This window comes from Nuphar pumila, chromosome 3, assembly GCF_984573655.1.
Source record: "Nuphar pumila chromosome 3, dmNupPumi1.hap1.1, whole genome shotgun sequence".
NCBI lineage: Eukaryota > Viridiplantae > Streptophyta > Magnoliopsida > Nymphaeales > Nymphaeaceae > Nuphar > Nuphar pumila.
The window spans coordinates 5,705,128-5,777,216 of record NC_143251.1 but is presented as its reverse complement, the minus strand read 5'-3'; the positions used below and the strand labels follow the sequence as shown (position 1 = coordinate 5,777,216).

At 37.4% G+C, this 72,089-nt stretch overlaps 3 protein-coding genes across 8 annotated transcripts; 1 reads left to right on the top strand and 2 right to left on the bottom strand.

Moving 5' to 3' along the window:
• Window positions 1-16,075: 16,075 nt before the first annotated feature.
• On the bottom strand, window positions 16,076-17,280 carry LOC149841747 (uncharacterized). Its single transcript, XM_089998516.1, has one exon. The coding sequence runs from the start codon at window positions 16,937-16,939 to the stop codon at window positions 16,076-16,078; it is 864 nt and encodes a 287-aa protein (XP_089854642.1). The 5' UTR covers window positions 16,940-17,280.
• A 24,459-nt stretch (window positions 17,281-41,739) lies between these two features.
• KAI2 (alpha/beta-Hydrolases superfamily protein) lies at window positions 41,740-49,891 on the top strand. Its single transcript, XM_089998677.1, has 2 exons — window positions 41,740-42,581; window positions 49,184-49,891. The coding sequence occupies exons 1-2, from the start codon at window positions 42,214-42,216 to the stop codon at window positions 49,626-49,628; spliced, it is 813 nt and encodes a 270-aa protein (XP_089854803.1). The 5' UTR covers window positions 41,740-42,213; the 3' UTR covers window positions 49,629-49,891.
• A 14,540-nt stretch (window positions 49,892-64,431) lies between these two features.
• On the bottom strand, window positions 64,432-68,935 carry LOC149841745 (uncharacterized). 6 transcript variants are annotated; one of them, XM_090001146.1, is made up of 6 exons: window positions 68,805-68,935; window positions 65,808-65,900; window positions 65,669-65,713; window positions 65,225-65,257; window positions 64,934-65,142; window positions 64,432-64,632 (listed from the first exon to the last, which is right to left on the bottom strand). In XM_090001146.1, exons 2-5 carry the CDS (start codon window positions 65,845-65,847, stop codon window positions 64,970-64,972), a joined length of 291 nt encoding a protein of 96 aa, XP_089857272.1. In that variant the 5' UTR covers window positions 65,848-65,900; window positions 68,805-68,935; the 3' UTR covers window positions 64,432-64,632; window positions 64,934-64,969. The 6 variants fall into 6 exon arrangements, with proteins under 6 accessions (XP_089857272.1, XP_089857268.1, XP_089857269.1 ...); XM_090001142.1 differs by lacking the exon at window positions 64,432-64,632 and adding an exon at window positions 66,758-66,855 and having other exon boundaries at window positions 64,724-65,142; window positions 68,805-68,907; XM_090001143.1 differs by lacking the exon at window positions 64,432-64,632 and adding an exon at window positions 66,758-66,855 and having other exon boundaries at window positions 64,724-65,142; window positions 65,808-65,897; window positions 68,805-68,907.
• Window positions 68,936-72,089: the final 3,154 nt, after the last annotated feature.

The following is a 72,089-nucleotide window of genomic DNA, read 5'->3' as shown; positions in this document are numbered from 1 at the left end:
AGGTCTGCAATATGGTCCATGTACTATTTAAACCTTTAAAGGACTGAACCGATTTTGTGACTGATACAGGGCATTCTGAGATCGGTTTGAAGCCATTTTGACCAGTTCTTATCAGTTTTTACCGGTTCATGAATGTAGAGACCTTGTTTTCATGAATCAGTGAAAGAATAAGGTTTTTTTTTACTCGAGTTTAAGGGTTTATGGGTTTTTATGCATATTTTGGATCGACTTGACTGTTTTGAGGACCAATTTAGGCCCTTAGTTGACTAGTTCAGGGTCGTTTCAGATTGGTTCAGAGCATTTTTAAACTGGTTCCAATATGAGAACCCCAAATTTTACCCATAAGAGCATGCTTTTGTTATTTTTTTATGCTTTATAGGTCTTTATTTTCATGAAAGCATGACTTTTTACATGCATTTGCTTATGTAATCTTGAGTGACTAAAAACATTCGAGCTTCCATTCCTCACTGCAGAACAGTGAAAGAATTTCTAGGAGCCTTTGAGGTGCATTTCGTCAGTTCTAATGAAGCTAGTGATAGTGTACAGTTCGGCAGTACACTGATGTCCAATTTGATGCCTATGAATTATTTTAGTGATAGTCATATCTGACAACACAACTTGGAGATGTTAAACAATACATCTCAGCTGAATGACATGAAGTTCACCATTTCAGACTTATTTCTGGTCCATCTGATTTTAACCTCGTTGCATATTAATATGGACCCTTCAAGATCTCCTACAACACACATAACGATCAATGGTCTTTTAATAACCTCTTGACAAAGTGTGTTGAAGATGATGAAAGACTCAAAAGGTGAGAAGGTGCCAAGTACATATATGGCCTCTCATCAGGAAAAACATAGGTTGGGGCAAAGAAAAGTTTTTTTGAAGAAGAAAAATAAGAAGAAAACCTCTCGAGAGAGTTCAAACTCTCAGGTGAAAGCCAAATCTCAAGCAGGAGGTTCTTCTATAAAGTGTTTATTTTGCAAGAAGAAGAAACATAAGAAGGTGGACTGCTTGAAGTATAAGAAATGACTCAAGAATAAAGGTAATAAGTCATTCATTTCTCATGAGTGCATTTTAATCCATGTTCTATTGCATATTTGGTGGATTGATTCTGGTGTCACGGTGCACATTGTCAATTCTTTGCAGATATTTCTGAATAAAAGAAAACCAATAGAGCATGAAAGAAGCATCTTCTCAGGAAATAAGATGCGTTTGCATGTCAAGAACATTGAGACCTGTAGAGTTGTATTGGAGTCAGGATTCATTTTGGATTTGGTTGATACATTTAATGTTTCATCCTATAGTCGAAACTTTATTTCGATTTTAAAACTTGACAAGTTTAGTTTTGTTTTTAAATTTGAAAACTCCAAGCTTATTATTGTTAAAATTTATTTTCTTATTAGTTCTGCATATATGTGTAATGATTTGTATCATTTGAAAACCAATTTCAAATTTTAGATTCTCACTCTATTGAGAACACAGTGATTGGCAATAAGCGTGGCCTAAAGGAGGATAAATCTTATTTGCTTTGGCATCAAAGGTTAGAACACATCTCGAATGAGAGAGTCCAAAGACTTATGAAAGATGAAATTCTTGGATCCCTTGATTTTACAAATACAGAACCATATGGCGTTTAACACATATAAGAAAGATACCAAACACAACAATGAAAAATTAGAGATCATGCATACGGATGTTTGTGGGCATTTTTCTCCATTCTACATGGGTGAAAAATATTTTGTCACCATTATAGATGATTACTCATGCTATATGTATCTCTACTTATTATTTGAAAAATCTAAAGTTTTTTGGGTTTTAAAGAACCTCAAAATAAAAGTAGAGAAACATATATGTGAAGTTATTAAAGTGGTTAGGTTTGATAGATATGGCAAATATTATGGTCATTCCACTGAGATGAGATAAAAGTATGAGCCATTAGTGTGGTTTCTAAAAGAGAAAGATATTGTACCTCAATATACCATGTCTGATAGTGCTTACCAGAATGATGTAGCTGAAAGAAAAAACTTTACGCTTAAAAAAATGGTTTGAGCGAAGTTGAATCACTCAGATATTTTCTTGCCCTTGTGGGGTGAAGCTCGTAGGACAACAATGCATATTTTGAATAAGGTTCCTACAAAAGTTGTTTAAAAAACTCCTTATGAGCTATGGACCGGTAGAAAATCTTCTTTATCATATATGCTTATATGAGGATGTCCAATTAAAACTAAATTATATAACCCACATATAAAAGTTTTTTATCCGATGACGACTAATAGATTTTTCATAGGTTATCTAGAAAGATCAAAGGGTTTTAAGTTTTATTGTTCATCTCATACACCACAAATAGTGAAAACATAAAAAACAAGATTTCTTAAAAATACTTCTAGTGTGATAGATGCATCTCAAAGTTTTAAATTTAAGAAAATGCATGATTCAGGTTTTATACTTGCGAAGGATAATGACTCAGTTTTTTCTATCATTGTTCATTTGGATAATGTTAGAAAAAATCTGGTCAATAAGCATTAATTTCAAATAGAACAAGTTGTTGATGAGGATATACAACAACAACAGGATGTAGGTGGTTCATTTTGAACTACCTGTAGCACTTGTATGGAGGTCTATGAGGACTAAAAAATCTGCTATTCATTCTGGCTATGTGGTGTATTTGCAAGAGCTCAATAATTTCATAGACATTGATGATAATCCCTTCACCTTTGCAGAAGCCATTGAAACTAAAATATCAATACATTGGATCAATGGTATGAAAGAATAGCCTGACTCTATGGCAAAGAACCAAGTATGAAATCTTGTACCTTGACTTGATGGAGTAAGACCTATTGGTTATAAGTGGCTCTTTAAAACTAAAAAAACTCCTAAGGGCAAGTAGAAAAGTACAAGGCTATGCTCATTGCAAAGGGTTTCACATAGATGAAGGGCATTAATTATAATGAGACTTTTTCTCCTATCTCAATTAAGGAATTATTGGGGATATTCATGACCTTCGTAGTTCATTTTGATTTAGATTTATATCAAATGGATGCAAAAACTGTTTTCCTAAATGAGGATTTGGAAGATGAGATATATATGCAACAACCTTCTGGTTTCGGGGTAGATGACTTGAATAATTTAGTTTAGAAATTAAAGAGGTCAATTTATGGACTTAAACAAGTCTCCCTTCAGTGGTATAAAAAGTTCAATCAGGTAATTTTGTACTTTCTATTTACTGAAAATATTGTTGATCAGTGCATATATGTTAAGGCTACTGTGAGTAAGATTATAATTACAGTTTTATATGTTGATGACATTCTTCTTGCAACTAATGATTTGAGCATATTACATAAAATATAAGATTTTCTTTTCTCTCATTTTGACATGAAGGATATGGGTGAGGCCGCATATATCCTTGGAATGGAGATCCATCATGATAAAACTAAGGGTGTCTTTAGCCTCTCTCAAGAATCCTATATTTTTAAGGTTCTTAAAAGATATGTGATGAATAATTGTTATCTTAGTTGGACACCCATAGTGAAAGAGGGTAAATTAAGTCTAAAGGATTATCCTCAGACTGATAATAAAAAGACTCAAATGACAATTGTCTCATATGCTTTACTAGTTGGGAGTTTGCAGTATGCGCAGACCTACACACGACCAAATATCACATTTGCTATGGTAATGCTTGGTAGATATCAGTCTAATCCAATCATTACACACTGAAAGGCAGCAAAGAAAATCATGAGCTATTTGTAAGGAATGAATGACTATATATTTGCCTATAGAAAGGTTGACCACCTAGAGGTCTTTGAATACTCTGATGCAGACTTGAGAGGATGTCTCGAGAGTAGAAAGTTCACTACTGGATACATCTTCTTACTGGCAGGTGGTGCCGTCTCATGAAGAAGCAAAAAATAGTCTATAACTGTTGCTCATGCCATGGAGGCAAAATTCATTGCTTTATACGAGACTTCATCTCAGACCATTTGGATAAGAAACTTTATTATGAGTGTTAAGATTGTAAAATCTATTGAGAGACCACTAAAGATCTTTTGTGATAATGAAGCTAATGTGTCCTTCTCGAATAACAACAAGAGCTCAACCTCATATCGACACATATAGTTAAAGTACTTTGTTGTTAAAGAAAGGACTCAGAATCATCTAGTGTATTGATACAATTAGTATAAAGAAAATGACTGCATATCTCCTTACTAAAGGGCTAGCACCGGGATTATATTCTCAACATGTAAAGGGGATGAGTCTGTTTGATTTCTTCTGATGTATGACAATACATTATTATTATTATATGTGATCATATTTGTGAAGCTAAATTGATTCTTTATGACTTTGTGTATTGTTGATTTTGCATAAAGGATATCTCATTTGGGTAGAGAGAATAACATAATAACAATGTTAAAGGACTAATAGAATGTGTTAGAAACCCACCTATTCATAAATGTAATCTTAACATGCTAAAGCACTAACAATGAATTATATTGTAGTGCATAAAAATATGACATTTCATAAAGAGATGTTCATCTTCATGACTCGTATGATTCACTTTTGTGATATAAGATAGCATGTGATCCCACATGAAAATTTGGATCGAAATAACAGTAAAACCTTGATGAAGTGTTTTTCCATGTCAATGGGTCAAGTAGGAGAATGTTGGAATATGGATCGTATCCAACCTGATGTGACCCGGTTTGACATTGGTATATCATGAGAGTTACATGACAGTTATTGCAACTACCTATGCAGGGTAACCACTGATTGTGGTAACCTCTCACTATAGCGTCTCACTACATGCTTCTCTGAGAAGTCTATAAAGAGGCATGGTTGCTTGATGAGTGCAACCAAGGGTATCCTCTTTCTCTCATTTGGGTTCAGGGTCCTGCTCACCATCGACTTAACGGTCTGAGTTATCGTGGGCGTCGATAGGCTGAGGAGAACGTCGTGCACCTATGCCAACACTCCTTTCATCAACAATGTCTACCAGTATGTGTTCTTGCTTTTAACATCCCGATTTCGGTTTTTTAAATGCCAACACGAAATTCAAAAAAATAAAACAAATCTGACCCTAACGCTAAGATTTCACCTGAGGGCCTTGAAGAGGGAGCTGCCGAAGAGGACCAGAGAGAACACCCCTCTCTCCATCACTAACCTCTTCGATATTCATGATGTGTACTCTGCCAAATACCAGTAGCTTCGCTTCCTCCACTTTTGTCATCACCACTCCTGCCATCGGAGGATGTGATCACCAAACGAGCTTCTTCAGTGTTCTAGGAGATGCGTAGATGTAGGGTTTGGAAAGAGAAAGTACGTTTATGGTAGGAACCGATCATCAAAAAATCAGAGCACGGGGAACCAACCGGAATGTCGATAAGAGGGGACCAAAAATAGTTGGCTTAGTGGAAAGGGTGAACGCGAGGTTCATAGCTCTCCATTAAGGCATTAGGGTTAGGGTTTCATTTTGGAGGGGGAGCAAAGAAAGAGAAATGAGAGCATGGCCTTTAACGAGGTGAGAGGCGAGTTGAGGTTTGTATTTTTTTTGGGGGACCACATGTACCTTGCGTAGTAAGGATCAGGTTGGACTGAACGAGAGGTGAGAAGGGGTTCAATGATGGATCTTTAGTGACGGTCTTCACTATCATTATAGCTATGAGCTCAATAGTGGCAGACTATAATCCGTCATTGTTTCCTAGTTTTCTTGTAGTGTATAATATTCACATTTTTGTTTTTTTTAATATTTACACAAAGAAACCACCCCCAAGATCAGAAACCAAGCTGTGCTAGACTTGCCTATTGTACTTACGATCATTGTCTTGACAACGTAAAACTCCATGAGCTTACCCCTTAACTTTTGTTTATTTATATCTTTCTTATTCTTATATATGCTGACAATCTTTGGTTTTTTTTGAAAAAAAAAACAGAATTTAAAGATATCCAGAGATTCTAGTGGCATTCTTAGAGACATAAGTTGAGAAACTCTTACTCGAGTCACTAAGATTAAGGTTGTCTATGGGTCGGGTTTGGTTGGAACCGTGGTGGAACCAGACTTGTACCCAATTTTTGAGTATGGTATCGGGTCCAGACCTAGGTTTAATTGGGTCCACTATAAGAAAAAACATACCCGGACCCTATAAGAACTACATGAACCAAATCCAGACCATTCTCGGTAAAATCATATTTTTATCATTTTTTACATTGAAATTGCGGGTCTTAATCGCAACTCAGGTTGGGTCCAGGTCCGATATAAAATTTCACAAATTATACCTGGTTCATGTATTAATCAGACCTTGGATTCTGGACCCGAGTCTTAATCGGGTCTTTTTATTAATTATCACCATACCTAGACCTTATAAGGTTTGGTTCGGGTTGGGTCCTGGTAAACCAGGCCGGTTGACACCCCTAACTTAAGTGATACCCCAAATGACCATACACACCCCAATGATATTAACATCACAAAAGTGTAACAAAATATAACAATTGATTTGATGCTAGTGGATTAAAATTTGTGTGCAGAACCACAATCACATTTGTTACGAGCTCCAATCAATCATTCTAAGAATCAGCAGTTTTGAAGCTTAAAATGGTGCCATCATATAGCCCTAGGCATATACCAAGGCTGGTAAGCCATCAGCAAAAACGAGACATAAATATATCACGCGTATCAAAAGAAGTGCAACACATCACGTCATTATTAAGTCATGCGAATTTTTATAGAACGGCACACAGTGTAACCATAAAATAAAAAAAACCTGACTTTTCTTAAATAAAAAATAGAACCTCAAAAAACGTCTAACCTTTATCGTCACAACAAGAGTATTATTGGGTTTTGGCAATTTGGCATGTTTTACCACCGAGGTGGTATCCCATGTGGTCAGCCGGGTCCTCTGTCAAGCTGAAGGCCAATGATCGAATCCCTCTGGAAGCGGCTGTTGTTCTGGTAGGGATCCGCCTAACCCCAGCTTGCCTTTAAAAAAAGAAATTGGCATATTTTAAATTGATTATCACGGGATTATATATGTAGGTAAAACTGGGGTCTTGTATGTGGCCACAATATAACAAAACCCAAATAGATGCATATCTGCATGCATTAAATGAGTACATTTTCAGATTCTCACTAAATTATTTATTTTTTATTTTTGATTTATAACTCGAAGAAACCACACCTAACACCAAGACTTCATCGCTCTGGCTCAGCCTGGACCTACAGTCATCATACCGGCCGGCGTAAAACTTTGATGCTAAGATCGCCACCTCCGGCCGGGGCCTATGTTGGGTGTCAATGGGACAAATTTTTTAATTAATATACTGACCATATATAGTTTTTGAATTTTTTAATTGACTCCTAAACTATAAACTATTTGCAAATACCCCCTTTTCTCTACCACCTTGGTTTAATATTAGGCTAATATTGAAAATAAAGTTGAAATTAATTTCTCCCTTAATACTATTTAATTCTCTACCTTTAAAAACACACCAATTAATGTTACATTGTTGATGCTGAAGATGCAAGATGAAGTTTTCATTTGGGGAATGATTTTGTTATTTGAGGCAAAGAAGCCAGGAGAAGGTTGAAACTAAAACGGTTAAGTTCTTTGTAAGGGTGAAATGTTTTTTTCAACCCATAAATTTTGATAAAAGTTAAAACTCTTGAGACCATTTTGTTTAACCTAAAGTAAAAGTTTGGTGTATTTGAAAAACAAGGAAACTTGGTTAAATGTATTACAAAGTAAAAGTTTGCTGGTCACTTTAAATTACCCTTAAATGAAAATTAGAAATTTAAAGGTTTATATGATGCTTTGTGACCCGAGTTCGTGTCTCCATGTGAGCACCCTCTTTGGCAAGGCAAAGCTGGAGGCTTCCGAGTCCGGATTGGGTGCAATATGATTGCACAAAAATTTGTGCATTAGGCACCCGATCACCCTCCATCAGGTGTTTGGTTCCACACCTAACAGGCCCTGTCCTCAAGATGGAGGGTGATCAGGTGCTTAATGCACAATTTTTTGTGCAATCATATTGCACCTGATCTTATTCATGAGGCTTCATGGGGTAAAAGCAGGCACCCAGAGAGTTTTCCATCCCCAGGACAACGACCGTAGGCAAGGGCAGTCTAAAAAAACAGATCTGATTAAGTCTTTGATTTTGAGTGCATTTTCTAGCCTACCGAGCTTTTGAAGAGTTTTTTTTTTTATGTTTTTGTTAAATCTAATCATAGAGATGTGTTCTACATGCTTAATTTTATAAGAATTAACTCTTGATCATCTGATTCCGATATACAGATATAAATTTATAAGATTTAAAAATCAATGGTTTAAGATTTCACAAATATTCAAGACTTAAAGAATCATGTTTTCTTATCCAAAAAACATGATCCAAGTGTTGTTACCTAGCAAATCCACCGTTCCTATCACATCTGCAGGATCAGATTTGCAAAAAAAAAAGCCTGAAAACACCTAGTTCTCTTGCAGTAGGCCAGAAAAGTGGTAGGCAGCTACCACTTTTCCATATAAATGCATCGATATGTGGTAGTTAATAGGCATGTCCTTGCACAGGTGTGCATTGGATTTGGATTTCAATAACATGGTAGATCCCAATTTGGTACAAGCCCTCTATCCATTCCACTTGGAATTCAGCCGTGAAAACGGATCGGATATATATCTGATCCAAATCTGATATTATTTTCAGATACAGATCCTTAATGTAAGATTGGAATCTGCATTGTGACCAGATTGGATTTGCTTATTTAGATTGCTTCTGGATTTTGATCAGTATCTTAAATAAGCTCCAATTCAAATTTGGAGCAAAATCAGGGTTTATTGCATTTTTTCATATAAAAGGCTACTACTTAATTCTTTATTTTTACCAGATCCAATATCAACACAATATTTCGAGTCCCGATCCAATCCTACCTCCTCGAATACAATTTGGATCCAGACTTGCATACAGATCTGTTGTTTGATTTAAGATTTGGTTTTGGATCTGGCATGATCTGACCCATATCTGATCCAATTGCATCCCTAACTTGGATGGTTGGGGCAAGCCTCCACCGTCCTATTTTGGCCCTAAGCCTTGATCGCATCAATCCAGCCTAATACTAAAAGGGTTGTTTATGCTCATAAGAAGAAAATTTTAAGAAGGCAAAATGGTTACACTACATAAAAAAATTAAGACATACTGTTTTCCTCAAGATTTTGCAGACATAAACATAAATGCATGCCAAGATAAAATATTGATATTTTGGTCTTAAACAATGCTGTTGAGATATTTTGAAATGCCACATATGGCCATTTAAAACTGAACTACAATAACATGTAGTCCTTTTTTGGCAATAATTTCCATATGTCACTGGTATTTTGTCACTGTCGTTATGCCTCTTTTGAGTTTACTTTTTTTTTTTTGATAGGCAAGCTGGGGTTAGGCAGATCCCTACCAGATATCTCAAAAGCCCCATGTCGCAGAGGGATTCGAACCTGGGCCTTCAGCTTGGCAGAGGACCCTTCTTACGGCATGGGATACGACCTCTGTGGTGTTTTTTTTAATTTACTTTAACCAAAGTAAAAGTCTATTTCCTTAATTTTATGCACGAACAATGTTATCGAAATCGATACTTACAAAGAAGCCAGGATCAGGTGCCATCACATGGCATACTTTTGAAGTGTGCCGCTGCACCTGATGCCCTCCATCTTTGGTTGACAGTCTGTCAGTTGTGGGGCCCAAAAGCAGATGGAGGGCAGTCAGGTGCATAGTTACACTCAAAGTGTGCCATGTGATGACACCTGAACCTGGCTCCTTACAAAGAATGTATCGATTGAAATGGTGTTTTTTTTTTTTTTGATAATTCAAGGGAAAAAGCCCCATCACCGACTGTACAATAGCTTGCCTTGGCTGGTTGGTAAAACCCTTGAGGTACATCCTGCTTTGACCTTACAGCAATGGATGCCACTCATGGGGTTTCGAACTTGTGACGTTCTGTCAACTTAGTGGCATTTACAAGTCGCCTTTATCAGATGAGAGGAGCCCTTGTGGGCTTGAAATAATGTTTTAATCAGTTAGTTATAATTATCATCAAAACATAAAGCAATGATTACAAGTAAGAGATGAAGCATAGAACCACATAAAAAATTGTATACAGCTCTGAGAAAATAAAGAAAAAGAAGCTGTTATGGTCACCGTGTTAAACAGCTTATTATGAAAAGATTATAAAATGATGATGACTATTGGAGCCTGTTAGCAGTGGACATCGGGCCGGCTGGAGCTGGTTAAGGCTCAACAAGGTTGAGCCTGACCCTGACCACTGAAAGCTCGACTAACCCTTGTTAGGTTTGGGCTTGGCTCGGGTCTGACTGGGTCTTGGTCACGGCGGAATGAGCTCTTTAAGCTCGATTAGTAAACAGGCTGAGTTGGGTCCGACTCTATTGGAATGATGTTTCAGTCCTCTTCAGAAGCCGACTCATTTGGTAATTGGATCACGTTAAGTCTGAAACATGAGTTTTCAGTTGCACAGGCAAGTGGGCAACAAAAACCCAACCCATCTGGGGTGGGTACAGGACCAGATGTTCACCCCTAGGCCAGTCCTACATTATTACTGCATATGTACAGTTCATCCAAACATTTTTTCTGAAAAAGCTATTGCAAATAATGAAGAAAATGGCTCATGAGGAGTCTGCTCATCTGGTAGGGTCGACTCATGAATATCACCAAGCTGAACAACATCATGAATGTTAAATGTATGCTTTCATTGCACTGGCTTCAAAATTAGGTGTATTCTTTGATAAGCAGATACGTCAGGGATTTTACCATAGTCACAGGAAGCGCTTCTCTAAGGAGGGAAGCGCATTTCTGAAGCAAGAAGCACCAAGCTTCCCCAAAAACGGAGAAGCATGAGAAAAACTCGCTTCTCATTTGTAGAAAGCATGTTTTTTACTTGTTTCCTTTTTGTTTCCCTCACTTCCCATTAGGGGTGTCCATAGATAGGTCCTCGCTAAAATGAGTGAGTTCAAGACCCGGATCCGACTAAGTGGTGCAGGTTTTGGATTTGAGTCTCATTAGATTTTTCATAAGAAAAACTATACCCAGATTCAATAAGAATTACATAAACCAGACCTGGTCCATACCCGGTAAAATCATATTTTTGAGTTTCTTTTTACATTAAAAAATTGTGAATATACTCGTGTTAGATTCAGGTTTGGTATAAAATTTCATAAACCATACTCAACCCATTTAATAATCAGACCTCATGGTTCCAACCCGGATAGTTAATCAGATCCCCTTCTTTGTAACTAAACCCTGATCACAATGGATCAGGTACTGGTTGGGATTGGGTCATACCCGATTCGTTGACCCGATTAGAAGGAGGAAGGGAGCCAAAGGCAAAACCCACTTTCACAAAATGGTATGTTCTTCCGGAAATCAAGAACTTCACCCTAAAAAAATGGCACTAGTCCATAGGTGAGGTCGTGCCAACTGCTGTATTGTAGTAGAGCATCATGCTGTCTAGAATTTCGAATTTCTCGTGATTCTCCCTTTTGTTTTTCTTTTATATTATAATGAGCTGCTGAGATGATCGCCAACATTATAAAATCACAAGAACGAAGTACAAGAATCCCTCAAAATTTGACCAACATGCTACGCTAAAAACAAGACATCCTTTTTTTGCGTTTTATTTTTTAACTAAAAGGCAACCTAGAGGTAAGGAAGAAACTGAGCCGGTGGGTCAGCCTGAATAATGTTAGTCATTATCGGTGAGTATCGGCCGACAGGTATACAACAACTACACCTATTCTGGGTCTTTAACATGAATCCTTCTCATTCAATCATTTCTATCCAATGTTATGTCCTCGGTGAGGTTCAAAGCATTCATATCCTTTCCTATCGTCTCCATCCATGTCTTTTTAGGCCTACCCTGACTTCTTTTAACTAATATATTTTTTCATTTCTCTATCCTTCTAACTGGAGCATCATTAGGCCTTCGCCGAATATGTCCAAACCACTGTAAACGATTCTCTCTCATCTTATTTTCAATGGATGCAACACCTACCTTCTTACGTATCTCCTCGTTCCAAATCTTATATTTTATTGTATTTTCACACATCCATCTAAGCATACGCATCTGAGCTACACTCATTTTTTGAATATGATGTCTCTTGGCAACCCAACATTCTGTACCATATAGTAAAGCAGGCCTAATAGTCGTCTTATAAAACTTTCCTTTCAACCGCAATGGCATTCTACGATCGCACAACACTCCAGTTGCACTTTTCCATTTCATCCACCCAACCTTTATTCTATGATTTACATCTCCATCAATTTCTTCATACTTTTGAATGATAGATCCCAAATATTTGAAACAATCATCCACCGGTATTTCTTACTCACCAAGCTTCACTACACTCCCATCACTACTTCGTTGCTTACTAAACCGACATTCTATATATTTTGTCTTACTCTTACTCAACTTAAAACCTCTTGCTTCTAATGTCTGTCTCCATAATTCTAACTTAGCATTAACCTCAGCTCTAGACTCATCAATCAAAACAATATCATCAGCAAACAACATACACCACGACACATTTTCTTGGATTGATCTCGTAAGCTCATCCATCACTATAGCAAATAGGAAAGGGCTTAAAGCAGATCCTTGATGTAACCCAACCGTTATAGAAAAATTGGTTGTCACCCCTCCACAAGTGTGGACATTGGTTACTACTCCTTCGTATATATCTTTAATTATACTAATGTACTTGAGAGAAACACCTTTCTTCATCATTGTCCACCAGAGAACATCCCTAGGTACTCTATTGTATGCCTTCTCCAAATCAATAAAAACCATATGCAAATCTTTGTTCCTCTTTCTATATCTCTCAATAAGTTGTCTAAGAAGATGTATAGCTTCTATAGTTGATCTTTTAGGCATAAAACCAAATTGATTCTCCGATATCATGACAACTTTCCTCAACCTATACTCAATCACCCTCTCCCAAAGTTTCATAGTATGACTCATGAGTTTTATACCACGATAGTTTGTGCAATCTTGTATATCGCCCTTATTCTTATATAGATGCACCAAAGTACTCTTCTTCCACTCATTAGGCATCTTATTTGTCCGTCAAATCTTGTTAAAAAGATTTGTCAACCATTCTAAACCTTTCTCATCCAAGCATTTTCAAGCTTCGATAGTTATACCATCTGGGCCAACTGCCCTTCTTGATTTCATTTTCTTTAAAGCCTCTGCAATTTCTTTATTTTGAATCTTGGGCATAAAGTCACGATTCATCTCATGAAAAGGAATGGAGAAGTCTCCAAGATCCTAAGCATGACTTTCATTAAATAGCATATCAAAATAATCTTTTCATCTCTCCTTAATCTCCTCATCTTTGACTAAAACCCTTTGCGTTTCATTTTTGATACATCTAACCATACCCAGATCCCTCGATTTCCTATCTCTCATCTTTGCAAGCCTATAAATATCCTTCTCGTCCTCTTTGGTATCCAACTTATCATAAACCTCCTTATATACCTTATCCCTCGCGTTTCGAACTACTTTTTTAACTTCCTTCTTTGCTATCATATACTTCTCCAAATTCTCATTATCACGACTCTTACTTAGATTTTTATAATACTCTCTTTTAACCTTAATGACTAATTTGACATCCTCGTTCCACCATGATGTATCATTACCTAGCGGCGCACCGTCTTTAGACTCACCCAATACCTTCTTAGCCACTTTTCTCATGCCACCCTTGAATTGGTTATTTTTAATAAATATAAAAAATACTTAAAATTGTTTTTAATATTATTTTAATGGGTTTAATACATGTTACATTCTTATTGACGTGTAATATTTTTTTAATTATTTTTACCGATTCAAAACAATTCACTGGAGTATCGATATCGACAGATTCACCTGAATTGTTGGCCAAACGATACATGGCTGATACCGATAGTGACAACATTGCCTGAATTAAGACATTCCAAATTCATACAGTAAGTGGGTCCATACACTAGGGTAGGAATTGGGATAAAGTGCAATCACGTTGCACAAATGCAATGTGCGGCTGCACCTGGTCACCCTTCATCTGCCGTTGGGCACCACTCTGACAGGAGCAGATGGAGGGTGATCAGGTGCAGCTGCACATCACATTTATGCAATGTGATTGCACCCGATCCAACCTCTTTGCATGCCCTGGATGGCATTCATCTTGAACATCAATGACCCTAAAAAAAAAAAAACTATGGGACGCACCTAAGAGTTAAAGCAATCCATTGAAGGTGTTTGGGGATGCCACAGATCACATGGATGAATGGCACCAGAGACCCCTAATGGATAACTGTTTGGGGGTACCCCTGACCTGATGTGCTCTCAATCTGAATTAGGGCATGCGTCATCTAGGCTACTTCTGAGACTCAGACTTCATAAACAAGGAGTAAGTGGGATCACAAGGGTCTACAGTACAAATGATTATGCCATGAAAGTCGACCATTAATATCATACTGATTGATACTAATTCTATTTATGTAATGGCAGTTGTTTCACATGGAGGTCACTGTATTCCCCTCTAGAATTATTGATCATACCTAATTACAAAGGTTGAGGTTCCCTGTTGATGATAGATATAATATGGTTGACATCAGCTTTGAGCGTATTCAATGTGAGCGGGTCGCTAAGGAAAAGAATTATGTCCCTAGATGCATAGCTAAGCTGAAACTGTATTGTTTGACTAAGATTTAGAAAGATAAACCTCCTGATTGGTTTCCAACTCAAGTTGATGTATAAGTTGTTTTTCACTAGCTGTAACTGGTAGGGGTCTACCTAACACGAGATTGCCAATAAAAACAACCATTTCTTTCACCATTATTAATCTCTCTCTCTCTCTCTCTATATATATATATATATATATAATGGTGGTCACAGTGCCTAGTCATTCTTCAACAGCACTGCCATGATGACCACCCATCTCGACTAAGCTAGAAAGGACGGTTGGCTTTGGGTGCCTGAAATTTCACTGTTATAGAGAAGGTTCACACCTCTACATACCCTCAATGATTTAGAAAGAAAGAGGACCACATCCGTCCCTTGGTCCCTGCTCCCTACAAGCCTCACGCAATAGCAAACCTGTTCTCTAAAGTGAAAACTATCCAGTTCAGTGTTGCCTAAAGCTGCCTACTGGTTAGCCTACCAAGAAAAATGAAATGAGTGAGGCATTCCGTAGACGTAGACCTAGAAGCACGCGGGACCTCTATCACCGGCCATGCTACTCTTTACATCTGCCAAAAAGAATTTTTTTTTGCATGGTACCAACAAAAAAGCATATGTGCACGATGCCAAATATAAAGAAGAGTCGCGCTTTAATCATGAACTCCATCACCCCCCAAGTTTCCCAATTCTCCATTGAAACCATCTCCCTCCAACCAAACTTTTTTTTTAGATATTTAAACAAATAATTACAATTACTGTTCAATAGATGACACCCATGAGATTTGAACCTAAACCGCCTGCCTAGCAGCCTAGGCCCCTTACCACTATACCAAACCTGTTTGGGGCTCCTCCAACCAAACTTATTATTACAATTCTTGTTAGTCCTTTGCTTTCAAGACCCTCTCAAGCACCTCAAACGTCAAAATATCACAAAAAAACTTGAAATGTTAACAAAATTTTTGAAGTTGAACATCAAAGTACAGTTTGGTGACATGTGAAATGCGACTAAGTTTGTCAACTTCGACATTGTTTGGAGGGTACTTTCAGGAACAGATCCAGTGGAGACGGGATAAGGCTTGTAGCTAGCTCAAAATAGATTAATTTCTTCGCAGCCAAACAATCCTCTGATATCTTAACACCAAGTTCTACTAAAATTTTTATATGGGTACATTCATGTCAGCAGCTAGAATTCAAGCCGGATCAGCGATTTTGGAGCGGTGAAATGAGTTGAGATCAGAAGGAACACAAATGGCGAAAGCACTTTGTGCTGGGCTTACACTGACACTGGCCAAAGCTTGGGACCATGCTTTAAGATTAAGTAAGCATTCAAATTCAAATAAATACGAAACTGAGTCACAAACCAACTCGGACAAGTCATAACGCCTTTCCCGCGAACGGGAGCTCGTTGAGCCACTGGAACGTTCGGAGCCGAGACGTCTCGTTCTTCTCCCTCACCAACCGAATCTTCGTCTCCTCCTCAGTCTCGTTTCCTCCTTCCCCGATTCGTCTTGCCTCTCCCTTACGTCTTGTAAGGGCGGACGATACGGTGTCGACGGCGGAGCACCGGCAATCGAGGCCCCGGAAAACCTTCCACGAGGAGGAAGACGACGACGTCGTCGACACTCTCCGGCTCTGCCCCATCTCCTCCCTTCTCCTCAGCCGCTGCTTGAGATCCCCCAACTGTATCTCCGGCGTCCTCATCAACCCCAGCCGGAAAAAACCCATCTTCGCCGCCCTCTCTTTCCTTTTCCCGACCACCACCAGCGGTAAACTCACCCTCCTCTCCGGTTTCGGGCTTGCCGTCAGAAGAAACACGCCAGAATCCGTCGACATCCGCCTCCTTTCCGGCGGCGGATCGAAGACGCCGCTGCTCCGGCTGCTGGAGGAGCCCCGGCTGCTGCTGGTGAAGTACCACGAGTGCTCCAACGAGGCGGAGCGGCTCAGGGGAGCCGGCCGGTCGGCTGAGTCGGGGAGGCCCTTCTCGGAGCTCACCGACGGCCGGAAGGGGAGGAGCTGCCCGCCGGAGATGATATCGTCGGCGACGCACATCTCGCCGAAGTCCGGGAGGAGGAGAGACGCCCACGACGCGAACTCGAAGTCGTCGTCGGAGGGGAGCTTCGGCTCCTTGCTTGTCGCCTTCGATCCATCCAAGGGGAGGTCACTAAACGACAAGGCCTCCTCGTCCCCGGAATCCCATTCCGGCGTCGTCTTCGATTCTCTACCCGCGGATTCCGTCATGTTGCCTTCAGACAGAGAGAGAGAGAGAGAAAACTAAGATTCAAAGTGGGAGAAGACAAGGTAATAGAGAAAGGGTGGGGGCTGAGGGCGGAGGAGGGGTGACAGAAAGACGAAGAGATTGATAAAAAGGAGCAAAAAGCGGAACAAAAAAGGCGGAAGGCGTCCCATTTCATCTCCTTCCCTTCTTTAAATAAATAAATTATATATATATATATCTATATCTATATATATATATAAAAGTCTGTCGAACTTAAAAAAAAAAGTCCAAATCTATTGAGGTATCCCATGTGGTAAGCGCTTTCCTATGTCAAGCTGAAGCCCAGGTTAGAAAAAAAGGAAAAAAAAAAGGTTCAAATCTACAACCAACTATGATTAGACAGCGCTCCTTCTCCAATGTTTAAGCCGCGCAACTGCATCAGAGTAACAGTGAACCAATTATACTCATCCACTTTTGTTGTACATATGACAACTGAAATATGAGAACTCAAAATATAGGCATTATCAACACTTTTTTTTTTTTACAAAACCAAGTGAATTTGCTAAGAACCAATCATTGGATCATGTATTTTTGATGAAAAAATGTGATTTTTGAATGCTTGAATATTTATAAAGACTATGGGCCATTGATTTTAAAGCATTAAAAATATTGTTTATAAATAAAAAATCGGACAATTCAAGAGCGAGCTTTTATAAAACCAAGCATCCAGACCACATATGTAAGGTTAGATTCAAGAGAAAACAAAAAAATTCATAAAAATGGCGGTTCACACACTAGTTCTCATATTTCAGTTCTCATATTCTAGTGATTATATATATATAATAAATAAATTATATATATATATATATGCAACCTCTATTCATTTAAAAAAGAACGGCAGAAGAAATTAGTAAAGGTTTGAATTTTAGACCCTTATGCTCTCTCTTGTATTAGAGTCTTATAAGATTTAAGGATGTCAATGAATCAGATTTTGATCTTATATACAACTGAACTGACTCTGACTCGGTTTAGTTGAACTTGGTAAGACAAAATCATTTCCGATTGTGATAGGATGTAGATATGGTTTTGAATTTTTGCTACAAAATTTAATAATGAATGTCTGAATTTGACAGAAATTCCAATCCACATGTGTAAAAAAAAAAAAAAAGATTTGGTACAAGCTTTTCACCATCCAAATTTAAATCTGAATTCAAATTCATTTAGCCAACACCCGATTAATCAAATATCATATCGGCCACATCTGACCCGAACCCGAACCATTTACATTCCTAATGAGATATCTCCACGATTTTGATTTAAACTGATGAAATTCGTTGAGATTGACTTGATGAAGATCTCTTTTGTTTTGAAAGGGAGTTTCCTTGACTAGAATCAGGTGACGAGCTTCTTTTCTCTTTTCCCAATTTGGCTCTCTAGTCTCCAGTGATATTTTGTTAACACTAAAACCCATGAGAGAGAGAGAGAGAGTGAGTGAGTTTTTTCTTTTTTTTTTTCTATTTTTTCCTTATTTGTCTCTCTAAAAGGCATAAAAAAAGTTGGCCACATAACGAAGGACTTGTGATCATCTGCCACCAAAGTGGTATTACCCAAATCGATCTTTTAGACAAGTGGATCCGCATCACGAGCATATTATAGAGAGAGATTAGTGGGACCTACCACCATTGGATTGTGCTTAGATTTGGATACTTAATCTATCAGACGTACCGCGAGGGATGATGCAAAGTGACAGGTTGTCAGCAACGTTAGATGACCAAAGCCAATGTTGTCAGTATCGGTATCGGCCTACCGATACTCAAGTGAATCGTTCTGTACCGATCAAAAAAAAAAAACATTACCTGCCAATCAGAACGTAACAGGTGTTAAAACTATTAAAATAATATTTTTAAAATATTAAAAATTAATTTTTAGTATTTTTATATTTATTAAAAAAAACCAATTCAAGGGTGATGCGTATCGTCTGCCAATACGATACGCACCAGCCGATACAGGCCAATAAGCAATGATACAGACAACATTGACCAGAGCAGCACGCCCAACTTGATGAGGTCATGAATTAGGCTTAATAATCATAATGAAGGCTTGATGGTGACTCTTTAACCCATGGACTAAATCCGTTTTATTCATCCCCTATGTCATCCCTAGCTTCATCTTCCCTTGTTCGAATTTCATTGATGCAAGTTGTTTGTTCTACTCGACAGATGTGATAAAAATCAACAGTTGATAAAATATAAAACTTGTAATTTAAAAAAAAATATACAATTTTATTATTATTATTATTTTTTTTAAATTTAGAAGACTATTCTTATTAAATTGACCCCCGCAGAATCCATCTATAGGATTATACTTGATCAAAACAACTTGCATCATAAGTATACTTAAGAGGGGCATATATGAAGAAGAAGGATGACATAGGGGATGAGTGGTAGTCTTTTGCCAAAGCAGGAAATCATGCTAATATTAGTCAAGTGTTTCACAATTTTATGGAAAGTAAGATAGCTGCTGCCCTAACCATTCATGAGGTTGGAGAGATTTACCAGTTGCCCAAGTTGGTGCAAGCTTTGAAGCTTAGGTTAGTAACTCAGAAAATGACTGATAACAATGCACAACCAAACTCTTGTGACCTTTCTTTTGAATAAGGATACCAATGGTGTTATAAAATGGACGGCTCAAGTTTTTTGTTATTTTTGGGTTAAGTTCTGACCTTCCTACACAACAGCACATGTTTTTGTCTAATTCTCACAAAAAGAAAAAAACACAAAAAAGTGAAAGCTGGAAAAGAAAAAAAAAAAAACTGTTGTTTTGGGAGAATGCTATTCTGGATAATAACTATTATTCATATCCATGCCAGACTTTATTGCCTTTTCTATCTCTGGTCCTCTTTCCTCAAAGAAATTAGGGAATTCCCAATATCTTAAACACAAGGTAACCAGAGATAGGGATGGCAGTGGACCGGGGCAGGGGCACAAGGTCTCCACCTTCATCCCGTCACAAAATCCTGCCCTCCATCCCTGTTTCATGTCCTCTATTCCCGGTCCAAACGGGGCGAAGCGGGGTGGGGCCCCGTTTTTCATCGATCCACTGCCATTCCTAAAGAAGGATTGGGGACGGGATAGGGCAAGACAGGGATCGGGATGAGGATGGGGACAGGGACGGGGCTGAGTGGAGGAAAGAGTAAGTCCATCCCCATTTCATGTCCTCCATCCCCGATCCAAACGGGCCGAAGCGGGGCAGGGGCCCCTTCCCCTCGGTCCACTGTCATCCCTGAGAGAGAGAGAGAGAGGTAATGGTGTCAAGGTTGGGAAATGGGAACTGAGCAATATTGTTAAAATCGGTTTATGAGATGAATTGGTTTCTTAAAAAAAAAAAAAATCAAATCGAATCTAAAGTTTTTTTTTTTTTCAAAACATCAGAACAAACAAGAACAAAAACAGAGTTGGGCCCATTCTTAACTGGTTTTACTTCAGATCGGGTGATTTTGGCCCAAGTTGGTGCTAGCCAAAATTGGTCTTTTTTTTTTTTTGGTGCGTGTGGGGGGTGTAGATTGGGAATCAACCTCTGTTTCCAATCGGTTAAGGGCCGATTTGATCTGAATCGGCCAATTTAGAATGATTTTGACATCATTGGAACTGACACCTGACTACAATCTGGACTTGATTAAAATATTTAGCTAATGTAAATATTTTTGTTTTTGGATAATCCAAGAGATTCCCAGTGACTGACCCCACATAAGCTGGCTTTCAGTTGGTAAAACCCTTGAGGTCCCACCTGTGCACCAAGTAGTACATCCAGCTTTGACCCTGCAGCAAGGGATGCCACCAATAGGTTTCGAACTTGTGACATCTCGTCAACTTGGTGACATTCACAAGTCGTTCCTTTCAGATGAGCACAGCTCTTGTGAGCAGCTAATGTAAATAGTTTGTAACCACCATTTGCCTAGAATCCACACAAATTCAGATCTTGACTAATAAAGAGATCCAATAACAGTCCCTGTTGGACTAAAACCCAACTTGGAAGTTACCAAAACGGATCCACTCATCTGGTAGGGGTGACTTGTGCTAAAAAATTGTAAGGTCCGATGTCCGTGGTTCGGGTTCGGTTCAGATATATATCCTACTGACTCTTCAATTTGTTTAAGGACTTTTTTTTTAGTAGCCTCTGAGTTCTGATTAATTGAACAAGTCAGATTTGGTTTTAGCTTTTTTGAATGTAAAGCACAAATCTGACTCCTAAATCCAATTAACATCTAGCAAATGTTCACTTACTCTAACAAACAAGTGAGAGGACCCCATGCAGGACAAGACAAGGACTAATGATGATTATTATCATGATTGCTGTGGTGATTATGATGATCCAGCTGTTATATGTTTGACAAACATTGGGTTGGACCACAATAACCCAGGAGTCCGGATCTGGTGCAATCACATGGCACAAAATATGTTCATTAAGCACCTGATTGCCCTCCATCAGGCCTTGGGCCCCACAACCGACAGGCCTGTCCCCAAGATGGAGGGTGATCAGGTGCTTAATGCATAAATATTTGTGCAATCATATTGCACCTGATCTTTGCACCTCTAACGGTAACACTGTAAGTGACACTTTGAATGCTGTTCACCTTAAAAATGAACGACACCCATTAAATAGGGAATAAGGTTCATTGTGAGTCGTTCATTTTAAACCATTCAGATGCCGTTCATTTTAAAAAATGTGGAGCTCATATGATTGATGGGCATCTCATCTGTACAGTACAGGTTTGGATGCCGTTCAGCTTGAGCTCAATGGCATCCAAAGGTGCTATGATGGTATTACCGTTAGAGCCTACTCTGATCTGATCCCATCTCCACTTGACAAACTATTTTCTTATTGGTCCCCATAATATGGCCGACAGTTCAAGTCCCTAAGACATGGGTCCTGGTCTGGATTTAGGGATGCACACGAGTTGAGTTCGAGCCGAGCTTGGGCTGTTTGAACTTGGTTCGCTTAAAAATGTATATGTTCAAGCTGGGCTCGAGTTTGGAATAGAGCTTGAACAACATTGTTCAGGCTTGGGCTCGGTTCCGAACTCGAGACGAGCAGAGCTTGACCATTATTCAAAAAGTATTTGCCATAATATAAAATGAACTTGATCCCTCAATCTCTACTGATGAAATACAACCAACCTACCAATAAACCAGCCTTGATTTTGAGAATAATATGGCCTAGAAAATATACATATAGTAAAAACATGCTAGATTGTTGAAGAGAAAAAAAATTCCAAATGAAGTTGAAAACCTCCTAGAAAACAGACCAACACCCTAACAACTACGGAGACAACGACTTTCGTGAATTAATTTGCAAATATATTAGATATATAATCTAATGCGAGCCTTATCTAGCTTTCTAAGCTTAATAGAGCTCAACAACTTGATCAAGCTCGGTTCATTTATCCACACCAACCCTAGATTTTCTTTTCAAGCTTGGCTCGTTCATTTCTCGAACAAGCTCGAACCAAGCTTAAAAGGGTCGAGCCCGAGCTTGAGCTAGCTCGGCTGGTTGTGCATCCCTATCTGTATCTATTCATTGCCTGCCTTCTATATGCTATGCCAACGCAATACATATAAACACGGGGACAGGAAGAAAATAGAAACCAAATCATGAGAGAGAGAGAGAGTTGTCCAAGACACGTAGATGATTAAAACTTTGGAGTTGTCGACAACGAGTTTATTGAAGCATGAAGCTGCTGCCCATAAGGGCTCCACAGACCAGGCTAGGTGGGTCAGCTTAAGGCCTTCAAGATGAAAGACATTGCCAGCTCGATACCCATGGTGTGCATCCCCTACCACAAGTAGGGGTGTCAACGGGTCGGGTTTACCCAGACCCGACACAAACCAAACCCTATTTGGTCCAGGTACAGTGATAAATAAGAAGACCCAATTAAGACTTGGGTGCGGACCCAAAGATTTGAATAATACATGAACCCGGGTATAGTTTGTGAAAATTCATACCAAACCCGGACCCAACCCGAGTTTCGATTAAGACCCATAAATTTTCAAGGTAAAATGATAAAAAATATGGTTTTACCAGGTATGGTCCGGTTCTAGTTCATGTACTTCTTATCGGGTATGGTTTTTCTTGTAACGACCCCGACTCATACTTGTGGAAAAAGTAATTTTTTTTTTAAACAATTGTAGATGTGGTTTTGGATCCAATGAAAATACAACTTTAAATTCAATATATAAAATTGAATTGAAGTTATTTAAAGTTAAAAAAACTCTCAAAGGGCTAAGGTATTCTCTGGAAGCTTATGAATATTTAATTATTAATAAACAATAATTAATTAATTAATTAATTATAATTAATTCCAAATTTCAGTAATAGCTAACTAGTTGGACTCCCTAGAAGAGTCTATAATAGTTATGAGAAAGGCTTAGATTAGGAAATTATTTTAGAAAAAAAAAATTACTTCATGAATTAGGAAATAAAGGTGAAAAAGTTAACAAGGTAGATTTCAAAAAAAAATTGAAAAGTGGGATGGAGAAGGACTCCCAAATGAGAAGTCCTCTCTCCAACCCTCTTTAGAAGGGGCTAGAAAAGAGGGGGTGGGGGGGTGTCATCCTCTGTTCTCTCTATTTAAACTCAAAAAAAAAGGGGGAAAGAAAGAAACTAAGAAAGAGAAAGATAGGAAGAAAGAAGAAGAGGCCCGCTTCCTCTTTGGATATCTGACGTTTCATTCATCTTTCTTTTTGAACGTCAAAAAGGTACGTGTGTTCTCTTTTGATCTGAATAAGAAAAAGAGCCTAAGTTAGATTTAGGCAATATTTTGAAGGAAACCATGGATTTTATTTCGGTTTCACATGCTTCAATCCATGGAAATCGATCGATATATGGATGCTTAGGATACATATTTTTATTCCTATATATATATATATATTTGGACATATCTGTCCCATTTGACGATCAGACAAATCTGGACAAATTTAAACAAGATTTTTTTTATATACCAAAAAATGAACAGAGCTATGAACACACACACACACACACACACACACACACACATATATATATATATATATATATAATGATTTTTTTTGGACAAAACAGTGTTGTCCGGTCCCAACTGACACATTCAGTCGGTCGGCTGGGACTGAGTGCCTATCAAAAAATAGAATTATATATATATATATATATATATATATATTTGACAGGCCTAGTCGGGCCTCTGGTTCAGTTGGGCAGTCGCTTAAGCCTGGCCCCCAGCCGGCTGGGTAGAGGTGTGACGTTGTTGACTATGTCGGCTGGACAATGTTCAGTAAGACATACCCAGCTGATTGGATCGACTATGCCAGGTGTCTGAAAACTTGAAAAAAAAAACAAAAGGGGTATACATGTCGATTTTATGATCTATATATTTGAATATCTATATGCTTATACATATTAAGATTTAAGATTTTTAGGCATATCAATATTTTTGTGCTTATGAATGACCTCTATACCCATGGATACATTGGCAGATTTCACAGTTTATGCCACCAGATGTATATAAATATTGTTGTATGAGATAAAAGTGTGATATCGTGTACATAGCAACCACACACACTAATCTGATTTAAGTTTCACGTATGCATACTTATGCATTTAAGATTATGCACTGTTAAAAATAGTGGGTTCCATCAAGAAAAAGATGGGCTTAGTAGTTGAGGCTAAGCTTCAGCCGTAACATTCGGTTGGCAAGGCTGAATATCTCTCAGTTCCAGTGGACTGGGTCGAGCTCCATCAGAGAAGAAAAAAAAGTATTATGCATGGTTTCTTGGGTCTAACCCATTACGGATCAGACATGAAACTGGACTTCGAAATAGATCAGACCAGTCCCTATTTGAGACTGGGTATGTCTAGTACGTTTTTTTTTTAAGTCTATGAAACCAGCCTCTTGTCCAACTTAAAGCCAAAACTATATGTTGCCACTCTTCTGCATCTGAGCTCATGTAAGACTACCCAACCTAGTTGCAACTTCAAAGTCTACCTATATATATATATATGGTAAACTGAAATGTACAATAACTTGTGTTATTCAACTGATATGAAGAAGGTGTAGGGCTGAAAAGAATAACATGCATAGTAAGGGAGTAAATGAATATGTATGAATACAAATAGACAGACCAACTGAGGGGTTCTCTCTCTGCTCAGCCAACTGCTACCATGTACTGCGAACCATAGAGGCGCTGACCAATATGAAACCTTGGTGGTTGTGCTGACCAGAGCATAGGCTCGGTTGCACCTGATGCAGGCAGCAGATTAGGGATTGATCAGACCACAACCTGCCGACTAACCGGTATGGACAACATGGTGCAGCCTTACCAGTTCACTTGAGCGATATGGTAATAGGTGTCAGTATGCCCTGTGCTTGTCGCAGATCAACAGTGGTTTGACAAAAAAAATGAATAAATAAATAAATGCAACAAATATATTTCGTTTATCACAATTGCTTTAGATCATGAATGGTTTGGTGTCAAAAGAAAATGGTATACATATAGGTTCAGTTTTACAAGTCCAATGCTTAGGTTTATACATGTTCAAATGACCAAATTTTATTTACATGACAAATGCTTAGATTTGTGCAAGTGAAATGTTCAGAATTGTGTATGTTGAATATTCAGATTAATGTACCTGCCTGCGTCCATGTTATGTATATTTTGCATGATTGGGCTGATATGCCTACTTTTATACAAATGGTTACACATAATTTTGCATGACTATACATGTATAATTTTTTACATGATCATTACGGGGCTGTTATGCATATGTCATGAGAATTTTTGAATGTGTTATTGTGCCTACCAATGTTGTCTCGTGTGCGGGCAGCATGGTATGGACTCAGTGGGTATATGTGTTGTACCCCAAGCTTGCCAAAATGGCAAGAAGATTTTTGGTTCTGCATGCTTTTGATATTTAAAGTATTGTTTACATACATATGCATGAAATGAAAATGTAAACCTTGAAATTAGGATTTTGTTTTGGCACTTGCAAAATCATATGAATGTTTGCATATTGAGCATGGGAAGAATCATGAAAAGAAAGTTGTATTTTTGTAATCATGTGATCATATGCATGAGAAATTGGTTATTCATGTACATTCTTGTTTAGTATGTGTGAATTTGCGTTTGAAAGCATATTGAATGATTGCATAAGTGGCATGCTTATTATGGTTTTTATATGAGATGCTACGGTGGTCAAAAGTGGATCACAGAAGATTGTGTGGGCCACGAGCAGGTGTTGCTCCATGTATAGTTTTTATGCATCACAAACATTAATTTCATATTATTGAACTAATTGTACTGTTTCATGTTACAATGGGTTGTGGTCCTGTGTTGAGTTTCACATGTTGATTTGCGAAACGAATGTTGTTTGGTTTCACATGTTGATTTACAAAAATAAAGAATTGAAATAAATTATTCTTTTAAAATAAAAATATAAAAAGAAGAAATAATGTAATTAATGTTTTCTTATATACCCCTTCTTTAGTGTGAGAATTCTGGACTGCGGTTTTGGAAAACCGTGAGGATACTAAAACTCTGTGTGTGTTTGTGTCCCTGAATCCAACTAGGTGGTTCACTTCCCTGTCATGGTTTTAGAGAGATTCCACTACTTTTCCTGGGGGTGGTGTATAGATGCAACTGTTGTTATTGGTATATTAAAAAAGTGGTATCAGTGGATGTTGATTTTTCTTTTGTCCCGACATTAGATGTTGATTTCTAATGTTCTTATGGATGATGTTGATTCCTGATATCGGTCGAAGGCTAAGTATGAAACTCAGTAATAAGATATAAATTATGCGTTAAGCTATAACTGAGAACCTAACTTAACCTCGAGAATTATTGTACCCGTTTTGAGTATCTGCGGGCTATAATAAACAAGTGAAACTAAAATTATGTGCATCTAATAGAGACATACATATAAAGAAAATCTCTGATAAAAGATAATAAATTACTCATACATGTGCATTGACATCATGCATATTTCTGTTATGCATTAGATCATGCATATTTACCTATTCTCTTATTTGTGTTATATTAATGGTTGCATGATAATTACTCCATAATGCATGATAATAATTCTATAATGCGTGATAAATATTTTTTATTGTTTAATAATTATTTCTTATTGCATTAATGATTAGTTGAATAATGATTTTGTTGCAATTGTATCCCTCTAAATGTTGCATGAATCTTATTTATGTTCTTTTTACTTATTTGATTTATTAGAGGGACTTGTACATAAAATTTATGATTCTGATACCCTTATTTTTATGTTTTTCACAGCCTCTGAAACCCAATGATGAGATAACCGTTTTGAAGTGCTTTGAGGGTTACATGACTGCTTGACAATTTTACTTATAGACATAGTGGTTTTACCTTTTTGGTCTATTTATATTCATTTGCACATGTTCTCAAACTTTATGATTTAGTTAATGAAGTTGGTTTGTTTTCATTGATGGTAATGTAAGATCCCTTGTGGTTGTGAATTGATTATGACTATAAAGGCTCCAAGTTTCTGGGAATGTTTTTGCAAATGTTTTTTTTTTTAAATCTACTTTTTAATAGGTATGAGTTGGGGTCGTTATAGCTTTGGTATCAGAGCCTAGGAATAATAATTCATGAATCATGGTTATACAACAACTTGTCGAACGCTCTGTGAGTATATTTTATCTTAGTTATTTATGTTACTTGAGTATTATTTTAGTATATATATATATATATATATATATATATATATATATATATATATATATATATATATACTTGGTGAAAATTATAGGAATACTATAATTCATAGATTGTAAAATATGTGTTTTGATGAAATGATTACTAGATGTATCGTGGAGTCAATACCAGTGCGAGCGTAGCCAATGAATGGCAGGAGTATAAGGGTTTCATCACGGAAGCCCTCAATGACTTAGCTTAAGCAATGAATACACAACTGTGCAACCGGAATGAGCTAGCAGCAGCTGCCAACGTGGGTCATAATGCCAACACAGTTACATACAAGAAATTTTTTAATCTTGACCCGCCAACATATTTCGAAAAGGCTGACCCAAAAATGGCTGAAAACTAGATCAAAGAAACTGAGTGAGCCTTTCATGTTCTGTCAGTACTTGAGGATAGGCAAATGGACTTCAACACTTATCGTCTGAAGAGCAATGTAAGGAAATGGTGGGATACAGCTCGAGCAGTCAATTTTGCTGGAATGGATCATATTCTCTAGGGAGTCTTCTTGAAGGCATTCTTAGAGACATATTTTCCCTAGCATCCTCATTACTGAAAACAACAATAGTTTATAGAGTTGACCCAAGGGAGCATGAACCTAGTGGACTATACTACCAAGTTCCAAAATTTGGAAAGGTAGTGCCCAAACTTGTTTGTTAATGACAAGGCAAGAGCGACCAAGTATGTTTGTGAGCTCAAAGACGGTCTGACATACCGGGTGATGACCAGTCGACCGCCGACCTTTTATGATGCTATAGAAGTGGCTACCACATTGAATGAAGAGTGAGAAAGGTCCAGAAATGATCAAAATAGAGATTCTGGTAAGAGTGGAGCCAGCAAGCAACAATTTCAGGGTGTAAGAGGCATCAACTACTAGCAAAGAAGCAGAAGAAGCACATGGGAGATCGTCCCCAATGGAACTAGAATCAAAATCGTGTCTACCAGAAATGCAACTGCTTTCACAACGGGCAACCCTGCCTTAGAGATACTGGCACATGTCTTTACTGTGGCAAGAAGGGCCATTATGCCCATCAGTATTACAAAAAGACAACGAACATGCAGAGGCAGAATGTCGGAGGAGGGCAGCTATAACAACAACCACCTCAGCAGTAGCAACATCAACAATAGCAAAACGTTCAAAATGGGGTGCCAGGATGCGTTTATGCCACCACTGCTGAGAATATGGAGGGGGGTAACCTGGTGTAAGGTATAGTGTTTGTTGATGGTCATGCTGCACTTGTTCTTTGTTATTGTGGTGTCAAACATTATTTTATATTTGTAAACTTTGCTAATAGACTAAAAAGGTATAGTCACTCTATTCTTAAGTAAAACTGTCAAGCAGTCGTGTAACCCTCGTAGCTTTTCAAAGTAATTGTCTCATCACTAGAACTCAGAGGTTGTGAAAAAACATAAAAATAAGAATGTCAGAATCATAAATCTTACATACAAGTCTCTCTAATGAATCAAATAAGTCAAAAGAACATATACAAGATTCATATAATATTTTAGAGGGATACAATTGCAACAAAATCATTATTCAACTAATCATTCATGCAATAAGAAACAATTATTAAACAATAAAAAACATTGATCACGCATTATAGAATTATTATCATGCATTATGAAGCAAGTATCATGCAACCATTAATATAACATAAATAAGAGAATAGGTAAATATGCATGATCTAATGTATAACAAAAATATGCATGATGTCAATGTACATGTATGAGTAATTTATTATCTTTTATCATAGTTTTTCTTTATATGTATGTCCCTATTAGATGCATATAATTTTAGTTTTACTTCTTTATTATAGCCCGCAGATACTCAAAACGGGTATAACAATTCTCGAGGTCAAGTTAGGTTTTCAGTTATGGCTTAACACATAATTTGTATCTTATTACTCGGTTCCACACTTAGCCCTCGATCGATATCAGGAATCAATACCATCCATTGAAACATTAGAAATCAACATCTAATACAAGGATAACTGAAAAATCAATATTCATTGATAACACTTTCTTAGTATACCAATAACAATAGTTGTGTCTACACACCACCCCCAAACAAAATGGCAAAATCTGCCTAAAATCGTGCCCGAAAGGTGAACCACCTAGTTGGGTATAGAGGCACAAACACATACGAAGTTTTAGTACCCTCATAGTTCCTCAAAACCATAGTTCAAGATTCTTACACTAAAGAAGGGACATCTAGGAAAACCCTAATTACACAATTTCTTCTTTTTATCTTTTTATTTTAAAAGAATGATTTATTTTAATTCTTTATTTTACAAATCAATATGCAAAACCAAACAACATTTGTTTCGCAAATCAACATAAGAAACTCATCACGTGACCACAACTCATTATAACATGAAACAATGCAACTAGTTCAATAACAATAAATTGATTTTTACGATGTATAAAAACTCAACATGGAGTAACACCTATTGAAGGCCCACACGGCCTACAGTGATCCACTTTTGACCATCGATGCATCTCATGCAAAAACTATAATAAGCATGTCACTTATGCAATCATTCAATATGCTCTCAAACGCACATTCACACATAATAAACAAGAATGTACATGAATAACCAATTTCTCATGCATATAATCACATGATTACGAAAATACATCTTTCTTTTCACGATTCATCTCATGCTCAATATGCAAACATCCATGTGATTATGCAAGTGCCAAAACAAAATCCCAATTTCAAGGTTTACATTTTCATTTTATGCATATGTATGTGAACAATACTTTAAATGTCAAAAGCATGCATAACCAAAATTCTTCTTACCATTTTGGCAAGCTCGGGGTACAACACATATACTGACCGAGTCCATACCATATTGTTTGCACACTGGACAACATTGGTAGGCACAATAACACGTTCAAATATTTTTATAACATATGCATAACAACCCCGTAATGATCATGTAAAAATCTGCACATGTCTAGTCCTGCAAAAGTATGTGTAACCATTGTATGAAAGTAGGCATATCAGCTCAATCATGTGAAATATACATAACATGGACATAGGCAGGCACATCATTCTGAATATTTAACATACACAATTCTGAACATTTCACTTGCACAAATCTGAGCATTCGTCATGTTATGTAAATAAAATTTGAACATTTGAACATGTATAAACCTAAGAATTGGAGTTATGAAATTGAACCTATACGTATACCATTTTCTTTTGACACCAAACCATTCATGATCTAAAGCAGTTGTGATAAACGAAATATATTTATTTCATGTATTTATTTAATTATTTATATATATTATAATTAGTGGCAAAAATAGTGAGATCCTTCAATGTATCCATGGGTAGAGGTCATTCATAAGCACAAAAATATTGATATGCCTAAAAACTTTAAGTTTGAATATGTATAAGCATATACATATTCAAATATATAGATCATAAAGTCGACATGTATACCCCTTTTGTTTTGTTTTTTCAAGTTTTCAGACACCTAGCCCATCTGATCCAGTCGGCTGGGTCTGTGAATTACTCAACATCGCCCAACCGACGTAGTTGGTTGGGTCATACCTCTGCCCAGCCGAACCAGTCGGCTGGGGGCCAGGCTTAAGTGACTGCCCAACCGAACTCGAGGCTCCACTGGGCATGTCATATATATAATATTTTATTTTTGTTCTGCTTTTGACAAACACTCGTCCTCAGCCGACACTGTTAGTTGGGACTGAACAACATGTTGTTTTGTCCCAGCCGACTATGTCAGTTGGGACCGACGACACTGTTCTGTAAAAAAAAAACTATTATATATATATATATATATATATGTCCTACATGTATATATATATATATATATGCATGTACATGAATGTAGGAATAAAAAATATGTATCCCAAGCATGCATATATCGATTTTCATGGATTGAAGCACGTAAAATCGAAATAAAATTCATGGTTTCCTTCAAAATATTGCCTAAATCTAACTTAGGCTCTCTTTCTCATCCGAATAAAAAAAGAACACATGTACCTTTTTATGTTCGTAAAGAAAGATAGATGGAACATCTAATATCTAGAGAGAAATAGGGTCTCCTCCTCTTCCTTCTTCTTTTCCTTCTTCCTTTCTCTCTTTCTCTCTCTTTTCCTCCCTCTTTTTCTTTCTTTCTTTCTTTCCTCTTTTTTTTTGAGATTAAATAGAGAGAATAAGGGTGTTGCCCCCCCCCACTCTTTTTCAGCCCCCTCTAAAGAGGGTTAGAGAGAGGACTTCCCATTTGGTAGTCCTTCTCCACCCTACTTTCCAATTTTTTTTGAACTCTACCTTATTGACTTTTTCACCTTTCTTTCCTAATTCATTAAGTAGTAGTTTTTTTCTAGATTATTTCCTTAGTCTAAGCTTTTCTTATAACTATTATGTACTCTTCTAGGGAGTCCAATTAGTTAGCTTTTACTGAAATTCAGAATTAATTATAATTTAATAATAAATTAATTATTAATTATTTATTAATAATTAAATATTCAGAAGCTTCCAGAAGGTACCTTATCCCTATGGAGTCTTTTTAACTTTAAATAACTTCAATTCAAGCGTATATAATGAATTTAGAGCTATATTTTTGTTGGATCTGGATCCAAGATCCAGAATTCATTTGGATCATAAGCTGGATCAAGTCCTAATTAATATGTGTCTTAGACAGAGTTCAGATTCAGATTAATTTGGATCATATGCATTGGATTCAATCTGATTCAAATACGGACCCGACCTATCGAGGCAGGCCTTTTTTAAAAAAATGTGATTTTTAGGCCAATCGTAGCCCGAATTCAAAAAAGTAAAGTACAATTGTACTCAGAATTTTAAGATGCATCTAACGCTATATAACTCAAATTTTGCATCCAAAATTTAACCGAATTTAACTAAAATTTTGCTCAGATTTTGATTGAATTTAAAGGTCAAAAATAAAACTTTTTCCCACCTTTTGATTGGCTCATTTAGAACTTGTCGATGAGACCTGGGTCGAGCCCAGACTCAAAGAACATATGCCTAATATTGTGCATTTATTGATTTTTTTCTCTAATTTGACTAAGTGTGAAAATACATGATATTACATTCCAATCTTCTTAAAAGAATTTCGTTCACGAAATTAGAACGTACCGAAATGGTGTGGGTATACATCTAAAACATAAAAATTTTAAAAAGGTCATACCCTGATCGATCATACCCTCTTAGGATTGATCTCATCACAATTACAATAATATACTCATATCAAAATTTCTAATATACACCAAAAAGGAATTTACATTAATCTATTTTAGCATGTCATCACAAGAAATTTAAATATTTTCAAAAGAAGTATCAAATAGTCTTAGCAGTAGCACGAGGCGTGACTTGCCAAAAAAAAACTTTTGGTATAAAAAGATGGTAAAAATATAAGATTTTGTGGTATGCTTTGATACCATTTGTAACACCCCCAAAATTTTAACCTTAATTATGGTTCAAATATTAAAATTTTGAGACTATTTTTTTTATAAATATAAGTAAATCAAATCTTATAATGCGGAAACGATTTTAAAAAATGGTTAAGACTTTGGACGGGGATACACTGAAGATAACAATCAAATCAAAATGTACAAAATATACACATTTCAAACCACGTACAAAATAAGACTGAAATATGAAAAGTTTTAATTTCTTTTTAAATCAAAGTATAAAATCAATAGTTCAATCTCTACATGATAAAGTACTTAAAACAAAAAAATCATGTCTACCAAGATTGCAAGGTAAGAGTGGACTCTCATGGATACCGCTCGACCAATCATTCACTCCAACTACTCATCATATTTTACCTACATTACGTGTCCCCTATAAAATGAGGTTAGACTCGTTAAAATCTGGTAAAGCAACCCCAACTCAAACTTAAAGAAAACATATCAAGCATTTAAAGGTAAAGACATGATATATTATTCTTTAATCGTTAAGTGATAGACATGGAAATGTCCTATGAGTCATTCATTTCAAGCATTCGAAAATAAAGCATTTAAAAGCATTTCATCACTTACTATTTTATTCAACCTTAACTCACATAATAAAGCATAATCTATACACATTCAAGTAATACAAGTCATCGCATATATACATATATATATATATATATATATATATATATATATATATATATATATATATATATATATATATATATATACATCTACATCTAAGACATTCAGATCATTGCATTATTTTCAAATGCATTCACAATTCTTATGAATAATAAGTCAAATCACAGTTGACCATTTTAGTGTGAAACATGCACACATACCTTTTAAGTAATTTAGTTAGATATTCATGATACACATCAATTATGATACATAGTGTGATATATTCACTCAGACAATCATAATGTAATAATTTACAATAAAACTATGTAGGTGTGATGTATCATTCACCTAATAAGTCAAAACTAGTCATTTGTAGGTGTGATGCGTCATTCACCTATACGCTAACATAAGCATCACAATCATAAACTCATATCAAGATCTAAAATCAATAAGGATTTATTTCTCATATCTGAGTTCAGTATATAATCTTGCTACAATAGAAAAACCAAATCAATAGATTTATAATTGGCTATCTCAATCAACTCAGAAGATTATCACAATTCATCATAACATTTTATTTAATCATATAAATATTCACAAGATCCACGCCGGATCTCTTAGTCTGAGAAATATATAACCTCACAAAGAATTACCACCCTATATGGATGGTCTGTCCGGTCTTAGACAATTCACTTCCTCACAGGAATATACTATCTTCGTGGGCTACCCGCTCTTGAACAATGCACTTCCTCACAGAGACTTACTATTCTAGCCGGATTACCTGATTTGGTCATACACACTCTCACAAAAAATACTTTGGGAACAGTTCTTCAATGATTACCATATCCAGTGAAAACTGTTGTCATACATGCATCAATACAATTGACCACTCTCAGGGTTTATAGCCACCAACACAGGTATAAGCATGTATACAATCAAAGTGCATCACATCGCATATCACTTCATATGACATCTAAATTATAAAATCACATATTTAATCAATAAGGTTTCATGAACCATAGTTCACTATTGAACTTAAATATTTATCGCATGCATTCATAATTTTACATCATGTAACATTTAAATCATATCATACAGAAGAATATTATCCTACGCATCATATCATCATAAAAAAGAATATTGTATTTTATAAATTGAACATCGAAGCATGCATAAACAAACATGAGTTATGTGTATGCATACATGAACATGCACATTTCATAATACAAACAACTAAACCTCAACATACATAGCTCCTACGTAATTCGAGTTATGCACACAAGATTCAAGTCATATATACATTTTTCACTACATGAATCGATATATCACCTTAGATATAATTGCATAAGAAAGGTAAGTCAAAATATCATTGACCATCCCGCCGTATACCATACGCACATGTTTCTCAAGCAAACAAGATATACAAGTTTAAAACAATTTATAGCATTCACCTGCATTCTTCTATACAAGAATAAATGAGTGCATCATATGACGAGACACTATATATAACATTCACAGTATGCATTGAATATGATTTACACATATCTATAATAGTTATATATGCACTATGTATCAAATTCATACAAACAGACAAAGCAACATAGTATGTGCGAACTAAAGTATGATGAAACATATTGCGCACAGGCATTCAAACTCACAGACAGGTGTACTTGCAGCAAACACACTCCATATTCTGCCAACTACAATCATAACAAGCACGATCTCTGAACTACAATTACAAGAGTTCTAGATATTCACAACTAAGTGAAGTGCCTGAGCATGAAGGTGTTGCATACTATAAAATAAATTTATTGAGTGATGCATTTGCATCACGTACTTATCATGAGCATTTATCCGATTTGCATTTCGCATTGCATTGCTATGCATTCGATGCACACATGCTTATAACCGTTTTGATACTTAGCATAAGTATCACAATTTTTGTATATCCTGTACTCAAATTAGTTAAACATATAGGGCAACTTATGCATATATTACAACCCTAGATATCTACAACTAAGTACAGTGTATACACAAAACTTGTATTTGCAATTCATTTAAATATTTAGCGCAACATCATGCTTACACAATTAGTGCCTAAACATGTTATTTACAAGTTCAGTTAAGGTATTTGACTTTAATAATGTGAAGAACAATAAATCGAAACCCAAAAGACCGAGGGGTTCGAACTCTGCAAAAACCGCTCAAGCAATGATGCATCGAACACTTGGTGCTTGGTCAAAAATATCAAAAGCTCTAAAAATATGAAATCCCAAAAAATTCAGAAAGATAGGGTGAACCACCAATAAATATTAACTATTGAGCAAAAAATGATGCATATACCAACATCTTCACCTCACCAAATTTGGTTACTGCAAAACATAGATTAAATATTTTAAATAGTACTTTTGATTAAAATAACCAAAATATCGCTTAATTAAAAATTAAGATTTTTAACTTTCTAAATTCATCTAGTAAATTCCAAAATTCAATGATATCACACTAATATTTTACAAAATTCTTAAAGACATATTTTTTAGCAAAAGTAATATAATTGATTGTTAAATATCTGAAATAGTTTTAAAAATACCAAATTTATCCTTGTTCACTAGAAATGAGTAATTGAGCATTTAAACACCAATAAATAAGATTTAAATGATAGAAACACATTTTTAACTCAAAGATAAAGATGAATTATTTATTTATTAATAATATTCAAAATTTACAGGTTTTACATTCTACCCCCCTTAAAAGAAATTTCGTTCTCAAAATTTATATAATCATTCAAACACATGAGAGTATTCATCAGGTCATTGACCCTTCATTCTCAAACCATCTGACGAAGAAAAGATCACACAATAAATATGAGTCATAGGCATATTTTTAGGTTCACATGAACAATATTTCAAATATCACATATCATACAAGTTTTTTATATTTAATATCGACACATTTTATATATGTGCATCAACAAGATTTATAAACAAATATCATACCCACAAAGGTCATCTTACTCGCATCTCGTGGTCACTGTTACCAAATTGCTCTGATATTTCTTATAGTGAATCCAATTAAACCTCGGTTCAAACCATAATAGTGGTTTCTCTTCATTAAAAAGATGAAAAAAAAATCAAATTGCCAGATTCATAACATCCATTTGGCCAAAGGCAAGAAGTCAAACGACAATTTTTGGTGGAAATATGCTAACTGGATACATCCAAGAAAATCCCTTGATTTGGTCTATGGCTAAATAAGTTTTTTTTTTAGTATGAATGAACCAATAGACCCAAGATTCAAATAATCTTGGGGCCTTAAATTAGTTTTGGCAGTGAATTTGCATTAATATGCGTGTTGATCACAGTCACGAATCTCATGGTTGGAAAATACCAATGAGGATAAATCGCACAATATTTGAAAATTTAGAAAAAATCTCTAGAAAATATTGGTAAATATAAAGATAATAAATATATAAAATATACAAGTGTAAATAAAAATGTAAAATGCAGCGCAAACCTCTACCCAAAAGTGTTTTTTATTTAATTAATAACATGATAAAACATGATATTTTCAAAGTATTACCAATTTGAAAATATCACATTCTTTTGGCATAATATCGGTCTTTGAAAAAATTATGATATTTCAAAATATTAGCCAAAAATGGGAAAAACCCATACCTGAAAACTTGAACTCAAGAACCCAAACTTACCTTCTATCCCAAGATATACATGTTTGGATGGTGAAAAGCTCATACCAAATCTGATCTTTTTTATGTAATTGGATTGGGATATTTGGCTTCAATCAACGGATCTCAAGAAACCTGACTGCACCCCTATTTATTATTGACATTGGCAGGCCATTTGTCTATTTCTATAGGAAGCATGTGCCTTTTTTTTAAAATGAGGAGGCCTTAATGGTCCATGAGCCCCCTGTGGTTAGGGATGGCAGTGGACCGGGGGAAACGGGCCCCGCCCCGCCTAATTTGGACCAAGGATGGAAGACATGAAATGGGGATGGAGGTTAAAATCAAAATCCGTGCGGGGATGGACTACACTTTTCCCCACCTCGCCCCATCCAGTCTCCAATCCCTGCCCGGACCCACTCAGCCCCGCCCCCGATCTTTCTTTAGGAATGGCAGTGGACTGAGAGGAAAGAGGGCCCGCCCCGCCTCACCCCGTTTGGACCGGGGATGGAAGACATGAAAGAGGGATGGAAGCGGGGATGAAGGTTAAAATCAAAACCTGCGCGTATATATGCATTCTTCTTCTTTTTTTAAAAGTGATGCATTCTTATAAAAGTTTTTCTTTTTGAAAACGCTTCACAGGAAATTGTTTAAAAACAACTTGGGGGACAAGTTAGGGGTCCATGCATCCAGTCAAATGTATGCAATTATTTCGGTCATAAAAGATAGGCTGGAACCATCAATGGTTAGGATGCAGACCCGAGTTCAGAGTGACTTGGGCTAACAAGACCAAGCCAGGAAAGTTAGGGTCGGTCAGTAGGTTCGGATTGTTCACTCAAAATTCTGGGTCTACGTTTGGTAATTCAAGTCCATGTGGCGGTAGGACACATATTATAGACTAGTTTGAAAATGGACCTTACCCAATAAGGACACAGACCAACCCAAGACCCGGAATAAATAATACACATCATCGTATTGCCAACGGTCGATCTTCTTCATCGAGGTTTCAGATGATTGTTGATGATCAATTTAGTCGCGTACCTCAAGTCTGAGTCTGTCCGTAACCGATTATGATTTAGGCCACGTTTTGGTCACTCGGATCTGCCAATGGATCGGTACCCAACCCATTGAGGTGCACAGAATATGTCACAGGTCGGGTTGAGGAAAAGGATGCCTAAGGGCATGTTTGGAAGCTAGAAAAAATGTAGTGAAAGTGATGCAAAACGGAAAAAATCTATGAATTTTTTATCCTTCCAAATGAGAGTGACTTTTTTGCTGAAAGAATTTCTCTAAAAAGAACACTTTTTGATAGGAAACATTTTCCATGAGAGTCATGGTGGAGGAATGTATCATATCAAGAGAAAAATTATTTTTACACTCCCCACCATCGGTCTCACCACCACCTCCACCAACCACCATCCATCTCACTGCCACCCATCACCACCACCCTCCTCTCTTTCTCATTTTTTTTCACATTTTCCTACTCTTTTTCTCATGCTATACAAACAAGCAAAAAACTTTCTTTTGAAAAGCTTCTGATGTCAAAAACTCTCATAGGCAAAACCTTCTTTTCTTATCAGAGTTTTTCTTTCTTTCAAACATGCCTTCTTAAGGCAAAAACTGACCTGGGACAATTTAAAGCAATGTTGTAGTAACTGTATCAGCCCTGAATTGTTTGGCAACAGATTCAGCTGTATCGGGCCAATACCGATACTCAAGTGAAACAAACGTTCTATATCGGTCAAAAATAACAATAAAATATTACGTGTCAATCATAACGTACAGTGTTAAAACTATTAAAATAATATTAAATCAATATTAAATTTTTAACTTTTTCTAAAAAAAAGCACGGGTTTTCAAAATATGAAGGGATTCTCCATTTAAATAATCCAAAATATCTGGGGGACTGGTTAAGGGGCGGCTAGTGGATGTTAGCTTTGAATAGGGGTGTCAATGGGTCAGGTTTGACCAATACCGGATCTATATCAAACCCCCTATCGGGTCAGGGTTTGGTAATAATAAAAGGAGGTCCAATTAGAATCTGGGTCAGACTCAAAGGGTCCAATTATTACATGAAGCCAGTATGATTTGTAAAATTTTATACTAGACCCGGGCCTGACCCGAGTTTTGACAAAAAACCACAAATTTTCAACGTAAAAAAGATAAAAAATATTATTTTATTAAGTGTGGTTCAGGTCTGATTCATGTAATCCTTATATGATGGGTTTGATTGGACCCCAGTCCAGGCTCGGTACCAGTGTTTCAAACAAGATCTGGACCGTTAACTTTGACTTTGGTAAAAAAGAATCAAGCAATTAGAGGGGTATTTCTGGTATGCCAGTTGTACCTATAATATATATATATATAAAAAGAGAGAGAGAACATTCAACATTACTAAAATACATCAGAAAAACATGAGTAAAACAACCACAATCTAGATGGTGGCTATGTACAAGCAAATCAGACCCTCCTCTTTGCTATGTAATTTAAGAGCCAGACATCAAACATGATTTGTTGGCGAAGCCTTTCAAAATCGAATTTGATGCTCTTGAAGAAGATGTCATTTCTTTTAATCCAGATCACTCATCATGCTGAAAACAATCATACCCGCCATAATGATCTTTATTTTTTTTGTTCCGTAAAATTATAGGACCAAGCAAGAGGTTCCGAATAACAAAACTCGAACAAGTTTGAACAAACGATGCACCCCAAGTTTGACAAAGTAAGCCTAGAACGATTGGGCAAAGCCAAAATAGGTGAGTTGTATCCTCTACTACCTTCTCGCAAAAAACACATATGCTAGGAAATCGAATCCCCCGTTTCTTAACGTTAATCTAGGTTTGAACACGATCAAAAGCCACGAGTCATGCCAAAGCTTTTGCCCTTGGAGAGAGAAAGAAAATGGTCGTTAGCTGTAAAAATGAGTGAGGGGTCTTAGTGTGGTCCAACCAATTTACTAACGAAAGACTAAGCCCAATCTTGGTAAAAAAGAATCAAACAGTTGACAAGGCTTGGCTCATTTAATAGGGTAACTCATGAAAGTAGGGATGGCAGTGGACAGGGGTAAAACAGGGCCCGGCCCCGCCCTGCCTCACCTCGTTTGCATCAGAAATGGAAGACATGAAAAGGGGATAGAGGTGGGGATGGAGGTTAAAATCAAAACCCGTGCAAGGATGGGGATGAACTTATGCTTTTTCCTACTTCGCCACGTCCCCCTCTTCGATCCCCCACCTTGCCCCGCCTCATTGTATCCCTGATCCTTTTTTAGAGAAGGCAGCGGACAGAGGAGAAATGGGGTTTCGTCCCGCCTCCCTTCATTTGGATCGAGCGTGGAAGACATGAAACGAGGATGGTGGTTAAAATCAAAACCTGTGCAGGGATGAAAAACAGGATTTTGACATGAGGTGAGAGTACTGGAGACCTTGTCCCCTGCCCTGCCGCTGTCCACTGCCATCCATCCCTACATGAAAGTCACTGAGTTGAAGGACATCAACGAGGTGTACTTATTGGTGGATATGAAGGATCTAGGTTTTTTACACCAATGAGATGGGTGAGTGATATGATTTTCCCTGGTTCCAAGAATAAGAAAAAAGAATTCAAACAAGAGGGCAATGTATGTGAAATTAAGCAAATAGACAAGCTATGTAGGTGACTTCTAAATATCACTAAATTGATAAGATCTCATGAATTTAAAAACCCAGGGAGAGAATCCCTTGCCAAAGCTGGGCATACCAGGGAGGACCTTTAGAATTTACCACCGGCGGCTTACCAATATACCATCCGTGGTGCAGGTTTTTTGTTGGCCTGGTAAGAAAAAAACTAAAAATAAATAAAGAATATATATATATATACACGCTTAACTTTTAGTCTATTTACAAACACATTAACGTGTATTCGTAATATCTAAAAAGTTAGGAGTGTGTATGTAAATAAGTTAAAAGTTAAACATGTTTGTAAAGGGGAGAGAACCAACTTGGCGAAAACAACCAGGCCAAAGGAGAGAGAGAGAGAGAGACCCAACTTGGCGAAAAACAACCAAGGATTTATCCCATGCGGTAAGCGCGATCCTGTGTCACGCTGAAGGCTCAGGATCGAATTCCTCTGTCATAAGGGGGCGGCTGCTATTCTGGTTAGGTTAGAGATGGCAGTAGACAGGTGCGGGAAATAAGGTTTTCACCCCCATCTCGTCTCAAAATCCTGCCTTTCATCCTGGTTTTGATTTTAAATTCTTGCTTCCATGTCCTTCATCCCCAGTTCAAACGGGGTGAGCTAGGGTGAGACTCGTTTCCCCTCGATCCATTGCCATCTTTAAAAAAAAATTGGTGACAGGGCAGGGCGGAGATTGAAATGGGGCGAGGTGAGGAAAAGTGGAAGTTCATCCCGGTCTCCATCCGTGCACGGCTTTTGATTTTAACCTTCATCCCCGTGTTTCATGTCCTTAATCCTCGGTTCAAACGGGACGAGGTCATTTTTCTCACGGTGCACTGTCATCTCTCTCTAATTCTGGTAAAACCCCAAACTTGCTCCTCACACACACAAAAAACAACGAAAAAAGGTATTTCAGCAATTAAACAATTTGTATGACGCTCGTGTGGTCCTCGACAGCCCACGTGTAGAAGGCAAGTGTCAGAAAACCGCCGATCCCATGGCCCCAAGTGCACACGGAAACCCACGAGAAGGTCTTCCTCCACTGCACTGCACTGCACCTGAAAAAGGTAGGTAAGAAAAATCTGCCCCCTTCCAAAATCTCTCTAGTCTAGAGTCTAGAGTCTAGAGTCTAAGAGAGAAGATGGGGATCGTGGAGGAGGCGCACAACGTGAGGATACTGGGCTCGGGGGCACGGACCATCGTGCTGGCGCATGGGTTCGGGACGGACCAGTCGGTGTGGAAGCACCTGGTGCCCCACCTGGTGGAGGACTACCGGGTGGTGCTCTTCGACAACATAGGCGCCGGGTCGACCAACCCGGACTACTTCGACTTCGATCGCTACTTGACGCTGGAGGGCTACTCCTACGATCTGTTGGCCATACTCGAGGAGCTGCAGGTCGGCTGCTGCGTCTTCGTCGGCCACTCCGTATCCGCCGTCGTCGGCGCCATCGCCTCCATCATCCGCCCCGACCTCTTCTCCAAGCTTGTCATGATCTCCGCCTCCCCTAGGTACTCTCTCTCTCTCTCTCTCTGCAAAATTTGAAAGCACTCGGGCCACACAAAATACAGAAAATAGCTATCATACAACACAGAAAAGTTTTTTTTTTTTTTTAAAGCAAGCTGGGGTTAGTCTGATGCCGACCAGCTACTATTCAAACGTACCACTGGGGTTTGAACCTGCAACGTCCCACCACAAGGAGACGTGCAATGAAATCTCCTACCAATCACACGGAGCCATCACTGGATCTCGATCTCTCTCTCTTTGACACCGACATTTTTCTAATAATCATTATAAGATGCCCTTGATCCTTCTTTGGTTGATAATTATGAAATTGGATAGGGATATGTGGTTCGTTTTATTTGTGTGTAGATAAGGTTTATGTTTTTTAGCATGACTAAATTATAATTGATTTGTGTTAGGTTTGCTTTTTAAGTAATCTAAGGTCATGTTGGGTTGGATCACATGAGATTCACCTTCTCATTTGAATGGGAAAGTGAATCTCATTTGTACAAGCTGCCAAACATAAAAAGGTAAGCTGTAAATAGTGCAAGAGTCGCTTTCTAATTTGCTTGAGATTCGAAATCACATGAACCCCATGTATGATTCTGAATCATGTTTTGAAAGGTGCAGCCGAACGTGCCCTAAGAAAACTTTGTGTTGTTTAGATTTTTTTTTTACTATTAGAAATGAATGCAAACTTTGGTTGCTGAATTCTATATCAAAAACAGAAAAAAAAAATTAAATATCTTAGTTTCGTTGATGGTAGACTTGTTTCCAATTTTTTTTTTTTTCAACGTGATGAAACTAGCCCCCCTGACTTTTGAAAATAAAGAAATTAAAGGAAAAAAGGAAATAGGCTTCCTATTTTACAAGGTTTGGACTTTGGGCATCCAATTGAGGGGTAGTTTGGTCAGTGGAAGTTTTAATGAGTTACTCCGATGGCTGGCCATGGTGGGGAGTGGGGAGTGAATATGGATTATGATGAGGGGTAAAAGAGCAGTGAGAAGAAGATAGAGTTGTAAGCTGAGAAAAGTGCTCCTTATGATCCACTTTGTTCCCAAAATGGCATTATGGCATTTGCTAATTTTATTTTTTTTCTGCATGGATTTGCTAAATTTAGGATTTAGTCTCGAGTAGGCGTTGAGATTTGCATGAACTCGTGTTTTGCTTTTTGGGGAAATTTTAAAAAGCACACTTAATGTTTGGGCATTAATAAAAAAAAATGCACTTGAGTTTTCAAAAAAATTAAAAAGGCATCTAAATTTCTGCAAAATTAATAAAAAACAAACTTCCATCCATTTGACCTAGGTTATCACTAACCCAAAACGAGTTAAGTTAATTTACTAGATAACCCTTCAAAGGTTCCTTCCCTATTTGTTAGTTGCATTTTTTAATATATGATATTGACGGTAAAATGGTAATTCCATTTCGTAAATCTTCTAAAAGCATAAGCATGAGCAGTTGACCCAAAAAAATTGATTCTTCTGAACTTTTTACTAAATGGTAGTTTTTCTAACCATGGTTGCTTTTTTGTGTGTGCGGGGTTTGGTTTTGAGCTACACCTTCTTATCTCAACGTTATACACGTTTTATATCCCATTGGTTAAGTGCTTGCATCTGGTAAGTTCAAGGTGTGTTTGGATTTGCAGAATTCAGTAGATTTGGAAACCAATACTACCACTAAATTCTTGCTTGTGGCTGGAAAATAGCCACCACATTATTTCAATGACAATAGGATTCTGATTCCACTAAATTCTATGCATCAAAACAGGCTCGAGAGGGGTGGAGGTTCCAATTGAAAGTCAACCCACTAGGGTTTCTAACCTAAACCACTGACCAAAATTTTCCCATCAAGAAATATGATGACCCATATGACCGTAGGAAGTGGGTTGACGAAGAGGGGACAACTATTATGGACAAGTGTATGTTGGGGTTTTGTCTCAAAACTATTGGGTAAACCATAACCTAGTTTATTCTTTTCTTACATTTACCTAAGTTTGGTTATCAAATCTTTCAAAAATTTAGTCTCACATTGAAAGATTAAAGGAACCTCTCATGAGTTTATATAGAGGGGAGTTGTATTTATGGGCAAGGCTTATTTAGGGCATGTCAAGTCAACTTTGACTTGGGTTTGAGTTTTGGTTTGGTTTGGTCTTGTCTTAACCTTTGAACATACCCTTTTAAGAGTCTTGACCAACCATTTTGGACCTAAAATGACCTAGTAGAACGTACTTACAATGCTCTTTTATTTCTCCAACGTTCCTAGATCATCCTTCTTTATTCCAGATTATTGACTTTTGACTTCACCCATTTTCTTGACAGATTTAACAATGACATGGTCGACCCTTTAACTATCATTTTCATCGTTTGACTTAGCACAACCCATAACCTCACTTCTCCTAGCCGTTGACCACTAAGAGTCATTCATTGATAATTGTTTGACCATCTTTATGAGGCTGGTGAGGTTGGGGCCTATATATATTTCAGTTCTCTCTCATTCTTTTCATCTCTCTCTCGCTCTCTCTCATGAGCTCCTTAGCTCATACGAGCCCTCTCTCTATCATGCTTTTCTCGTCTCTCTTCCTAGTGGGTTTAGACCTTGACTTAGTCAAGGTTCTGCCTAAGTTGAGCCTAAGATCTAAAGCTATGTGGAGCCTAAGGTCTACCTAACCTTGTAAAGAGAATATTTAAGATAATTCATATCGAGTTGCTTGGTCTCACCAAGTGCAGGGGCAAGGAGTGACCTTCGCGAGTAGGCGAAAGCTTGGTTTTAACTTAGGAGAGACGAATTATTGCTTTAAAGATAGTGTGTCGCATGCCTTCGAGTGTACCTAATTAAAGATCAGTTGTCATACCTAATGAGATGATTTCTCAACAACTTTCAAGTGATAATTTTGTAACATGACAATTACATCTAATAGTAAAAACAAATATTGTGAGGTACACTTTTAACCTTATATTCAATTTGGTATATCTAACTAGATGTTTATACATATGCTTTGTGTTTTGAGTGGTCATATGCTTTTTTCTACCAATTAGAATCATTAAAAAGATGTTCAAATGTTTATATTTTGAAGCAACTATAATATATATGAAAAATATGAGTGTTTTCATGATTAAAACATAGAAAATGACTATGTTCTTCTTCTTTTATTTGAACCCTCTTTTAAATCCAAATTTTATTGTTTGGATCTTATCTAGAATCTAGATCCATAACTATAATTGATCTTCACGAAATTAGAGTTCATTTGTTTTGCCATAAGAGTTATTTTTAAAGTGGTTTATTCACGTGAGGTCATTAATATTTTTGCCTTTGAGATATTAATTGTGGATCCTATCTTGGATTTAGATTCATTTTCAAAATGGTTTTTTGAATCCATTTGAGATTGTGATTCATCTAGCCTTTATTTGTAGTTAGGCATATAAAAGATGCATCATATTAATTTATGGCTTTTATCATATCTTGGATTTGATCAATTTCACTATTAACATGCTTCTTATGTTTTTTGGATCTAGATCTATACCTATTGTTTTTATAATATCTAATTGTACTTAATATCTTTAAATGTTATATGCTTGCTTTGGGTAGTATGCCTATTTAAATAAGATTGGACCATTTTGTGATTCATTTTTATCATGATTCATGATTGTTGTTTTTATATCCAATTTTGATCCATAATTTTTAAGACTTGAATATCGAGTATAATATCATATTTAAACTAATGTTTTGAGTCTGCTATGCATATTTTGATAACTACGTGCTATTTAACATGGTCCAATGTGTTAATTGCTTATCTTATGTGACAAAAAAATAATTTATGTTTTGATTAAAACAATAGCAAATTATTTTTTAAGATTCATATCCAATTTAAGAAATTGTTACCTAGTATATCTGGAAATATATCCAAAATCATGCTTAAATGATGGTTATTGATAAAAGTTTCATTTTATGGTAGACATTTTGCATGAAAATATATTGATTCATGGACCTTAGGATCAATTCCTAAATATAATGTAATAGTGGCATTAAACCTTAAGTTTACATATCTAAGTCATGATGGTTTTTTACTTAATGATATTATCTATCTTGTGAGAATATGAATTTTAATGATTTTATAATCGATGGCGACACGAATTTGCTTACAAGTGCTTCTTTTACAAGTAGTTTGAATTTGAAAAAAAAATTTGTAAATAAATAAATTAGATTAAGTATAACCCAAGATTCAAACTCAATTTTTAGATAAATAACAATCAAATATTCATTAAAATAAAATAAAATTTTATTATTGTGACAAACTAGATCAGCTCATTAGAATGGACCTATTTTATTTAAATGGTGTCAAGGCAAGCATATCCGGTGGTAATAGTGATCTAGGTAAAGGGTGGAATATAGATATTGGATCTATGATCTAGTTAAGTATGTGTGAAACATACAAAATCATGAGAGTAGCCAAGTAGTGTACATAGTAGACTATCTTCAAGTCAATTTATGGTAAAAAAAAATATTGAACTTAGTTTCGCCTCCAACTTATGTCTTACCGTATAATATGTGCATCATGTGTCCACCGCGACGAATTTGTATACCAATAATGATTCATTTTTAATTCAATAGTTTTGTATTAAGAAAGAACTATGTATTTTGAGAAAAATGTTTAGTTGCTAGTGTTTATAAATCAATTTAAATTTAGCTAATAAAGTTAATGATATTTAGCAATATGTTAATGATAAAGGTTAGCATGTGAACCCACATGAAGAATTAAGTCGAGATAACGATATAACTCTCGATTTAGTGCACTTTTAGTGTTAGTGGGTCAAGTGAAAGGATGTTGGACATATGGATCAGGTTCAACCCATTAGGTGACCCGGTTTGACATTAAAAGTGCATTAAATCGAGGTTTATACCGTTATCTTGATTTAATTCTTCATGTGAGTTAACATGCTACCCTTTATTATAAGGATGAATCAAATGAGTCATAGAGATGAACACTTTTTTATAAAATGTCATATTCTCTTGTACTACACTACAATTCACCTTCAGTGCTTAAGTATGTTGAAATTACCTTTATATGAATATGTTGGTTTCTTACATATTCTCTTGGTCTTTTATATTGTTATTCTCTATAACCCGTATGAGAGATCTTTTATGCAAAATCACACACAAGATCTTCTCTCCTCTCTCTCCCATGAGCTTCATGTGCTCCCTATCTTATATGAGCTCTCTTTTTCTCTATCCATAGTGGGTTTAGACCTTGATTTAGTCAAAGTTCTGCCTAAGTTGAGCATAGAGTCTAAGCTTAGCTTATGGTATAAGTTTATGTTGACCCTAGGGTTTACCTAACATAATCAACAAGCTATTCAAGGTAATTCGTATCAAGTTCGTCGGTCTCACTCAGTCCAAGGAATGGGCCGACATTCGCAAGTAGGTGAAAGTTTTGTTGTATCATGAAAATGAGGTTGCATGAATACCCATTGCACAAAGGACATAATCCTAAGTGAGACAACGATTTCTTTAGAGATAGAGTGTAGCACATTCTTACAAGCATACATGGTTCAAGCTCAATTGCCATACCTATTTTCATAATTTCCCAACAATGTATTATGCTACTGAATATAACCAACTTTTGATAATATTGAGTTTGTCCATATCTCCCAAGCATTCCCTTTTCTTGTGAGTGCGAGAGAAAGGTGTAATACTGCAAAGTCACATACAATGCGGGTAATTGAAGATATCAGTTATATATATTTTTTTGAAAAATGAATTAAAATACAGAATATCTTGATTTTCTGTCAATTTTATGGTAATATTATAGCGATAATATCACAACAATATCGTGATGTTTTCATTTTCTGGTACTTTTTATGCCTTATATATATATATATATATATATATATATATATATATATATATATATATATATATATATATATATATATATATATATATATATATTTTGTTTTATTTCTTTTATTTCTTTTTATTATGTTTTACACGTACTTTAATATTTGATTTTTTTATTTATTTCTGTTATTTTTATATGTTTCAAAGTTTTAAAGTCTTTTCCAGATTTTTTTTTGAGATTTATCAACTAAACTTAAATTATGGGAGATTTGCTATGCCCAGAGATAACCTAGGCCAATATTTGTGACTAAGCTTAATGGAACACCAGCTTGTTCCTTGACGGCCGGTCTCTTGGTAAGGGTGGGTGGCGGTGGCAAAGTACTTGGCTTTGAGAAGGGACTGTAATTGGTGATGGGTTTGGAGGCGGCGGTGGTGCCGGTGGTAGTGCAAGGGGTGGTTTCAATGGTGGTCATAGTGGTTCATTAGGTGGAGGTGCTGGTGGTGGCTTCGGCAGTGGGCATGGTGGTGTCAGTCATGGTGGTGGAGTTGATGGTTATGATGGAGGCCGGAGGTGGTGGCGCTGGTGGAGGAGTCAGAGGTAGTGTAGGTGGTAGGCATGGAGGTGGAATTGGTAGTAGTGATGTGCATAAGTTATCTACGTGATCGTTGTACATATCTATTTTAGTTAGGTTAGGGATTCCGCATATAAATACAAGTAATCTACAACTACTTTACGTAAGATATCACCTGATTCGATCTTGTGGTGGTACAGGTATCTTAACGACACTGACTACTACGGTGGGTTCGAGCAGGAGGACCTGGACCAGCTGTTCGAGGCCATGCAATCCAACTTCAAGAATTGGGTGTCCGGGTTTGCGCCGCTGGCAGTGGGTGGCGACATGGAGTCAGTGGCGGTGCAGGAGTTCAGCCGCTCCCTCTTCACCATCAGGCCCGACATCGCCCTGCACGTGGCTCGCACCATCTTCCAGAGCGACGTTCGTGAGCTGCTGCCCCAGGTCACGGTCCCATGCCACATCCTGCAGAGCACCAAGGACCTTGCTGTCCCCGTCTCCGTCTCTGAGTACCTCCACCGCCACCTCGGCGGCGAGTCCATCATCGAGGTCATGCCCTCCGACGGCCATCTCCCCCAGCTCAGCTCTCCCGACATCGTCATCCCCGTCGTCCTCCGCCACATCAACCACGACATCGCCGCCTGACTTAACCCAACCCAGTCAAGTTGGAGGTTGCACTTTCATGCAACTAACCAGAGGGGTGCATTAAATTTGATCGAGCTGCTCACCACCATCGCCAGCTCTCTCTCTCTCTCTCTCTCTCTCTCTCTCTGTAGGTTTGGTGTATTAGTTTGTGTTTGTGGAAATGATTTTGTTAAAAGTGTCTCAAGGACCATTTATTGGGAATGTAACGGGTTAATAACGCTTGCTTTAACTCACTTAGTCTTTATTGATCTTGCTTTGACTCAGTTGTTTTTTATGACGAGGAACCCTCGCCAAATTAGAAAAACCTCAGGTGGGGCCCCACAACTACCCTACCTTACCTGGCCCACCTCTGAATGTTACAGAAACACCCATGTGATGTGTCAGTGGGGTTTGATCCGGTACCTTCATCTCAGCACCCTCACAATCACTCTGCTCGCCTGCTGTGGTATAAACCCTTTAAGAAAATGATTTGTTAAATTATCGCGTGAAGAACAAGTATGAGGGCCATTTATTACGTTGAGGTAATTAACGGTTTTCTATGTTGATATTCTTTGACTGTATATATTTGCTTGTATTTACTTTGTTATAGTTCCTGTGAGTATCGGTTCCCATGTGGGTATGCCATCCAAACAAACATACATAATCAGATTTGGATTGAACTGTTAATCATCCATCAAATTTTATGGCTGGTAAATGAACCGACTGAACACGAAGACTTTGGACTTTAAAACTTATACATTTTATCTATCCGACTCTAGCTGAGCAAATACCATCTGTTCATGCTTGACTCATTTATGGTAAATGAGCTGTTCATGGCTTGGCTTACCAGCCAGACGAACTGACCACATGCAAAACTGAGCCGAGTAGGTTCGTTTCCCATCTCTAGATTTGGCCCCCACTAACCTTAATTACCCTAAATGGTTTGGATTTTACGCACAAACCAATTCATATCTTAATCAAATTGGTCATAAAAACCCCAAATTGGATTGAGGAGCTAGCTTAGAAAATCGAGATTTGGAACCTGCATACTGAGTCACAGTGAAAGGTTTTCAGTTTGTGGGGTGTTGGATCTGGACCCGATCGATCCCTTAACATTAGGGGTGTCAACCGGTCGGGTTTGGTTTAGAACCAGGTGGAACCAGACTTGGACCCAGTTTTTGGGTATGGTATTGGGTCTGAACCTGGGTCTAATCGGGTCTAGTATAAGAAAAACCATACCCAGATCTGATAAGAACTACATGAACCAGACCTGGACCATACCCAGTAAAACCAAAAAAAAATTATCATTTTTACATTGAAAATTTGTGTGTCTTAATTGGAACTCTGTCAAGTCCGAGTCTGGTATAGAATTTCACAAACTATACCCCGGTCCATATATTAATCGGATCTTTGGGTCTGGATCCGAGTCTTAATCGGATTTTATTATTTACCACCATACCCGGACCCTATAGAGTTTGGTTCAGGTCGAGTCCAGTAAACCCGACACGGATTGACATCCCCAAGTCTCCAGCTGCCCATGTCACACGCATGTGCTATAATTCCATGTGACCCAATTTGCAGAAGCAACTTGCCTATAATCTTTTCTTCTTCTTCTCTTTTTAATCACTGAATGACGTGATGAGCAGAGGATAATAACATTATTAACGGAGAACCGATCTCATCATCTGACACATGACGGGATGCATCATATATTTAATCCTAGCCATCTGACCGACGGCCAGGATTACTCCACATTATTCTCACCTCTATGTGGACTAATCCTAACCGTCCAGATGCATTAGTTGGACAACTGACATATCATATGTTAGAGGGCCAGGGTAATAAAAGAGAGTACTTTATCCATCATGAACCATTGTTTGACTGATACCTACCGGATCAGGTGCAATAAAATTGCACAAATGATATAATGCTGCTACACCTGACTGCCCTCCATCTCTCCAACACAACCTGTCAGGGATGGGACCCAACTGCAGGATGGAAGGTGGTCAGGTGCAGCGGCACATTGCATTTGTGAAATGTGATTAATTGCACCTGATGCTCTCTCTCTCTCTCCAAAGAGATCAAAGCTATGTCATGTTTATATTCATAAACATATAACAAATATAACTCAGCCTCAGTTAAAAACACGAGGATCCAATCCAAGATAACAAGATCCACTCCAAAGTAGAGCCTGGCTAAGATCGATCAAAAGAAAGCTAGGTATCATGAAGTGTAGGGTGGTGGAATTTTTTCTAGAGATAATTAGAGAAAAACCGACTCGCTCATGAGTTTATTGCATAAAATACCAAACCCTTTGGCTCCAAAAAGGATTCCATCTTTTGACATCCTAGCCGACCAACTGAAGCATCTGGACAGCTAAGATCAGTCCACGTAAAGGTGAAGTTGTACCAACGGTGGCTCTGCGTGGTTGGCAGGAGCTGTTGTCAGTGCACTTTCTTGTGGTGGGACGTTGCAGGTTCAAAACCCAGTGGTACGTCGAATAATAACTGGTGGAGGTCTACCTAACCCCAGCTTACCTTTAAAAAAAAAAAAGTAAAAAATGTGGAACACTCCTAGCCATTGATTAAATGGCTAAGATTGAACGCAAGATAGAAACCATCCTATGACAAATGATGGGAAACGTACTCCTCTGACTCTTGCCCATAAAGCAATAGACCCAATTAAAAAGACAGATATTACATTTCCTCATCTTTGGTGTTGACGTTTTGCCAGTATTAATGGATAGAAAGAGAGAGGCTGTAAGTACTACCTAAAAATATTATTCAGCATATAAAGTCACCATCCTAAAATGTAACAATAATGTGAACACACTATATTTGCAAAATTGAGTCGATCACCTCACAGTGGGCTCAATGTGAGAGTGGGTTCCTTTTCAAGGAGGTCCAACTTTTGCTTAACCTAACCATCCAACTATCTCATTCAAATTCAATCCCATTATTTTTATTGATTGTTAGAATCTTACCGATATGAATGTAATCCATGTGAGTATGATGCAAGGTTGTGGTAATTATCTTTTCAATAATTGTTTTAGATTGGTTTCATTTCGATATAAACCTATATAAATGTGTGATGAGAGGGATTAAACAGAATGAAAAAGGGAATGTAAGTTTTTTTTCGAGTGGACGCAGGCCATGCAGTATCTTCTCCGGTTCTCTAGGGATGACAGTGAACCGGGCGGGGCGGAGGCAAGGGACAAGGTCTCCACTCTTGGCCCATCTCAAAACTCCGCCTTCGTCCCTGCACGGGTTTTGATTTTAATCTTCATTCCTGTTTCATGTCCTCCATCCCCTGTCTAAATGGGGCGAGGCCACATTTCTCCCCAGTCCACTGTCATCCCTAAAGGCATTTTAGTTATTTTACTAACGAAAATCGGGGATGGGGTGCGGCAGGGGATGTCCTCCATCCCCGGTCCAAACCGGACCGGAAAAGGTAGGGCGGGGCCGGTTTCCCCAAGGTCCACTACCATCCCTACCGTTCTCCTTAATTTATTCTTGATTTTTATAGTGAATTTTTAGTTTATTGTGTGTTTCGACAACGACTGTGACATTAACATATTTGAGCAGTTGCCCTCTGCCAGGACATCAAATGTGACCATTGGGTTGAATAATGCGCAGTCAATTATATCCCTAAAGTCATGAAGGTGACAAAAACATGAAGCTTCAAATCAATATTCTTGATTTCTTCAAAATAAAAAATTCAAAATTCTTGAAAAATGGGTTGAAGAGTGAACCAGGCTTGGCTTTCAAGCCACTTACCACCATGTTTTGATGGTGCGTTTGACTGCTTGTCCAAGCTTGGACAGAACAATGTGTCCACAACAAACATGACAGTGGTCTTGTCAAGGACACACTGTCTTGCGGGACTGTTTATTTTATCAGTACAGTGCAGTCTCTGTTTGACAGGAACAACGTGCCCTGGTACACACGAGAGGCTATGTACATAAAATTTGTCCTGCAGGAACATCTATTATTTGGGTTAGAGATAGGGCTGGTGAGTGAACCGAACAGCTCTTAACTTGGGTTGGTTTGGCTCATCATGAGCTCATTCGTGATCGGCTCATACAGCTGGCAAGCTGAGCTACAAGCTGGTCATTTACCTTAAATGAGTCGAACCCGCCGAACATAGGGTGTTCAGCTCAGGTGAGCTCGTATAGATTAAAATATACATATATTATATGTGTGATATATATTTTAAGTGCAATATATAAAGAGAAAGATGCAATATATATATATATATATTCTATGTATAAATAAGATGAATTATTTTTTACACGAGTCCAACTCATGTTCAGCTGGACTCATTCAGGGATGAGCTTGAGCTCGGCTGGGCTAAATACAAGCCAAGTATTGAGCTTGGTCCACTGGTAAACGAGCCAAGCCCGAACATGCCCAATTTGGTTTGTTCGGCTTGTTTACCTGCCCTAATTTGAAACACATCGCCAGCAGGAAGCAGATCAGGTCATGCTGAACATGAGCGTTTTTTTCTCATGCCAACATCGTGGCCATCCGATTTGCATTTTAAAAAGCTCCCAAAGTCAACAAAACCACGTGGCATTCATCCAAAATGCAAACAGACGGCCACGATGTCGGCATGAGAAAAAACGCTCATGTTCAGCATGACCTGATCTGCTTCCTCGCCAGCAGCCCAGTGGCAATGATAGGGAAGATGGTTCCCAACGGCAAACAAATGAATGGGTGAAATCATGATTACAAATATCGCCATTGTCACTACTGTGTTGTTAAAAACGTGATATTTCAAAATGTCATTTGTTTTGAAATTATTGTGATTTTAAGCTGATTTTCACAAAATATTAGCACGTTAAAATTTATTTTTCCCAAATTTGTGTTGTACTGTCTCGATATTTGCAGTAGGCATATATTTTTATTTTTATTTTGTAATTTGGGATGTGTCAATATTTTCCTGAGATTTTTTGGGCGAAAGCAAACTTTTGAATTTATCACAAGAATTTTCCTTGAGATTTTGGTGAGTGCACTGACATTGTGGATTCCTCAGCAACAATCTGACATTGTGGACCAATTGACAAAGACAGCAGCTCATGCGTTTTACCAATGCTGCCTCATAAATCACTGATACCCTCTCGCTGCTCACTCCCTATGTCACAAGGAGACGGCTAAGACAAGACTTGGACACACCATTTTATGTAATTTTTCATTAAGAATATGTTGAATTGAAAAATATTCTTTACTTAATGGGTCAGGCAACAGAAATTAAACTAGGTGTGCTCAAAAGCACGCGTGTACATGCATTCGTTTTCAAGCAATACTTGCTTCACTTAAGATAAAGTTTGGGTATTTGTGCAACTATACTCCCCAGCAAAAAAATGATTCATGTAAACCTCAACATCAACCATCTTGAACAACCTCCGGGTATAGATCTTGGGCCTAGATATGAGTATGAATTCTATATGTAAGTGGATATGAATCTAGATTGCAAGTAGGTATAGATTCGAATAGTAGTTAGAGTTAGATCCTAAAAGTCAACCAGATCCAGATCTTAAAAACACTCAGTTAGGGAGAGAGAGCTCGTGAGAGAGGAGAGCTCGATAGAGGAGAGGGGAGAGTTGAGGTATGAGAGAAATGAGAAAGGACTGGGGTTTATATAAGTCTTAGCCCCCAACCACTCATAAAGGTCATAAAGGGGCCTTAAATGAGTTCAAACAGCTAGCCATAATGGCCTAGGGTTTGACCAACCATAATGCTCAAACGACTAGCACAAAGAAGGCATAAAAAAAATGGTAAGGTTGGGTCCAAAATAACATTGATATGGTCAAAACTATCCTCAACCAAGTCAATACTCAACGTTGTGGGCGGCTGGTGAACAGTTAATACTATTAAAGCTCTATGCAAAAACATTGGGCTTGGTTCATGCGGATCCGTGAGGTTTAGATAAGATCCAAAAGAGATAAATGCAAAATCAAAGTCTAATGCCTTTAAGGCCTTACCCTTAATGCAACACCCCTTTGAAAAAACAAGAAACCCATAAACAAGAAAAATAATGAAAAATGCATCATTAACTTAGATAGTTTTGAGCCAAAACCCAATGGAATAGTATATTAGTATACAAGTATCCTTGTGTTATGGTTCACTTCATATGGTTAAAGGAAAGTATGGCCATTCCAAACAGCAGGTTGTGGCTTGTGTGGCATGACTTATTATTATTATTATTATTATTATTATTATTATTATTAATTTGCAAGCTGGGGTTAGGCAGACCCCTATCAGGGAGTACAAAAGAAAACTAACAAAATAGTTGATCACAGGGAACTCAGGTCTGGAATAAAGTCCAGGAGGCTTATCTTAGCAAGTGATTTGGCAAAAGCATTATTATTGATGATTAAACCTGCACAAAAAGCTATTAAACCTCGTCCCTGTACTGCGGGCTCTCTTCTAACATAGAATTAAAGCGAGCCACTACATCTCTTCTAGATAACTCAAGGATAATGTCGAAATTCGCTGAGATGTTAGATAGGATGTATGACCAGACACACCACTCGCATTTATGATTTGCAGAAGGTACAAATCCCAACCGGTGTCATCTCTGATAGTAAATCCAATCGTCCAATTATCATGTTTGTATAGCTATATATGTTAACCAATCTGTTGAGCAACCCACAAATCTGCATAAAACCATCCAACTTTAATAGGGTGACATATACCCTCTGACACACAGGACATGTATTCTGAGCTCATTCATTGTGAAGGAAACAAGTCTATCCTAAGAAGTATGAGTGTTGGAATAATATACTATTACGTGATTCCCATAACAAGCTAGCGGATGATTAATTTGAAAGGCAAGAACCCAAGCATCATAGATGACCTTATAATCAAAGGAATGCTAAATCCACAGCAATAGAGCTTGTTCAATGGGCTCCATTGACCAAAAAGGAGGGTTGTCTTACACCAAACACTGAGAGAAATGGGGCAGGAGAAGAAAAGATGATTAGTTTCTCCAGTTGCCTGGCATAAGAAATACCGATTGGCAAGATGAGCACCCCTCTTCTTTAGGTTGTTTAAGGTAAGGAGACGATCAGCAACTGCTAGACGAAGCGTAATAGCTGCTCTAGGATAATAATGCTCAACTCATATCAATTTGCTCAAATTAAACTTAGGTCGATGCACACAAGCAACACTCCCTGCTTCTCTACAATTAAAAGGCTTATTCTCTTTCCTCTGCAAGACATCTTCTGTAGCTGCGCAAAATTCTTGATTCTGTACCAGGTGCTTAAGAAATTGAAGATCAACAACGAGAGTAGTTGCAATCTTTGATTGATTAAGACTACAACAACCAAAAGTACCCATTGTGAATCATATCAGCCACCTTGATATTCTTCAGTGAACGAATCAACTTATTGGATATGTCGTTTTGAGCAAAATATATTAAAGAGATATTATCCACCCATGGATCGAGCCAGAAATTCACCAATCTTCCATTTCCATTCTTACATCTAGCATGATTGGAAGTGATAGAAAAACTTTGCAAAATGCTAGACCAGCCCCCATGAATGTCTTCATGCTTTATTTTGTAGCCAAATAGAAGTAGAGAAACCATATTTATTGGATACAAGATTGATCCATGGTCTTTTTTCCGTGGAAACTACTAACCAACCCAGCTTGGTTAACAAGGCAAGATTTACCTGAAAAGTCTCTTAATTCCAAGGCCACCTAATTCATCATTTGGACTGCAGACAATGTCCCAATTGAGCAAATGGGGCACTCTTTTATCTGCAGATTCGGCATGAGTTAGTCTTTCCATGAGCCATGAGCAATCATGTACGGTTGAGGGAGCAGCTATGCTCTTATAAGATTATCCTTTATAAGAATTACTAAGGCAGCTAATTCACATCTCGTTGTTGGTGGGATTATCAGCAAGTGAAACTGCAAAGAAATATTCCAGAAGAAATGACAAATGTCACTACAAGGATTAGGGTCAATAGTAGCTATTTTTCTTGCTGTATTTTTCATCATTATTGGACTATAACAGCGATATTTCTCGCTGATAAGTCGTCATTAAGAAATGACTTTTATTGACTAATAACAGTGATATTTATATGTCGCCGTTATAGGTGACCCAACACAAGCGAAAATGGTCACGGTAACTGAAAACACTAATAGCAACAAGGCAGCATATAACAACGAGATAACATATAACGGTGACATTCCAGTGTCGCCGTTATAGCCTACAAGAGTGAGTCAATGCTCGATGTTATATGCTATAACGAAGAAAATTAACTTGCCGTTATAGGTTGACTATAATGGCAAAATAAAGATATCTCCTATGACGACATAGAAATGTCACCATTATAAGCTCTAAACCTGCAAAACTAAAACTAAAAATTAGTTTTAACCAATTTTTTACATTAAAACTGAAACATATATTGAACTTTAAACATACAACATTAAACATTCACTTCAAACATTCACATTTTTTTCATTAAACTTCAAACATAGATCCTCAAACATTCACTTCAAGCATACAAACCCACTACATCCACTCCTAATCTACAATAAACTCACTTCAAATACAAACCCACTGCATCCACTTTGAGTCTGCAACAAACACACTTCAAATATATAGACTTCTAATATTCATATAAATCAAAATGTAATTGTAGCAAAGAGTTTAGAAATCAAGACATATGTATATACACTTCTCATATAAGCAAAGAGTTTAAAAATTTTAGATATAAAATGGGGGGTTCTGCATGTGTGCATTCATGAAGGCCTGATTTTTTTCTCTAAACTTTTTAGTTGCTTCTCTCTGTCGCTCTATTCCTCATCTAGTTCTTCTCTTTCTCGCTTTATTTTCTCTCTTATTTGTTGGAGATCCATTTGTATCGCCACCAGCTGAGAAGATAATTGTGAAAATTGGGCCTGCCTAGAGTTGGATGGAAGAAAAAATGCACCCATCCTTCTCATATATCCATACCGCTCTTCGAGAACATGGGCAAAGACGTTTTGCTACATCATTGACGAGTTCTCTTTATAAAGAAAATGTTGAATTTTCAATCTCCACATATTACAGTTTTATCTATACATTGTTAATAATTGGTTATCAGTAACTAATGATAATGTATAAAATAGAACGAATAAATTTGACACTACAAAATGTGAGTTACTTATATAGGTATATTATGATCTAAATGGGTATGCATCTTTTTATAAAATGCATTCATCGTCGGTTTCTACATATCTATTTCAGTCTGCAAATAACTAATTAAGAATCTATTAAATCAAACATATTTAGCACTATACTATATAAAAATAAATAAACTTGCGGAATAAGAAACTTACTCTCGTATGAAACCTTTGGAGGTATGAAGATAACCCATTAGTATGTTGGACCATCTGTTTTGCTTTATTCATTAAATTTTTCTCAAACGCTCATTGTTAACCAAAGAAAAATCAATTAGTAAACAAAAATCTATAAATTTGAATATTTATTTACTATAAATATATATTCAATATTTATCATCCAATAGTCTCCGATGAATATTGTTATGCTAAATCATGGTTTTAAAACTTTTGGTAATGCTTATGAAAACCTTTTTGTACGGTTGAATATAATAGTTGAAGCTGCATGTATCACCCTTGATGACAAACCAACAATCCTTCCTGAATTTGTGTTTGACGACTTGTGATAGAGTGAGGATCTCCTCCTTCCCCGTTTCCTGCTGAGAGTGGATGGAGAGAATAACTTCTTAGCTTGAGGAGGTGACTGCAAGGAGAGTGTTTATAAGGAAGTTGAAAGCCAAATCTTCAATTATTTGTTTGTCAACTCTAGCTTCCTGTGGTGTGACAATTTTGACAGGAAGATGGCTTTTGGTTAGTTCGTTCACCTGCCACGTGGTGGTTCACTGGCCTACTACCAGGCAGAAGAGTTAGAGCTGCACATAAGCCGAGCTTGGGCTGGTTCAGCTCAGCTTGTCAAAAAAAATTTAGGTGTCCAAGATCAGCTCGAGCAGCTTCTGTCTTTGGGCTTGAGTTAGGCTTGGCTCGGCTTGAGCTGAACTACTTTAAATGTAAAAAAAAATTGAGAACAATGCAGAAGAGTAGGGATTCAAGCCAACCACTTCCCACGCTCGTACCAACTATTTTGTTGTTCTTTCTTAACAGAAGAGATGGGTGTAACGTCCGACAGAATGTCGGCCGCTGATCTCATGTGCGATTAGCCGCGAGAATTTTTTTCCTGCAAAAACGGGTCTTTAGCGCTGTCACAACACCATTAAAGGCATTACAGACACTTTCGCCTTTAGTGGCGGTCGTGACCACGGCTAGAGGCCTTTTTTTTAGCACAAAAAATGTTGCACTGCTGATCGCCGACGCGATTAGCGGCGCAACGAAGTTCAACTTTGGTCAAACTTTTTGGTATCCAACGATACACTCTTTCCTTTAACAGAATATCTAAATATATAAAAGCTATGCCCCATATAACTATTTAAATATGTGCTTAATCAAGCTAATCAAGCTTAACCAAACTCTATTACTTGTTCAAGCTCGGCTTATTTATGTAAATCAAGCTTGAACCCTTTCTCAAGCTCGACTTATTTATGTTAATCAAGCTTGAGCCATTTCTCAAGCTCGACAGTTCATTTTTTCGCCGTGCTGTAGATACACCCTGTTGTACCACACTAATATACAGAGGTAGTGCTTTCAGATTTGTGGATTTCCACAAGTCGTCCCAATGGACACATCATTTATGCTCTTGCATTGGGGAGTTAAACAAGTGGTGAACAAGTCTAGCTAAATCTAGGGTTAAGCGAGCCGACCGAGTTGAACATGAGGTATTGAAGAGCTCAAGCAGGCTCATTTACAGAAAAAATACATTAATTCATAGCTGCAACTGCAAGTTCTAGGATTAAAGCCCCAAAGGGGTTTGGCTTAGTGGGATAGGGCCTAAGACAGGTGGTCTAGGTTCAAATCTCATGGTCATCATCCCTTGCGCAAGCATGGTAACTCCCTGAGGTAAGGGTTAAGCCCACGAAGTTTTACGCTGTCAGGACAGTGATCAAAAGTATGGCAGGCAGAGCCCCCATTTGGTCAAATATACCTATTATTACTTAACGTTCTTCTACGAGTTCAGGTGAGTCAAACACCTACTGTTCTTGTTCAGCTTGCCGAGTCTATTTTATGAGTTTGATCGAGCTCAAGCACGGGCTGTTAGAACCATGAGAAGAGCATCTCCTTTCCCAGGGTTACCTAAATTGGATCACATGAAGGATGTATTATAGCTCATTGTAGGGATGTAAGCTGTTTGGATTGGAATGAATGGGACCAATATCAGATTCAACTAATCGGATGTTAGCTAAACAGATTCGAATTCAGTTTCAGATTCGGATGGTGAAAAGCTCAAACCATGTCCAGTTTTTAATCTGCAATCGGATTCAGGTATCCATCAAATCCGGATATTTGTCAGATTCGGTAACAAAAAATCAAAACCATACCCGCATCCAATTGTAACCTGATATCTTTTTGGCTTGCCAAATCCTATTAAATGAAGTCGGATTCAGTGGAATATCGGGTAAAATCTGATCCATTGACATCCTTAGCTCATTGGTACTTGAACCAAGAACACTCAGTTATGATAGTGCGACCTACCTCATTTAACTCCCTTTCAGCTTGGATTTAAGCAAGGGCAGGTTACATCTTATCCTAGCCTAAGCAGTCCATGGGTACATGCATTAGTTAGGCCTAGATTCACCTGGCCCCATTTAGATGGAAACGTATGGATGTCACTAGGTGCAAAAGCAAATTTAATTTAACCCAGGTTAATTATGAGTGCTTTCTAAGTCCAAGTCAAATTCTAAAATAGTGTCACATGATAAACTCATTGAAAGCTTTCTCCCACCAATGGTTAGACATTAATGGATCCAGGATACTTGCATCCATGCATATATACAATCCGCATTTATCGTGCACCTGTCTTGACTAATGACTACATTTTGATTATCACATGTTAAACCAAGGTTTATGTGTTCAACCTAGTTTAATCAAGCTAGTGCAATGCAAAATTGAGAATTGCACTAAGACAAACAGTTTGAGAGTTACCCTTATATATCTATTTTATTGAATCTTATACTTTACTAAAATGCCAGATATTCCACAAAAAATGTACATAGAGACAAGAGCAAAGATTCAATGTCTGGTCCTGTACAAACCCTAAGGCATCTGCAATGATGTATCGTGCATTAAATCTGTATAAATATGCCTGCTGCATGTGCTTGGCTCTGATTTTTTACCCTGTCAAAATGAGCTGTGATAAGGTGATTGCAGATAAGATCTAAAGGGAAAGCATTTGGTACCTTCGTGTGTGGGTAAGGAACCCTCTAATTGGAACTCAGAGAGAGGTTGTTTTGACCAAATCTGACCTCATCTCATGGATGTGTAAGAATGGACCCTTGGATTATAGTTTTTCAAAGTAAAAAATATGTTTTTTTGATGGTTGAAAATTTGGTGGTGTACAATCTGACATATACATCAGAATAACATGATTCAAATTTCAAAGGTCAGTTTCTACCTATCACGCCTGAAGGGTCCAATGTGCAAAAAAAATATTACATTATTTCACTAGAGGGCTCCTTACCAGCGAGGGTAGCAAACATTACCCCAGATCTAAAATCCACACTTTTTTTTCTTTAAATAATGTAGCAGCTTTTGGCAGACCGGTTTTAGAATAAAGAAATCAAACAATAGAGCACAAGCACATGTAGGAATGTCAACCGGTCGGGTTTGGTTAGGACCCAGGTGAAACCAGCCGTGGACCAGATGTTCAGGTATGGTATCTTGTCCGGACCTAGGTCTAATCAGGTCTACTATAAGAGAAACCATACCCGGCCCTGGACTATACCCAGTCAAATAATATTTTTTTATCATTTTTGCATTGAAAATTTATGGGTCTTATTCGGAACTCAGGTCGGATCCAGTTCTGGTATAAAATTTTAAAAACTATACCCTGGTCCACTCCGACCCGGGTCTTCTTATTTGTCACCATACCCGGACCCTATAGGGTTTGGTAAGAGTCGTGTCTGGGTAAACTCGACACGTTGACACCCCTAAGCACACGCCCATTTAATTATGGCCATTTTTTATGCAGCGGCAACTAGTGATCATCTATCTCAACATTTCTCAAGATGGATAATGCACCCATCTTGAGAAAACACCAAGATGGATGGTTGTCATGCAGGTCGCTGGTGATGCAGAATATAATTTGAAGTCTTCCTGATATTATAAATAAAATAAAACATGGTTCCTTAATAAGATCCAGAACTGTGTCTATTAGGATTTATACTGAAACTTAGAACCAGCCCCTCAAGCTATAAGGTAGAGCTCGAGTATCTATACCTAAACCAAGATCCAAATGGAACTCATTGTATGCATGTTAGAGAACCACTAAAAATAAATGCAAAACCTGTTTAATCACGAAATCAAGACTTATTATGTACTTGGCACCACCTAATACTCAACCCAAACAAACCAATAGGGCTTAAACCTATATGCAAATTTAAAATAAAAAAAAGTCAAATGAAAATTTTAGGCAACTAAAAATATAATAAAAAATAAAATATTTAACACAAGTGATGGTTTACAAGAACCCTAATGTTTTCAACTATTCAAAGTAAAAATCTCTAGAAACCAGTTGAGTTTGATAATGCAATCTATAAAAAATATTAAGAAAATTCTAAAATGGGTAAATATCGGCACGTGGTTGCACAAATACAAAGTTAATCGGAAGCTAATCAGTCATTAGTGTATATAAATTTCTCATGGCAGGTACGATAATTACCTTTGGTTTTGGAGATAATCTAACTCTGACAGGAAGAAACACTTGGACCTTTTCATTAACCATGAAAATATTTAAGTGTGTTTTTAACAATATCTAGAACTGAAGTGTTTTTTATTATCACCAAAAAACTAAAATGCACGCATTTAGTTTTAGTTATTCATTCGTAGTTTGGATCAAGGGCAAAGAGCTGTTTTGGCCCGTTGAACAAGATTCTGCCCAGTACCTATCAAAGTTTGCCACAATGTTGAAGAGTTGCTGCCGATTCATAATTTGATATGCGGAAGAGGGACTATGAGCTACCCCCATGGGCGTTGATTTAGTTGGCAACAATGTCACAGATCTCTTGTTCACTGGAAAATCTTGTGATATTGTCAAAAATTTTATTTTTTTAGAAAACTCGGAAAAAAGTCGTCATATATATATATAATATAAAAGATATATAAAAGTGTAAATAAAAATATAAAATGGGATTAACAGAAAGCCTGTTTTCATTGTGCAAATATCACAATAAAAACATAAGTTTTGAAAACATTGCGTTTTGAGGGTATTATATGGGACTTTCAAAATATTGCGACCAGCCTGCCCATCCAATCTGGTTCTTTTGTTGGGCAGTATATATCACCTATTCTTCTTCATATACCATCATTGCTTCTTCTCCGGGAAAAGAAATCCCCAACCCCAGAGAATGCTGTCTTGCAGAAAATAAAAACTCCAGTTCATCAGTGAGAATGGATCCAGCCCAAGAGCAAGCTCTCATCGAGCATGTAAAGATTGAACACTTCTCCACAGGACAACCACTAGAAAAAAAATGGTTGAGGCTTGTTTCCTTGGAGCAGATGCAGCCTACAGTGCGTGACACGGAGCCCCAATGCTGCCTCTCCATCGTTGGAGTCCATTCACAGGCACCATCAATTGGCTGCACTTCATTACTTTATTCATTCTCTATTTTGATTCATTTTGTATGTGTGTACTTCAACAATTGGGGCAAAGGGATTTATGATAAAATATGACAAGAGGTTGTGAATTGCATTACCATTTAAGGCCAAGTTTGTAGCCAACATTGATAGAGAATAGAGAATACAGATCGAAGAGGATGGCTTAATATAGAGTTGCCATCACCATTACAAGCAAGTAAACAAACAAACAACTAAACAAAACCAAGCAGAGCAGAGATCTGTGATTTATTGAGTTTCACCTTTATCATCTAGCATGAAACAGAGAAAAAGAATCAGAACAAGAAAGAAAGAAAGAACCAAGTGAGCAGGTTCATATTCTCTCATAAGAAGTATCTCGGATACACAAACTCAAGTAAAAATTTCAACTAGAAAAGTGTAATCAATATTCTGAGACTTCAATGCCATCATACACTCGACAAAAAACTCCAACGATAAAAATGTTTCAACATTCTTTTACTTAACAAAACTCCAGCAACAAACCACACTGTTTTTTCAAACAACAAAACTCAAGCAAATGCACTAGACAAAGAAACAGAAACGGGATGTTACCAAGAGTCATAATCCTCGGCCCTCATCGATAGGGGGTTATCCTGTGGAGCGAATTTGGGAAGCTGGATCAGATGTCCTACTTTGTTCCTCTTGAGTCTTTGCATTTTCGAAATCTATTCCTTGGAACTTTATCTCAGAAGACCTGTAATGACTTCCAAAGGCAGAGCCAAAGCCCCAGCCAAGGCCAAGCCCTACTCCACATCCTCCCCCTTCAAGTCAAGATCCCATATTTCACTCTTAATATCAGTAAAAATGATCAATGTTCTGCTGAAAACATAAAAATTGTCTTACCTATGCCAAGACCCATGGTGGGCAAAGGCATGCCTGCATCAAAACAGAGGGGAAAATAGGGGAAAGGGAAAAAGGAAAAAATATTCAGTAAAGCCAACTTTGAAAAATTAGAAAGCAGTTCCTTGTTAACCAAGGATACCAACTAAGAGCAGATAATAAGCAACTGGAGATACAGAATTCTGATCACACTATACAAGACTAAATTGCCAGAACTGCAAAGATGCTTGATTTAGTATGAGTATTAATCAGAGTTTGAAGCTAGGTACAATAAGAATAATAAGAATAATAAAAGAGAAAAACTACAAAGCACCAACAGCTGGGTGTAGTGAAATCTCTGTGCACTAAGCTAGGTAAATCTTACTGCCGAAAATTGCCATTACTGCCTGCTTAATTCAGCAATTTCACATGAATATATGGAAGAATGATGAAAAACTTCATATGTACCTCCAAACCCCCAGCCTATTCCAAAACCACAACCTACTCCAAAGCCTGCACACAAAATTGAGGAGCATAGAGCTCTGATACAAAGACTTATAAGAAAAAAGGCCCTAAAATCATTAACAAGCTTTTTAAGTTCACTTACCAAAGCCAACACCTGTACCAGTAAAGTTTGTGAGCGTCATGATAGCAACTGCTGATGGAAATTAAACACAACTTTGCGCCTTAGATCATCCTACTGAAAAGTGGTTTGGTCAGCATTGGTAATTCAATGGGATCTGAGCAGTGTTAGTCTCAGTGAAAAGTTTAAGCATCTAACAACAGTTTATTGACTTGCAATCAAAGAACACATTTTTAAGCTACTATCGAAATTCTAAATGCACCTCCTTTCCATGAGAATATCTTCAAGTAAGCTCAGTTCACAAGCTATCTTCTCAAACAATTGGAGACAAAAATAAGACATTGTTAGTGTGCAGCAAATTCATCATATGGAAGTTGAAACTTCAGTTTTATTTGACTTTTGCAGTGATATGTGATCCCTTAATTCATGCAATTTAAGTTTCAGCCAGTTTGTTTTAGCAAGAAGACAAGTCTTAAATTTTCCCTTTCTTCTTTTCAGAGGAGTATGACTGGATGCTTTCAACTTCATTGCAACAATTAGCAGGTGGAGAGTGGCATTTCTGTAAATTCATGTCTTATATAGATTTGTCCAGAATGAAAAAATTGAACCTGTCTGAAATTTTAAAAGACTTGATCACTGATTAGGACCCATGTCTATCCCATGCTTAAAACACCATAAGATGCATGACTGAGAAAAAGAACACCAGAACTAATTGGCACAAAATAAGTCAAGAACAAAATATTTAAAGAAAAAAGGCAACAAAAACAGACAAGGTCTCTTCATCCAGACTTTCATGTTCTTCCGATTATCTGATTGCCAACTTCCTCCTTGCAGAGCATTACACTTTGTTTCTTAGTTTTGAACAGTTCCTCCACTAACTATTACTTGGTAATTCAGGTAAACACAAGCAAGTTGGCCAACATAGCAATGGTACACATTCATTTAGTACAGAATTCAAGGTTGTGGAATCATACCTCTCAGAGGTAGAAAAATGCCATTTGCTCGGCATTGCTCAAATTTCCTGAAACCACAATCCTGATTTCCGGAATCATCTCCTTCAAATAGGCAACATCTGATAACACGTAATTGTCTTTTTAGATTTTTTTTTTTCCAACCAAACTTATGTAATCTCTGGTAACCAACAACTGCAACCCTAATTTTTCTCTTTTTTGTTCTGTATTCCTAGTAGGGTCATTATATGAGCAAACAAAAGAAAGAAACAATATTAAAATTGATATTATATAATCCAACAACAGGGATGAAGTGGCAGCTATACTTTTCATCAAGGCATTCAATGAGAAGAAAGGAGACCAACAGAATTTCTTCTTAAGGTTTTCTTAATTCTCATGTTAGTTAATGACCGAAGATACTAGTTGCACTGGAAAAAATTGCACGATCCTTGAAACCTAACTAGGGATGGCAGTGGACCAGGGGGAAATGGGGCCCCGCCCCGCTCACCCCGTTTGGACCAGGGATGAAGGTTAAAATCAAAACCCGTGCAGGGATGGAGGGCAAAATTTTGAGACGGGGAGGGGGCGGAGACCTTGTCCCCCGCACCCGCCCCAGTCCATTGCCATCCCTAAACCTAACATCCTTATATTTTACAATCCAGAGTAGGCATCCAAATAAAGTGAAGAAACCACTTAATATGCATATTTCCTTTTTCAGGAGTATCCAAATAAAGTGAAGAAGCCACATCCAAATAAAGTGATTGTTTTTTCCTTTTTCAGGAGTTTTTTTGCAGAAGAATTCCTCTAGTTCTAGTCCAAAACTGAAATCTCACACAAAGTACCATATTTCCTTTTTTTATAATGCTGAAACAGCTGCCAGCCAGTAATGATTTTGGAGTTTAGGAAAGCTTCGCCTCAAAATATTGTCTATAAAATAATATAATGTCCAAATCATATGGTAACAAACAGTGATAGAAACAGCAATTCATGCAGCAAAGTCACTACAAAGAAAAAGAATTTGTCTACTTGACAATTTGAAGGAAGGTTTTCATTGAGTCACAGCAGCAAATGGTCAAGTATTGTGAAAGGACCATCAACAATAGCATAACACATAAAGAAAGGGTTTAGAATCCAGTATAAGGATGTTCTTCTGCTATCAAGCATATAATGAACAAACAAAAGCAAAATATTTTGCAAAGAAATGCCCGCAACCAATAGAATGCATTTCATACCCTGCGTCGACCCAATAACTTCACTAACAATCTCAAAGCTAAATTGAGCACAAGAAAAAGGGTAATAAATCTAATTCTCATCAAAAGATACGGAAGATGTGGGAGGAGTATCTGCAATATCTACAATAAATTCACCACCGACTATAGCAAGCACTAAAAAAATTTAATCATATTTTCAGAAAATTTGGAAAAAATTTAACACGAAAGCATTCATGTTCTCCTCAGGTATCACTAAGCAAACCTTTTGACAAAGATGAAACAAAACCCATAAATCGTGATGGAAATCCACTGAATACCTTTGGTCATAAAAATCTACCTTTTTAAGAAGATCATGAACAAGCAAAAAAGAATGATGACCGGTAACAAATCAACCCAACTAAAAACAAAGTATCAACAATGAGATACGTAGAATAAAAAAAACTGTGAAATAACATCACGAGCAAAAAAGGAAGGGAAACATTCAATGACAAGGAGGCTCAAAGAATCTGAAGCTCCAGAAAATCAAATCATAACTTCAAAACAAAGGGGGCCAAATATACGCCGAAGCGATGCCATTCGAAAAGAAAGCAACGTCTAAATGGCAAAATGTATATGACTAACAAATAGAACCATCTTTTTATAGAAAATTAAATCCATAGCCACGAACACACACACACAGTTGCCATTCTTAGAATTCATTGTTTTATGAAGATGGGTATGATTAGAAACTATAATTCCCCAACAAATTCGTAACATAAAGGATCTCATACCAAAGAGAACAAGCTAAAAGATACCCAAAACAAGAGAATTTCTTGGGTGAACTAACGGAAAATGAAGGTGGTGAAGGATAAGACGGTTACCACCAAGTGCAGAACCATTCTTAGGAGCGTCCCCCACCTCGAAATGCAACCGATTTCTGCACCCTCACGTCGCAATCGCGGATTCTCCCACCTTGGCTTTGGGGTTTAGAGGGTCCAAGGAGACGGTGAAGTCACAAACTAGTAAAGTTACCCGTAACCGTAATGTTGTTAAAATCGGATTCTCAAAAAAACCAAAGAATCGAATCGTTTGTGAATCGATAAATTTTAAAATTGATTTTTATTAAATTCAGAAAACTACAAAAATCAGAAAAAAGAAGAAGGAAAAAACAGATTTGGCTGGAGTTTTGGCTCTCAAAAAATTCGTGGGACCCATCTAAGTAACGACATATCCATCTCTGGTGTTTTGGCTGCCGTTGGTAGGGATGGCAGTGGGGTGGGGCGGGGCGGGGGACAAGGTCTCCACCCCTGCCCCGCCTCAAGATTAAAACCTCCATCCCCGGCGGGGATGGATTTTAACCTCCACCCCCGCCTTCATCCGCGTTTCATGTCCTCCATCCCCGGTTCAAACGGGGATGAGGCAGGATGGGGCGGGGCGGGGAAAAGGGTATGTCCATCCCCGCCTCCATCCCTGAACGGGGATGGATTTTAACCTTTGTCCCCGCCTCCATCCCCGTTTCATACCCTTCATCCCCAGTCCAAACGGGGTGAGGCGGGGCAGAGGCCCGCTTTCCCCCAGTCCACTGCCATCCCTAGCCGTTCGGGCCGATTTTAACATTGGTTGCCCGTCTCTACGTCAGGGTAAGGGTGCACACAAATCAGGTCCGATAACATATTTGATCCTGATCTGATATATTTTATTTTGGGTTTGAATAGTAAATGATTGATCTCCAATGCATTCAGATCGGTTTAGTATAAGAACGCTGGAAAATGAAAGCAATGTTCTGTCCATGAAAAAAAAAAGATAATTGAAGATTCGAAACTTTAGGAATATTTTGGACCGTTGTTTTTTTAAACTGTATAAAAATACACCAATATATAGGAAACAAATGCTCTATAAAATTAAGCACGTAGATCACATATGCACGGTCAACAAAAACAAATTAAAACCTTAAAAACTCATTTAGCATTATATATATATATATATATAATGCTAAATGAGTTATATATATATATAATGTGTGTGTGAAATTCACGATATTTTCAGAGGACAATATCATATCAAAAGCGTGAAGTTCTCAAAATATTGACTATTCTAAAAATATCATGTTTTTACCTGATATTGACACAATAAAAACACGTTTTGCCTAGTATTTTTATGTTATGTATATTCTTTTACCTTGATTTACTATATTTTTAAATACTTGTGTACACCATTGTTTTTCTAAGAAAGTTATTTTTCAAAATATCCTGATTATTATCCGTATATTTTCCATAGAACAAGATTTCTGGCCTATTTACTAGTTTTATATATAATTAGAGACACCGTTGTTTTCTTAAGAAAAAACTTTTTCAAAATAACGTGATATCATCCATTGCCAATGTTTTTCCTATAACGAGATTTCTGATTATGGATGTTGGTTTGTCTGCGAGCCCAAATATGAGGAAAGTCCGATACGACAAGACACCGATTTGGAGAGAGTCGGACGGCCTCTTGACTCACCCATGTCTTTCACGTAGTAAACCAACCTTCAGCCTAGTGAGTCAATGGGCTGGACGATGTTAGCTGAACGATAGCTTTTGGAACTGCAACCATATGTATGGTTACATTTAAATGTGATTTGGAATCTCATGCAAATGATAGATGAATCTTATTTGAGCAGCTAACCAAACACGTGATTTGAAATCTCATGCAAATGAGATAATGAATCTCATTTGCACATCTAACCAAGCATGTGATTGGAATCTCATGCAAATGAGAGACTCATTTGAAGCTAATCTCATGATTCCAAATCACATGGTGGAATATGTGATTTGAAATATTATTACTTCAAATCACAATTCAATTTCATGCGATTCCAAATCCCAAACATAAAGAATTTAGGATTTGGAAATTAGATGGAAAATCAAGTCTCGTTCGTGCTCAATTCGGTTGGTCTCAAGATCAGGTTCAATATTGGGAGGTCACCACTGGGTCCATCTAGTCTACATGTTCATGACTTGGGATCCAAACCTGCCCATGACAAACATGATTGTAAAAATTCCAATACATGCCAACTTACCATGCAGAGATACTTTACCAAGCCTAATTGCAAGGCCATGGGCCACCCAAACTAGCCTTATCACAATGAAACTTAGAAACTGGCTGTAAAAAATGAGATAAAAGATTGAACTATTGAAGGCATGAAACTATTGAGCCAGAAATCACATGTCGAAGCATTATCAACTTAATCTGACCACATAAATGAGTTGAGCATGGTTTGTTTGCTAAGGATCAAACCTTAGATCATGTTATTTCTATCTAAAAATATGTACTTGAGTCATGAAATTTTAGTTCATTGTAGGCCGTCGTTTTTTTAAGCCCTTAAAAGACCTGCTTACATGTCCCACTCGCATGATTTGAAACTCGTTTTCCTCTAAACAGACCCTATATATCACATTCATAAGGTCCAATTTACCATAAAAAATAATAATTTGAAAAGAAGGTGAAAATCAAATATTAACCCAAAAGATTGTGGGTAATTGACAATACGAGAACGAATGAGACCATACTTAAGATAGATTTTAACCAGGCCATTTAAACCTCATGCTCACATAACTGACAATCGACCAAGTTACTTAGCATTGACATTAATATCTCCACTTTCTTTCACCCATGTCTAAAACTGATTCTGTTGAACTATCTAACACCAGCTTGATAGAGGGCAGATCGGGTGCAATCACATTGAGCGCTTTGAGTGTGCCACTGAACCTGACCGGCCTCCATCGCTGGGGTACAGTCTGTCAGCTGTTGGGCCTAACAGAAGATGGAGGCTGGATCAAGTGCAGCGGCACACTAAAGTGTGCAATGTGATTGCACCTGATCGGTAGTCAACTCAGGTAAGTCGCAAAAGAGTTTGGATTAGGAAACTTAAGTCATTGCTTGCTAGCAACAGAAATAGAGGTACTAGTAAAAGATCTTGGAACCCTTCTATACCCCTTCATCTGCCTTGGTAACACTGTGTACAGAAGCTCAATCGTGGCTGATCCAGAACCCAATACATTGGCTCCAGAAAATCATATCAAAAGACTCACAAATGGAAAATCTCTACCAATGCATATTATAGGTCAGGTTGGTTCAATTCCTGGAGTCAAATAGATACTGTACAAAGACTGACGTAAACCACA

What these genes read in the sequence shown, in the direction of transcription:
- LOC149841747 (XM_089998516.1), bottom strand. Translation starts at nt 16,939, where the DNA reads ATGACGGAATCCGCGGGTAGAGAATCGAAGACGACGCCGGAATGGGAT.
- KAI2 (XM_089998677.1), top strand. Translation starts at nt 42,214, where the DNA reads ATGGGGATCGTGGAGGAGGCGCACAACGTGAGGATACTGGGCTCGGGG. An exon ending in ATGATCTCCGCCTCCCCTAG is followed by an intron (nt 42,582 to 49,183) that starts GTACTCTCTCTC and finishes GTGGTGGTACAG; the next exon opens with GTATCTTAACGACACTGACT.
- LOC149841745 (XM_090001146.1), bottom strand. Translation starts at nt 65,847, where the DNA reads ATGACGCTCACAAACTTTACTGGTACAGGTGTTGGCTTTG. An exon ending in TGGTACAGGTGTTGGCTTTG is followed by an intron (nt 65,714 to 65,807) that starts GTAAGTGAACTT and finishes TTTTGTGTGCAG; the next exon opens with GCTTTGGAGTAGGTTGTGGT. An exon ending in CACCATGGGTCTTGGCATAG is followed by an intron (nt 65,143 to 65,224) that starts GTAAGACAATTT and finishes CTTGACTTGAAG; the next exon opens with GGGGAGGATGTGGAGTAGGG.